This window comes from Oncorhynchus mykiss, chromosome 14, assembly GCF_013265735.2.
Source record: "Oncorhynchus mykiss isolate Arlee chromosome 14, USDA_OmykA_1.1, whole genome shotgun sequence".
Classification (NCBI taxonomy): domain Eukaryota; kingdom Metazoa; phylum Chordata; class Actinopteri; order Salmoniformes; family Salmonidae; genus Oncorhynchus; species Oncorhynchus mykiss.
The window spans coordinates 41,612,044-41,672,014 of NC_048578.1; the positions used below are offsets into that span (position 1 = coordinate 41,612,044).

Here is a 59,971-nt window from a genome sequence, read left to right on the forward strand (position 1 = left end):
AGTTGTGTCTATTTATTAAAACACTCCCTGAACTAGCTTCCCGACTCTCAGCGCACATCGGTACAGTTGGAGCATACCAGATTTCCTGCTTATTCCGTCTTGATTCCCGGAATTCAAAAAAATTGGATTTCTGGCAATTTTGGGGAAAGTAAATGGAATTTTGCAACCCTAATCCAGTCCATGGTGTATATCTGACAGATGAAACAGGTTGGAACAGTGTATCTATATATTATTGTACATTAAGGAATAAAATCCACAATGATTTGACCAACTCGTGTGTTGACTATATAACATTGACTGACATTGCAAAGTGTCAGTAGCTGTATGTTGTTATAGATCCCGACCTCTGGTTTCACATCTTGGTATACAGTAAATCCATGTGGATGTCATCTGTGTGTTTACCAGCGCTCCCTATAGCAACCTTCCTGGAGTTGTCTACGTTGGAGTCTTCTCATTTCCTCCGTTACACTCCCGTCATTGGTGGCTTTAACATTCTTCGCCTGCCTGTCATTGGTGGCTTCAGGACCTGAACGGCTGCTCTTCTCCAAACCTGAGTCCCAAATAGCACCCTGTTCCAAATGTAGTGCTCATAGGTCTCTGGTCTAAAGTTGTGCACTATATAGGGAATAGGGTTCCATAGGGTTCTGGTCTAAAGTAGTGCACTATATAGGGAATAGGGTTCCATAGGGCTCTGGTGTAAAGTAGTGCACTATATAGGGAATAGGGTGACATAGGGCTCTGGTCTAAAGTAGTACACTATATAGGGAATAGGGTGCCATTAGGGACACACACACATGAAGTCATGCCCCCTGCCCTCATACACCACAGTGACAGAGACACCCTTCCCCTATATTTAGCACTGAGCTGCACTTGATGCCAGACAGACCAGAAAGTCAAGCTTATTGGCCAGCTGCCCTGTCAATCACCTCAACAGGCTGGGGAGTTGGGCCAGGGGCTCCCATAGCTGACGTTAGAGAGTGCCCTCAGCCCTGGGCCAAATGTAACCCTGGGGGACAGAGGGAGGGGATAGAGGGAGGGAGAGTTGGTCTTGGCTAGCAGCAGTATCAGTAGCAGTGCCGTTCAGCTGGTTGGAAGGGAGAGAGTGTCGGAGAGGAACTCTAGGAGGGAAGACAGGGAGGAACTCTAGGAGGGAAGACAGGGAGAGAGGATCGGAGAGGAACTCTAGGAGGGAAGACAGGGAGAGAGGATCAGAGAGGTACTCTAGGAGGGAAGACAAGGAGAGAGGGTCGGAGAGGAACCCTATCGGGAAGTCAGGGAGAGAGGGTCGGAGAGGAACTCTAGGAGGGAAGACAGGGAGAGAAGGTCAGAGAGGAACTCTAGGAGGGAAGAGAGGGTCGGAGAGGAACCCTATCGGGAAGTCAGGGAGAGAGGGTCGGAGAGGAACACTAGGAGTGAAGAGAGGATCGGAGAGGAACTCTAGGAGGGAAGACAGGGAGAGAGGGTCAGAGAGGAACTCTAGGAGTGAAGACTGGGAGAAGCCTTGACTGACTGAAGAGGGAAGACAGGAGTGTGTTGGTGTGGAACGGTCTTGTTGTGGCCAGCGGTGGGCTGGTCTGGTGTTTCCTGTCCATTCAAGGGCATTCCATCTGCTGAGACCTGGACAGGAGAGAGACAGCGGAGAGGAGAAACCAGCCACATAGGCCTCACTGGGTTGGAGAGAGAGAGGGACAGGGGAGGAGGGAGAGACACAGAAGGAAGGAGGCTTCGAGGGGAGCCACATGGTCTCAGTCCCACAGGGAGCTACTCTTCTGGGGACAGTAGACTGACAAGGTAGGCACTTCCATATTCTACTTTTTGTTTCAGTCTTCCTCTCTGGATTTCTGTGTGTGGTACTGTTAGGATGGAGAGAAAAGATGGGAGTTTCAACGTCAAGGTGTTGACTTGACCCAGTAACACAGTAAGGTGGGGACTTGACCCAGTAACACAGTAAGGTGGGGACTTGACCCAGTAACACAGTAAGGTGGGGACTTGACCCAGTAACACAGTAAGGTGGGGACTTGGCCCAGTAACACAGTAAGGTGGGGACTTGACCCAGTAACACAGTAAGGTGTTGACTTGACCCAGTAACACAGTAAGGTGGGGACTTGACCCAGTAACACAGTAAGGTGGGGACTTGACCCAGTAACACAGTAAGGTGGGGACTTGACCCAGTAACACAGTAAGGTGGGGACTTGGCCCAATAACCAAGTAAGGTGGGGACTTGTCCCAGTAACCCAGTAAGGTGGGGACTTGACCCAGTAACACAGTAAGGTGGGGACTTGACCCAGTAACACAGTAAGGTGGGGACTTGGCCCAATAACCCAGTAACCTGGTAAGGTGGGGACTTGGCCCAGTAACCCAGTAAGGTGGGGACTTGACCCAGTAACACAGTAAGGTGGGGACTTGACCCAGTAACCAAGTAAGGTGGGGACTTGACCTAGTAGCCCAGTAAGGTGGGGACTTGACCCAGTAACACAGTAAGGTGGGGACTTGACCCAGTAACCAAGTAAGGTGGGGACTTGACCTAGTAGCCCAGTAAGGTGGGGACTTGACCCAGTAACCAAGTAAGGTGGGGACTTGACCCTGTAACACAGTAAGGTGGGAACTTGACCCAGTAACACAGTAAGGTAGGGACTTGACCCAGTAACACATAAGGTGGGGACTTGGCCCAGTAACCCAGTAACCCAGTAAGGTGGGGACTTGGCCCAGTAACCCAGTAAGGTGGGGACTTGTCCCAGTAACCCAGTAAGGTGGGGACTTGACCCAGTAACCCAGTAAGGTGGGGACTTGACCCAGTAACCCAGTAAGGTGGGGACTTGACCCAGTAACCCAGTAAGGTGGGGACTTGGCCCAGTAACCCAGTAAGGTAGGGACTTGGCCCAGTAACACAGAAACACAACAGACATCATGGTAAGAGTCCTTCCTCCCTTATACCAAGTATGAAAATCAGGTTGAAATATATTGTGAATCATTCTGAAACATATTATGTTCTGAATCATTTTATTCTCAGATAATTCTCATTATTTGAGAGGGGAATTGTTACTACAAATGAGTTTCTAATCAGATGTAAATGAATACAGTGTCGTAAGAGGTTGAGATCTCTGAATGAACCCCAGTACTGAAAAGGCAGATCTGGTTTGGTTGTTATTGTGTTCCAGAGGAGGATATGGTCATTAACCGTTGCTCTTTCCCAAACAGTAGCAGCCCAATCTCAACAACTGATTCCACTGTTAGACCTGTTGATTACAGACCAAACTCAGTCATGGATCATATCTACTAGCTGTCTGTAATGACAGTCAGACTGGCTTTAGTCTCTAGTTATAACTAAATACTGTCTAATTCCTACAGTCTGTAATGACAGTCAGACTGGCTTTAGTCTCTATTTATAACTAAATACTGTCTAATTCCTACAGTCTGTAATGACAGTCAGACTGGCGTTAGTCTCTAGTTATAACTAAATACTGTCTAAATCCTACAGTCTGTAATGACAGTCAGACTGGCGTTAGTCTCTAGTTATAACTAAATACTGTCTAATTCCTACAGTCTGTAATGACAGTCAGACTGGCGTTAGTCTCTAGTTATAACTAAATACTGTCTAATTCCTACAGTCTGTAATGACAGTTTAGCCTCTAATTGTAACTAAATACTGTCTAATTCCTACAGTCTGTAATGACAGTCAGACTGGCGTTAGTCTCTAGTTATAACTAAATACTGTCTAATTCCTACAGTCTGTAATGACAGTTTAGCCTCTAATTACAACTAAATACTGTCTAATTCCTACAGTCTGTAATGACAGTCAGACTGGCTTTAGTCTCTAGTTATAACTAAATACTGTCTAATTCCTACAGTCTGTAATGACATTCAGACTGACGTAAGTCTCTAGTTATAACTAAATACTGTCTAATTCCTACAGTCTGTAATGACAGTCTCTAGACACACACAGGCCTCTCTCTATACTATCCCTGGCTACAACCTGCTGTCCCCCGGTCCAAATATACCCTCATCCTAAATGTAATATAAACCTGTCTGTGTCACTACCTGCCCTGTAGACAGAGGTGTGAAGAAACACGCACGCACGCACGCGCACACACACACACACACACACACACACACACACACACACACACACACACACACACACACACACACACACACACACACACACACACACACACACACACACACACACACACACACACACACACACACACACACACACACACACACACACACACACACACACACACACACACACACACACACACTCCTCTGATCTTGGCCCTCCTGTTGTGAGTCAGTCTATTGAAAGATAGGGACAGGACACTCAGCACGTTGAGGACAGTTGTCTCCTGTTGTGAGTCAGTCTATTGGAAGACAGGGACAGGACACTCAGCACATTGATTACAGTTGTCTCCTGCGCTCTTTTCACACAAGGCAGCGATTATATTTATGTAACAGTTTATATGATATGGACCTGACAGATTCAGATACAGACCTGACAGATACATATACAGACCTGACAGATACAGACCTGACAGATACAGAACTGACAGATACAGACCTGACAGATACAGATACAGACCTGACAGAAACAGAACGGTCAGATACAGATACAGACCTGACAGATACAGATACAGACCTGAGAGATACAGACCTGACACATACAGATACAGACCTGACAGATACAGATACAGACCTGACAGATACAGACCTGACAGATACCGATACAGACCTGACAGATACAGACCTGACAGATACAGACTTGACAGATACAGACCTGACAGATACAGACCTGAGAGATACAGATATAGACCTGACAGATACAGACCTGAGAGATACAGATACAGACCTGACAGATACAGATACAAACCTGACAGATACAGACCTGAGAGATACAGACCTGACAGATACAGATACAGACCTGACAGATACAGACCTGAGAGATACAGATACAGACCTGACAGATACAGACCTGACAGATACAGACCTGAGATTCAGATACAGACCTGACAGATACAGACCTGAGAGATACAGACCTGAGAGATACAGACCTGACAGATACAGACCTGAGAGATACAGACCTGAGAGATACAGACCTGAGAGATACAGATACAGACCTGGCAGATACAGACCCAACAGATACAGATACAGACTTGACAGATACAGATACAGACCTGACAGATACAGATACAGACCTGACAGATACAGATACAGACCTGACAGATATAGATACAGACCTGACAGATACAGATACAGACCTGACAGATACAGATACAGACCTGACAGATACAGATACAGATACAGACCTGACAGATACATATACAGACCTGACAGATACAGACCTGACAGATACAGACCTGACAGATACAGACCTGAGAGATACAGATACAGACCTGACAGATACAGACCTGAGAGATACAGATACAGACCTGACAGATACAGCTACAGAGCAGACAGATACAGATACAGACCTGACAGATACATATACAGACCTGAGAGATACAGATACAGACCTGACAGATACAGATACAGACCTGACAGATACATACCTGACAGATACAGATACAGACCTGAGAGATACAGATACAGACCTGACAGATACAGATACAGACCTGACAGATACAGATACAGACCTGACAGATACAGATACAGACCTGAGAGATACAGATACAGACCTGACAGATACAGATACAGACCTGACAGATATAGACCTGACAGATACATATACAGACCTGAGAGATACAGATACAGACCTGACAGATACAGAACTGACAGATACAGACCTGACAGATACAGATACAGACCTGACAGATACAGATACAGACCTGACAGATACAGATACAGACCTGACAGACACAGACCTGACAGATACAGATACAGACCTGAGAGATACAGATATAGACCTGACAGATACAGATACAAACCTGACAGATACAGACCTGAGAGATACAGACCTGACAGATACAGATACAGACCTGACAGATACAGACCTGACAGATACAGACCTGAGAGATACAGATACAGACCTGACAGATACAGATACAGACCTGACAGATACAGACCTGACAGATACAGATACAGACCTGACAGATACAGATACAGACCTGACAGATACAGACCTGACAGATACAGATACAGACCTGACAGATACAGATACAGACCTGACAGATACAGACCTGACAGATACAGACCTGAGAGATACAGATACAGACCTGACATATACAGACCTGACAGGTACAGACCTGACAGAAACAGGTAACTGACAGAAATAAAGGAATCACTTGACTAAAGGAGGGTCATTTTAACACATTCATCTAGAGGCAAATGAAACGCTCACCTATTTAGGAGAGGTGCTGGCTAGCGGAGTGGAACACCTATTTAGGAGAGGTGCTGGCTAGCGGAGTGGAACACCTATTTAGGAGAGGTGCTGGCTAGCGGAGTAGAACACCTGTTTAGGAGAGGTGCTGGCTAGCGGAGTAGAACACCTATTTAGGAGAGGTGCTGGCTAGCGGAGTAGAACACCTATTTAGGAGAGGTGCTAGATAGCGGAGTAGAACACCTGTTTAGGAGAGGTGCTGGCTAACGGAGTAGAACACCTGTTTAGGAGAGATGCTGGCTAGCAGAGTAGAACACCTGTTTAGGAGAGGTGCTGGCTAGCAGAGTAGAACACCTGTTTAGGAGAGGTGCTGGCTAGCGGAGTAGAACACCTGTTTAGGAGAGGTGCTGGCTAGCGGAGTAGAACACCTGTTTAGGAAAGGTGCTGGCTAGCGGAGTAGAACACCTATTTAGGAGAGGTGCTGGCTAGCGGAGTTGAACACCTATTTAGGAGAGGTGCTGGATAGCGGAGTAGAACACCTATTTAGGAGAGGTGCTGGCTAGCGGAGTAGAACACCTATTTAGGAGAGGTGCTGGCTAGCAGAGTAGAATACCTATTTAGGAGAGGTGCTGGCTAGCGGAGTAGAATACCTATTTAGGAGAGGTGCTGGCTAGCAGAGTAGAATACCTATTTAGGAGAGGTGCTGGCTAGCGGAGTAGAACACCTATTTAGGAGAGGTGCTGGCTAGCGGAGTAGAACACCTGTTTAGGAGAGGTGCTGGCTAGCAGAGTAGAATACCTATTTAGGAGAGGTGCTGGCTAGCGGAGTAGAATACCTATTTAGGAGAGGTGCTGGCTAGCAGAGTAGAATACCTATTTAGGAGAGGTGCTGGCTAGCGGAGTAGAACACCTATTTAGGAGAGGTGCTGGCTAGCAGAGTAGAATACCTATTTAGGAGAGGTGCTGGCTAGCAGAGTAGAATACCTATTTAGGAGAGGTGCTGGCTAGCGGAGTAGAACACCTGTTTAGGAGAGGTGCTGGCTAGCAGAGTAGAACACCTATTTAGGAGAGGTGCTGGCTAGCAGAGTAGAACACCTATTTAGGAGAGGTGCTGGCTAGCGGAGTAGAACACCTATTTAGGAGAGGTGCTGGCTAGCGGAGTAGAACACCTATTTAGGAGAGGTGCTGGCTAGCAGAGTAGAATACCTATTTAGGAGAGGTGCTGGCTAGCGGAGTAGAACACCTATTTAGGAGAGGTGCTGGCTAGCAGAGTAGAATACCTATTTAGGAGAGGTGCTGGCTAGCGGAGTAGAATACCTATTTAGGAGAGGTGCTGGCTAGCGGAGTAGAACACCTGTTTAGGAGAGGTGCTGGCTAGCGGAGTAGAACACCTGTTTAGGAGAGGTGCTGGCTAGCAGAGTAGAACACCTGTTTAGGAGAGGTGCTGGCTAGCAGAGTAGAATACCTATTTAGGAGAGGTGCTGGCTAGCAGAGTAGAATACTTGGAAAATTAAAAGGAGAGACGAACACTCAGGTGATTTAAAACCCAACGTTTGGACAGACAAGCTGTCTTCATCTGGGTATAATAACAAACACTGCAGGGTCACTAGTTCATATCGTGTCAAAGGATACACACAGGTGTCTGTAATCATGTCCGTGTGTGGCCTGATATCATTGGTTAATTCTCAGATATAAAAATAACATACCATAAACATGAATGGATAGCGTACGATCTTAGATATAATTTAGCTACATAAGCCTACAAACATTTACTATAGCAAAATCACAAGAATCACAAGAATGGCTTCAGATCAAAGTCTACGTTGAGACGGAAGGGAGCAAGAGTCTTTAATTAAAGATCCAGACAGCCTCTCATTTTACCAAAGATTGTCGAGGTCCTCCCCTCTCCTAGGGAGGGTGATGTGTTCGATGCTGATGTAACGTAGGGACGAAATCGAGTGGTTCAATTCCAAAAAGTGGGCCGCAACTGGGTACGTCGAGTTTTAGTGGATCACGTAATAACACCTTTAATCGGGGTCTGTTTCCCTGTTTGGGGGTGTTTGAAGGATCTATTTATAAGTGCCATTGCATTGAGCACAGCCTTTACAGTGGTAGTTTCCATCCAGTAGAGGCGCAAATAGACGTTGTGCAGGGATATTTTGGGATGGTAAACCAGAGTTTACCAATTGATCTCTGGGATTTCTACCCCGCGAGAATACGACCAAGGGAAGGTCTGAAAACACATTCCCGAGATCAGACCATAGAATGTGCCAATGTTTGTGATTCCCTTCGTTTGTTCAGAGCTCTTTGAAAAGCAGTTAGAGCTCTTCTATTTGTGAGACTGACCTTGAAAAAAGGTCATATTTTGTTTTGAATTTTCAGAATAGCAGGATTAATCTGACCGTTTTTGTACCCCCCTCTCCTTGCGTCTCAGCCATAATTCTGTCAAAATCTGATGTTTTTTTGCACATTCTTTTGATTCAACAGAACTGGCTGTAGGGCAAACTGTTTTTCAAGGGAAGCGGGTGACGCTATCCATTCATGTTTTTGGTATGTTATTTTAATATCTGAGAATGAACCAATGATATCAGGCCACACCATGATTACAGACACCTGTGTGTGTCCTTTGACTCGATATAAACTAGTGACCCTGCAGTGTTTGTCATTATACCCTGATGAATCATTGCATCTGAGCTCCTAGAGTGTGAGGCTCTCCTTGAATGTTTTATTTTCACACATTAACTAGTCTCTCTCTCTCCTCCAGACACATTAACTAGTCTCTCTCTCTCCTCCAGACACATTAACTAGTCTCTCTCTCTCCTCCAGACACATTAACTAGTCTAGTCTCTCTCTCCTCCAGACACATTAACTAGTCTAGTCTCTCTCTCCTCCAGACACATTAACTAGTCTAGTCTCTCTCTCCTCCAGACACATTAACTAGTCTCTCTCTCTCCTCCAGACACATTAACTAGTCTAGTCTCTCTCTCCTCCAGACACATTAACTAGTCTAGTCTCTCTCTCCTCCAGACACATTAACTAGTCTCTCTCTCTCCTCCAGACACATTAACTAGTCTAGTCTCTCCCCTCCAGACACATTAACTAGTCTAGTCTCTCTCTCTCTCTCCTCCAGACACATTAACTAGTCTCTCTCTCTCCTCCAGACACATTAACTAGTCTAGTCTCTCCCCTCCAGACACATTAACTAGTCTAGTCTCTCTCTCTCTCCCCTCCAGACACATTAACTAGTCTAGTCTCTCTCTCCCCTCCAGACACATTAACTAGTCTAGTCTCTCTCTCTCTCTCCTCCAGACACATTAACTAGTCTAGTTTCTCCCCTCCAGACACATTAACTAGTCTAGTCTCTCTCTCCCCTCCAGACACATTAACTAGTCTAGTCTCTCCCCTCCAGACACATTAACTAGTCTAGTCTTTCTCTCTCTCCCCTCCAGACACATTAACTAGTCTAGTCTCTCCCCTTCAGACACATTAACTAGTCTAGTCTCTCTCTCCCCTCCAGACACATTAACTAGTCTAGTCTCTCCCCTCCAGACACATTAACTAGTCTAGTCTCTCTCCTCCAGAATCATTAACTAGTCTAGTCTCTCTCTCTCCTCCAGACACATTAACTAGTCTCTCTCTCTCCTCCAGACACATTAACTAGTCTAGTCTCTCTCTCTCTCCCATCCAGACACATTAACTAGTCTAGTCTCTCTCTCTCCTCCAGACACATTAACTAGTCTAGTTTCTCCCCTCCAGACACATTAACTAGTCTAGTCTCTCTCTCTCTCTCCTCCAGACACATTAACTAGTCTAGTCTCTCCCCTTCAGACACATTAACTAGTCTAGTCTCTCTCTCCCCTCCAGACACATTAACTAGTCTAGTCTCTCTCCTCCAGACACATTAACTAGTCTAGTCTCTCTCCTCCAGACACATTAACTAGTCTAGTCTCTCTCCTCCAGAATCATTAACTAGTCTAGTCTCTCTCCTCCAGACACATTAACTAGTCTAGTCTCTCTCCTCCAGAATCATTAACTAGTCTAGTCTCTCTCCTCCAGAATCATTAACTAGTCTAGTCTCTCTCTCTCATCCAGACACATTAACTAGTCTCGTTTCTCCCCTCCAGGCACATTAACTAGTCTAGTCTCTCTCCTCCAGACATTAACTAGTCTCTCCCCTTCAGACACATTAACTAGTCTCTCCTCCAGACACATTAACTCATCTCTCCTCCAGACACATTAACTAGTCTCTCCCCTCCAGACACATTAACTAGTCTAGTCTCTCTCCTCCAGACACATTAACTAGTCTAGTCTCTCTCCTCCAGAATCATTAACTAGTCTAGTCTCTCTCCTCCAGACACATTAACTAGTCTAGTCTCTCTCCTCCAGAATCATTAACTAGTCTAGTCTCTCTCTCTCATCCAGACACATTAACTAGTCTCGTTTCTCCCCTCCAGGCACATTAACTAGTCTAGTCTCTCTCCTCCAGACATTAACTAGTCTCTCCCCTTCAGACACATTAACTAGTCTCTCCTCCAGACACATTAACTCATCTCTCCTCCAGACACATTAACTAGTATAGTCTCTCCCCTCCAGACACATTAACTAGTCTCTCTCTCTCTACTCCAGACACATTAACTAGTCTCTCTCTCTCCTCCAGACACATTAACTAGTCTCTCTCTCTCCCCTCCAGACACATTAACTAGTCTCTCTCTCTCCCCTCCAGACACATTAACTAGTCTCTCTCTCTCTACTCCAGACACATTAACTAGTCTCTCTCTCTACTCCAGACACATTAACTAGTCTCTCTCTCTACTCCAGACACATTAACTAGTGTCTCTCTCTCTCCTCCAGACACATTAACTAGTCTCTCTCTCTACTCCAGACACATGAACTAGTATTTCTGTCCCCTGATCTTGCTACAATGTGAGACATGAACCCTCTCTCCCCTCGCTCTCCCTCCCCACAGCCACAGTAGTCTGCTACTACCATGGGGGACTGGAACCTGCTGTCTGTTTTAACTAGTCCCTCTCTCCCCTCGCTCTCCCTCCCTACAGCCACAGTAGTCTGCTACTACCATGGGGGACTGGAACCTGCTGTCTGTTTTAACTAGTCCCTCTCTCCCCTCGCTCTCCCTCCCCACAGCCACAGTAGTCTGCTACTACCATGGGGGACTGGAACCTGCTGTCTGTTTTAACTAGTCCCTCTCTCCCCTCGCTCTCCCTCCCCACAGCCACAGTAGTCTGCTACTACCATGGGGGACTGGAACCTGCTGTCTGTTTTAACTAGTCCCTCTCTCCCCTCGCTCTCCCTCCCCACAGCCACAGTAGTCTGCTACTACCATGGGGGACTGGAACCTGCTGTCTGTTTTAACTAGTCCCTCTCTCCCCTCGCTCTCCCTCCCCACAGCCACAGTAGTCTGCTACTACCATGGGGGACTGGAACCTGCTGTCTGTTTTAACTAGTCCCTCTCTCCCCTCGCTCTCCCTCCCCACAGCCACAGTAGTCTGCTACTACCATGGGGGACTGGAACCTGCTGTCTGTTTTAACTAGTCCCTCTCTCCCCTCGCTCTCCCTCCCTACAGCCACAGTAGTCTGCTACTACCATGGGGGACTGGAACCTGCTGTCTGTTTTAACTAGTCCCTCTCTCCCCTCGCTCTCCCTCCCCACAGCCACAGTAGTCTGCTACTACCATGGGGGACTGGAACCTGCTGTCTGTTTTAACTAGTCCCTCTCTCCCCTCGCTCTCCCTCCCCACAGCCACAGTAGTCTGCTACTACCATGGGGGACTGGAACCTGCTGTCTGTTTTAACTAGTCCCTCTCTCCCCTCGCTCTCCCTCCCCACAGCCACAGTAGTCTGCTACTACCATGGGGGACTGGAACCTGCTGTCTGTTTTAACTAGTCCCTCTCTCCCCTCGCTCTCCCTCCCCACAGCCACAGTAGTCTGCTACTACCATGGGGGACTGGAACCTGCTGTCTGTTTTAACTAGTCCCTCTCTCCCCTCGCTCTCCCTCCCCACAGCCACAGTAGTCTGCTACTACCATGGGGGACTGGAACCTGTTGGGGAAGTTGTTGGAGAAAGCCCAGGAACATAGCACCGTAGTGGGAAAGGTCTGGCTCACGGTCCTCTTCATCTTTAGGATCCTGGTCCTGAGCGCCGCAGCAGAGAAGGTCAATAAGAATTATTTGACACCTTTAAAAATATGGTTTAGAGCGTCAGCCATTGGAGCACAACAACACACAAACACTTAGTTTTTTACATTTTTTTAAATGCAACTTGTTATTTCCGTTGTGTTCCCGGTAGGTGTGGGGGGACGAGCAGTCAGGGTTCACCTGCGACACCAAGCAACCTGGATGTGAGAACGTCTGTTATGACATCACCTTCCCCATCTCTCACGTCCGCTTCTGGGTCCTACAGATCATATTCGTCTCCACGCCCACCCTCATTTACCTGGGTCATATATTACACCTGGTGAGGATGGAGGAGAAACAGAAGCAGAGAGAGAAGGACGCAGATCGGGCCGGGGACAAACCACCCTTGCTGGAGACCAAAGCCTGTAAAGCCCCGGTGAGGGACAACAGTGGTAGGGTTCGACTGAAGGGGGAACTACTGAGGACCTACGTGTTCAACGTCATCTTCAAGACGCTGTTCGAGGTGGGCTTCATCGTCATGCAGTACCTGCTCTATGGCTTCCAGCTGCAGCCCATGTACACCTGTGACCGCTCGCCCTGCCCCAACACAGTCAACTGCTACATCTCCCGACCCACAGAGAAAACCATCTTCATCATCTTCATGCTAGTAGTGGCAGGTTTGTCTCTGTTCCTCAACTTGATAGAGATGTACCACCTGGGATCCACTAAGTGTCGCCAGGGGATCAAGTACCACCGGGAGGATCTGAGCTCAGACTCTGTCTCCAAGGAGCCCAGCGAGGTAGACGAGGCTGTACCCTACGCTCCTAGCTACGACCACTACCACGGAGGCCAGCCAGCCTACCCTCAACTCCAACCAGACCAGCAGGTCCAGCCAGCATACCCTCCTGTCCCCAGCTATAACATGTCCCCGCTATCTGAGGAGACTGACTCCACCTACCAGCCCTACCACAACAAGGCAGCCTACAAGCAGAACAAGGACAACCTGGCGGTGGAGAGGAGTGGCAGCAGGCAGCCGGAAGAGGAGGGGGACTTGAAAGGGAAGAAGGGCGGAGGAGAAACGTGGGGGGGGTCGGAGCCAGGTTCCCCATCTCTAGCCCGGGCTGGACGCACCGCTGCTAAACACGGCAACAACAAGACCAGAATAGACGATCTGAAGATCTGAGAGGGGGGTTAGGTTGCTATGACGATGTCTTAGGTTCCTTCCGAGGGTCTTATGTTGCTTGAAAGGCATTCTTAGAGTTCTGCCCCAAATGGCACCCTATTCCCTATATAGTGCACTACTTTTGACCGAGGCCTGTGACAGTCCAGAGCTCCGGTCCAAAGTAGATCACTATATAGGGAATAGGGTGCCATTTGGGACACAGGTGTGTCCAACAGACCTGAGGCCATCCTGCCCCCCACCCCTCCCCCCTCCCTCCCCCTCGGTGGCCTGGTGGATGGCAGAGCTTTGACTCACTGGGAGGGAATGAGACTTGTAGGACACACAAATACACTTTGAGCGCTACGGTTGTGAAACACGATCTGTGAAGGGACCACTGGGTTTCATATTATATGACGAACCTCGACGTCTCAAATCTCTTTTAGAAAACCTTCTGGTTCTGGTCTCTACGTGGGAAAGAAGGATCACGTACATTAAATACAACAACTTTTATATTGGAAATGTTTGTGCATTTCAGACTAAGAGGATATATTCGACATGTAGTTAGTTATTGAGTGTGTGTGTTGTAGTAATGATGCTATATTGGGGGGAAAGGATGTTATTTAACATTTGACAAAGTAAAAAAATATTTTTGAATGAAGACGTCATGTTTAATTTGTTTCTACGTTGAAGAATAATAACCCTGGGTGTATTTTCACAGTCTGGCCCAAATGGTACCCTATTAGGGTACACTACTTTGGACTAGGAACCATAGGGTACACTACCTTGGACTAGGAACCATAGGGTACACTACTTTGAAATAGTGTAATATATATATATATATATATATACACTGAGATCATGTGACACTTAAATAAAGTCCACCTGTGTGCAACCTAACTAATGATGTGACTTCTGAAGGTAATTGGTTGCACCAGATCTTATTTAGGGGCTTCATAGCAAAGGGGATGAATACAGATGCAACACACCACTTTTCCATTTATTTTTTTCTTCAAATTTTTTGAAACAAGTAATTTTTTTCATTTCACTTCACCAATTTGGCGTATGTCAACTGCATGAAATCCAAATAAAAATCAGTTTAAATTACAGGTTGTAAAGCAACAAAATAGGAAAAACGCCAAGGGGGATGAATACTTCTGCAAGGTGCTGTAGGTGTTACCAATGTGGGAAGCTATGATTTTATTTCAATGACAAAATGATGTTTGATCAAAAGTTGTAAAGATCTTTAGTTGGTTGGCTTGCTATTGTTAGCAAACATGGCTAGTCTTTTCCTCGACTACAATAGAACATACATCATCCTCTGGTGAAGACGGCATCGTCCAAGCCATTCTCCTCGTCCAAGCCATTCTCCTAGTCCAAGCCATTCTCCTCGTCCAAGCCATTCTCCTCGTCCAAGCCATTCTCCTCGTCGTCCATTCTCCTCGTCCAAGCCATTCTCCTCGTCGTCCATTCTCCTCGTCCAAGCCATTCTCCTCGTCGTCCAAGCCATTCTCCTCGTCGTCCATTCTCCTCGTCCAAGCCATTCTCCTCGTCGTCCATTCTCCTCGTCCAAGCCATTCTCCTCGTCGTCCATTCTCCTCGTCCAAGCCATTCTCCTCGTCGTCCATTCTCCTCGTCCAAGCCATTCTCAGAGTTGTCGTCCATTCTCCTCGTCCAAGCCATTCTCAGAGTTGTCGTCCGTCATGTTGAATGCACACAGTTTTGGGCTGAATCGAGAAGAAACTTACATCACCCCTGCAGTTGACCAACCACAGACATAGGGGCATAGACTTCCACTATCGAACTTCGACTTGCTTCAAGAAAATTGTTGGTGTGCACGAACAACTGAAAACCCTTGCTGAAGACCAAAGTGAACCAAAAAGTCAACATTTCGTACTAAAAGCAAAACACTTTTACGAACTGTTTTGGATGGGAAGCATGCGCAAGACACCTTTAGAAGCCAAGCATAATGCTGTGTGAATAAAGCATAGCCTACCAGATACTATCACAAGAGCAGAAGATACTAAATATGTAGGTATCATCTATGACAGATCTCAATAACCGCCATCGTCTAATTAACGTCACTTTGTTAGCCAAAAAAACAAATTTAAAGGCATAAAAACACCACACGTATTATTTAATCATTACACAACTCTTATCCAAATTATAGCGGCAGGGTAGCTTAGTGGTTAGAGCGTTGGACTAGTAACCGGAAGGTTGCAAGTTCAAACCCCTGAGCTGACAAGGTACAAATCTGTCGTTCTGCCCCTGAACAGGCAGTTAACCCACTGTTCCTAGGCCGTCATTGAAAATAAGAATTTGTTCTTAACTGACTTGCCTAGTTAAATAAAGGTAAAAAATTACTAAATTATTATTCTTTTTTTTTTTAAATAGGAGCACATCTGTGTCACTCTATGAAATCGTCCAACCAACAGATTAACACAGGACCTCTAAAAATAATTCCACAGTATTTTTATTTAACCTTCAGAACAGATTGAAATAAAAAAAAGATAAAAATAAAAAATATATTTACAAGAGAGCATTACAATAAAAACAGAATACTAAAACATACATGTATAAAATATAATTCAACATACAATAAACAAAAAATAAAAGCATTCAACTACATAGAGGTCCTAAATCAATGATGTAAACTGCCTGAGTGGCACCAACACAGCTAACTGCAGTGAACTCTGCAAAACGTTACACAAATTAGGGGCAAATAAAACAAAGACGTTTTTTCCCCAAATCTGTGGAAACTGAAGGGATCTCCAGTGTTATCCATTCCTGTGGAAACTGAAGGGATCTCCAGTGTTATCCATTCCTGTGGAAACTGAAGGGATCTCCAGTGTTATCCATTCCTGTGGAAACTGAAGGGATCTCCAGTGTTATCCATTCCTGTGGAAACTGAAGGGATCTCCAGTGTTATCCATTCCTGTGGAAACTGAAGGGATCTCCAGTGTTATCCATTCCTGTGGAAACTGAAGGGATCTCCAGTGTTATCCATTCCTGTGGAAACTGAAGGGATCTCCAGTGTTATCCATTCCTGTGGAAACTGAAGGGATCTCCAGTGTTATCCATTCCTGTGGAAACTGAAGGGATCTCCAGTGTTATCCAAATCTGTGGAAACTGAAGGGATCTCCAGTGTTATCCATTCCTGTGGAAACTGAAGGGATCTCCAGTGTTATCCATTCCTGTGGAAACTGAAGGGATCTCCAGTGTTATCCATTCCTGTGGAAACTGAAGGGATCTCCAGTGTTATCCATTCCTGTGGAAACTGAAGGGATCTCCAGTGTTATCCATTCCTGTGGAAACTGAAGGGATCTCCAGTGTTATCCATTCCTGTGGAAACTGAAGGGATCTCCAGTGTTATCCATTCCTGTGGAAACTGAAGGGATCTCCAGTGTTATCCATTCCTGTGGAAACTGAAGGGATCTCCAGTGTTATCCATTCCTGTGGAAACTGAAGGGATCTCCAGTGTTATCCATTCCTGTGGAAACTGAAGGGATCTCCAGTGTTATCCAAATCTGTGGAAACTGAAGGGATCTCCAGTGTTATCCATTCCTGTGGAAACTGAAGGGATCTCCAGTGTTATCCATTCCTGTGGAAACTGAAGGGATCTCCAGTGTTATCCATTCCTGTGGAAACTGAAGGGATCTCCAGTGTTATCCATTCCTGTGGAAACTGAAGGGATCTCCAGTGTTATCCATTCCTGTGGAAACTGAAGGGATCTCCAGTGTTATCCATTCCTGTGGAAACTGAAGGGATCTCCAGTGTTATCCATTCCTGTGGAAACTGAAGGGATCTCCAGTGTTATCCATTCCTGTGGAAACTGAAGGGATCTCCAGTGTTATCCATTCCTGTGGAAACTGAAGGGATCTCCAGTGTTATCCATTCCTGTGGAAACTGAAGGGATCTCCAGTGTTATCCATTCCTGTGGAAACTGAAGGGATCTCCAGTGTTATCCATTCCTGTGGAAACTGAAGGGATCTCCAGTGTTATCCATTCCTGTGGAAACTGAAGGGATCTCCAGTGTTATCCATTCCTGTGGAAACTGAAGGGATCTCCAGTGTTATCCATTCCTGTGGAAACTGAAGGGATCTCCAGTGTTATCCATTCCTGTGGAAACTGAAGGGATCTCCAGTGTTATCCATTCCTGTGGAAACTGAAGGGATCTCCAGTGTTATCCATTCCTGTGGAAACTGAAGGGATCTCCAGTGTTATCCATTCCTGTGACAACTTGTGACGCTTAACTTAATGAAGTTACATATGGAGTTTGTCAGATTGCTTTGTAAATAAATGAGAATACTCTCTCTCTTCTTACAGACAGAGGTCCATCCCACATTTTATACAGACTACAATGATGAGTCCTAAAAATGGTCCCCTGTGATAAAACGTGTTGCTGAATGGTAGACAGCATCCTAGGATTTTAAAACAGACGTTGCCTGTAAAAAAAATATAACCAAAATCCAATACAGGGAGAAGCGTTGGTTTGAACAATCTTTTTCCTGTTTTTAATACTAAGGCGTGATTTATTGAGATATAAAAAAAAAAAACTATCTTGGATCTTAGATTCCAAGTCAAATTTTCTATATCCGTTAGGAAGGACAACTCGTCATCAATCCAGACACCCAGGTACTTATATTGAGAAACTAGCTTAATTTAGGCTCCATTTATAGCGCAAATATGCAGGTCCTTTGGGTCAACATTTCGTGACCTAGAGAACAGCATGAACTTGGTTTTTACTTGTATTTAACACTAATTTAAGATCTGTAAGTGATTTCAGAACTGGATCAAAGTCATGCTGAAGTTCACGAACGGCCTGCTGCACTGAGGTAGCACAGGAACACAACACGGTGTCATCTGCATAGAGATGAATGGCCTGCTGGACCGAGGTGGCACAGGAATACAACACTGTGTCATCTGCATAGAGATGAATGTTACAAGTATGAACAGTGTTTCCTATGTCTTTAATATACAAAGTGAAACAATAATGGACCCAAAGTAGAACCCTGAGGAACACCTTTTTGAATCTCAGGAAATTCTGATTAAACCCCGTCTATCAAGATGGCCTGAGTTCTGTCGCTGTGATAATTCAGATTTAACCCCATCTATCAAGATGGCCTGAAACAATAATGGTGGCAGATGTCTACATCATTTGTATCCCCACCCTAATGGAGTGACAGATGTCCAGATCATTTGTATCCCCACCCTCATCGAGTGATAGATGTCCAGATCATTTGTATCCCCACCCAAATGGAGTGATAGATGGCCAGATCATTTGTATCCCCACCCTAATGGAGTGATAGATGTACTACTAATACTACAGATTCCCATGCTTTTGGAAAACTTCCTGATAACAATGTTACATAAAGAATGTGGGCTACTGATCAAGCAATAAGGGGTGGCTGCACACTACAGCAGACCAGGCTCCAAATGATCAGCCCCTGGGGATGTTATCATGTCTAATGTTAACAAAGCATCCATCTGTATCGGTGAATGTCCGAAAAAGGAAAACTCCTGACCAGCATTTTCATTATCGTCCAATAGATTTTCACCATCTACATCCAAACTACTCTTTTCAAAAGCTGCCTTTAAAATACATCCAAAATATAAAGCTCGCAGAGATAAAAAAAATGATTGATAATCAACTGTTCTGAACCTCGCTGTAATAATCTCAGTCGTCCTCATCTTCAAAGATCTCTGAGAGCAGGAAGTGCTCTTGTGGATCTTCTCTGGACTCGGTCTCCCCTGACTCAGTCTGACTGTGTCGGAGGAGCTCTTCAAACTTGGGCAGAACACTACTGTACAGGAAATCAATGGTCTCTGAAAGTAAAACACAGATACATTAAATTAGTAAATGTGTCCAGCAAACAACAAGATTCTTCCTCGAAGCATCATTATATTTGAAGGGGGGGGGGTGGGGGGCCAATCAGTGGTTTTACATGTGATCACACATGACATTTTCTTAGGTTTTCATCTCTTTCCGAATGTAGAAACATAATTTACACATATGTATACTGCTGGAGATGAATAGGAGGTTAAAAACATGCAGTCAAGACGGAGCTAGCTTATACTTCCTGTCCCTTGGAAGTGATATCACCAGAATACTGATCATAGTGACTTGCACTCAACTATTCTAAACGCATACCTCCAACCTAAAAACAACAACATAGGGATTGCAAAAAAAACAAATGTGTGTATGACAGCAGCTTACACCTACCACAGAAAGACATGCTCTGACGCAACGGCACTTTGGCTACTTTTAGCTTGTGGTAGTGCATCTGTACGTAGCAAGGAGTAACTCCCCTTTAAAACAGGAAAGAAAGGTTAGCAGATAGCATAGCATTCCCACACACATAAACCACAACGACCCTGCCATGTGCTGTTGTACTCCTCACTCCTAGAAGATAGGAAACATTTGGCCAGGGCTGTGCCTCTACTGTACAGATACCCCTTTCTTTGACGATTAACGACCGAGTTTGTAGACAATTAAAACATCTGTGTTGTGTTTAAGAGATTTGAGAATCGAAACGTAAATACTAACATAAAACAGACCTCTGTCAGAGAAAATGTCATTAATAATAAAAATGCAACATTGTCTAAAACAAAGTATAATCTGTGTATAATTAACAACCTCTTACCCAATTGTGTGAGCAATTTCTTCCCAGTCAACATCGGAGGCATCTTCCACCTGCATTGCGTTCAACCTGAAAGGTCAAAATGACATTGAATCAACATTGGCAAAATAAAAATGGTTGACCATGCCAGTTTCATATGCCATTATACCAAGAACAAAAGACTTCCATTGGCCCAGTAAATCAGGACTACGCAGAACGGTAACGCAGAAGGTATATACTATGATTATAAGTCACTAGACTGGGTTAATAAATCATTTTACACCACATTAATAAGTCACCAGACTGGGTTAATAAATCATTTTACACCACATTAATAAGTCACTGGGTTAATAAATCATTTTACACCACATTAATAAGTCACTAGACTGGGTTAATAAATCATATTATACCACATTAATAAGTCACCAGACTGGGTTAATAAATCATTTTATACCACATTAATAAGTCACTGGGTTAATAAATCATATACCACATTAATAAGTCACCAGACTGGGTTAATACATCATATTACACCACATTAATAAGTCACTAGACTGGGTCAATAAATCATATTATACCACGTTAATAAGTCACTGGGTTAATAAATCATTTTACACCACATGAATAAGTCACTAGACTGGGTTAATAAATCATATTACACCACATTAATAAGTCACTAGACTGGGTTAATAAATCATATTACACCACATTAATAAGTCACTGGGTTAATAAATCATATACCACATTAATAAGTCACTAGACTGGGTTAATAAATCATATTACACCACATTAATAAGTCACTAGACTGGGTTAATAAATCATATTACACCACATTAATAAGTCACTGGGTTAATAAATCATATTACACCACATTAATAAGTCACTAGACTGGGTTAATAAATCATATTACACCACATTAATAAGTCACTGGGTTAATAAATCATATACCACATTAATAAGTCACCAGACTGGGTTAATAAAAAAATTTACACCACATGAATAAGTCACTGGGTTAATAAATCATTTTACACCACATTAATAAGTCACTAGACTGGGTTAATAAATCATATTACACCACATTAATAAGTCACTGGGTTAATAAATCATATTACACCACATTAATAAGTCACTAGACTGGGTTAATAAATCATATTACACCACATTAATAAGTCACTGGGTTAATAAATAATTTTACACCACATTAATAAGTCACTGGGTTAATAAATCATATTACACCACATTAATAAGTCACTAGACTGGGTTAATAAATCATATTACACCACATTAATAAGTCACTGGGTTAATAAATCATATACCACATTAATAAGTCACCAGACTGGGTTAATAAATCATATTACACCACATTAATAAGTCACTGGGTTAATAAATCATTTTACACCACATTAATAAGTCACTAGACTGGGTTAATAAATCACATTACACCACATTAATAAGTCACTGGGTTAATAAATCATATTATTACACCACATTAATAAGTCACTGGGTTAATAAATCATATTACACCACATTAATAAGTCACTGGGTTAATAAATCATATTACACCACATTAATAAGTCACTGGGTTAATAAATAATTTTACACCACATTAATAAGTCACTGGGTTAATAAATCATATTACACCACATTAATAAGTCACTAGACTGGGTTAATAAATCATATTACACCACATTAATAAGTCACTAGACTGGGTTAATAAATCACATTACACCACATTAATAAGTCACTGGGTTAATAAATCATATTATACCACATTAATAAGTCACTAGACTGGGTTAATAAATCATTTTACACCACATGAATAAGTCACTAGACTGGGTTAATAAATCATTTTACACCACATTAATAAGTCACTAGACTGGGTTAATAAATCATTTTATACCACATTAATAAGTCACTAGACTGGGTTAATAAATCATTTTATACCACATTAATAAGTCACTGAGTTAATAAATCATATTACACCACATTAATAAGTCACCAGACTGGGTTAATAAATCATATTATACCACATTAATAAGTCACTAGACTGGGTTAATAAATCATTTTACACCACATTAATAAGTCACTGGGTAAATAAATCATATTATACCACATTAATAAGTCACTAGACTGGGTTAATAAATCATATTACACCACATTAATAAGTCACTGGGTTAATAAATCATATTACACCACATTAATAAGTCACTGGGTTAATAAATCATATTACACCACATTAATAAGTCACTGGGTTAATAAATCATATTACACCACATTAATAAGTCACTGGGTTAATAAATCATATTACACCACATTAATAAGTCACTGGGTTAATAAATCATATTACACCACATTAATAAGTCACTGGGTTAATAAATCATATTACACCACATTAATAAGTCACTGGGTTAATAAATCATATTACACCACATTAATAAGTCACTAGACTGGGTTAATAAATCACATTACACCACATTAATAAGTCACTGGGTTAATAAATCATATTATACCACATTAATAAGTCACTAGACTGGGTTAATAAATCATTTTACACCACATTAATAAGTCACTAGACTGGGTTAATAAATCATTTTACACCACATTAATAAGTCACTAGACTGGGTTAATAAATCATTTTATACCACATTAATAAGTCACTAGACTGGGTTAATAAATCATTTTATACCACATTAATAAGTCACTGAGTTAATAAATCATATTACACCACATTAATAAGTCACCAGACTGGGTTAATAAATCATATTATACCACATTAATAAGTCACTGGGTTAATAAATCATATTACACCACATTAATAAGTCACTAGACTGGGTTAATAAATCATATTACACCACATTAATAAGTCACCAGACTGGGTTAATAAATCATATTACACCACATTAATAAGTCACTAGACTGGGTTAATAAATCATATTACACCACATTAATAAGTCACTAGACTGGGTTAATAAATCATATTACACCACATTAATAAGTCACTGGGTTAATAAATCATATTACACCACATTAATAAGTCACTAGACTGGGTTAATAAATCATATTACACCACATTAATAAGTCACTGGGTTAATAAATAATTTTACACCACATTAATAAGTCACTGGGTTAATAAATCATATTACACCACATTAATAAGTCACTAGACTGGGTTAATAAATCATATTACACCACATTAATAAGTCACTGGGTTAATAAATCATATACCACATTAATAAGTCACCAGACTGGGTGAATAAATCATATTACACCACATTAATAAGTCACTGGGTTAATAAATCATTTTACACCACATTAATAAGTCACTAGACTGGGTTAATAAATCACATTACACCACATTAATAAGTCACTGGGTTAATAAATCATATTATTACACCACATTAATAAGTCACTGGGTTAATAAATCATATTACACCACATTAATAAGTCACTGGGTTAATAAATCATATTACACCACATTAATAAGTCACTGGGTTAATAAATAATTTTACACCACATTAATAAGTCACTGGGTTAATAAATCATATTACACCACATTAATAAGTCACTAGACTGGGTTAATAAATCATATTACACCACATTAATAAGTCACTAGACTGGGTTAATAAATCACATTACACCACATTAATAAGTCACTGGGTTAATAAATCATATTATACCACATTAATAAGTCACTAGACTGGGTTAATAAATCATTTTACACCACATTAATAAGTCACTAGACTGGGTTAATAAATCATTTTACACCACATTAATAAGTCACTAGACTGGGTTAATAAATCATTTTATACCACATTAATAAGTCACTAGACTGGGTTAATAAATCATTTTATACCACATTAATAAGTCACTGAGTTAATAAATCATATTACACCACATTAATAAGTCACCAGACTGGGTTAATAAATCATATTATACCACATTAATAAGTCACTAGACTGGGTTAATAAATCATTTTACACCACATTAATAAGTCACTGGGTAAATAAATCATATTATACCACATTAATAAGTCACTAGACTGGGTTAATAAATCATATTACACCACATTAATAAGTCACTGGGTTAATAAATCATATTACACCACATTAATAAGTCACTGGGTTAATAAATCATATTACACCACATTAATAAGTCACTGGGTTAATAAATCATATTACACCACATTAATAAGTCACTGGGTTAATAAATCATATTACACCACATTAATAAGTCACTGGGTTAATAAATCATATTACACCACATTAATAAGTCACTGGGTTAATAAATCATATTACACCACATTAATAAGTCACTGGGTTAATAAATCATATTACACCACATTAATAAGTCACTAGACTGGGTTAATAAATCACATTACACCACATTAATAAGTCACTGGGTTAATAAATCATATTATACCACATTAATAAGTCACTAGACTGGGTTAATAAATCATTTTACACCACATTAATAAGTCACTAGACTGGGTTAATAAATCATTTTACACCACATTAATAAGTCACTAGACTGGGTTAATAAATCATTTTATACCACATTAATAAGTCACTAGACTGGGTTAATAAATCATTTTATACCACATTAATAAGTCACTGAGTTAATAAAGCATATTACACCACATTAATAAGTCACCAGACTGGGTTAATAAATCATATTATACCACATTAATAAGTCACTGGGTTAATAAATCATATTACACCACATTAATAAGTCACTAGACTGGGTTAATAAATCATATTACACCACATTAATAAGTCACCAGACTGGGTTAATAAATCATATTACACCACATTAATAAGTCACTAGACTGGGTTAATAAATCATATTACACCACATTAATAAGTCACTAGACTGGGTTAATAAATCATATTACACCACATTAATAAGTCACTAGACTGGGTTAATAAATCATATTACACCACATTAATAAGTCACTAGACTGGGTTAATAAATCATATTACACCACATTAATAAGTCACTAGACTGGGTTAATAAATCATATTACACCACATTAATAAGTCACTAGACTGGGTTAATAAATCATATTACACCACATTAATAAGTCACTAGACTGGGTTAATAAATCATATTACACCACATTAATAAGTCACTGGGTTAATAAATCATATTACACCACATTAATAAGTCACTGGGTTAATAAATCATATTACACCACATTAATAAGTCACTGGGTTAATAAATCATATTACACCACATTAATAAGTCACTGGGTTAATAAATCATATTACACCACATTAATAAGTCACTAGACTGGGTTAATAAATCACATTACACCACATTAATAAGTCACTGGGTTAATAAATCATATTATACCACATTAATAAGTCACTAGACTGGGTTAATAAATCATTTTACACCACATTAATAAGTCACTAGACTGGGTTAATAAATCATTTTACACCACATTAATAAGTCACTAGACTGGGTTAATAAATCATTTTATACCACATTAATAAGTCACTAGACTGGGTTAATAAATCATTTTATACCACATTAATAAGTCACTGAGTTAATAAATCATATTACACCACATTAATAAGTCACCAGACTGGGTTAATAAATCATATTATACCACATTAATAAGTCACTGGGTTAATAAATCATATTACACCACATTAATAAGTCACTAGACTGGGTTAATAAATCATATTACACCACATTAATAAGTCACCAGACTGGGTTAATAAATCATATTACACCACATTAATAAGTCACTAGACTGGGTTAATAAATCATATTACACCACATTAATAAGTCACTAGACTGGGTTAATAAATCATATTACACCACATTAATAAGTCACTAGACTGGGTTAATAAATCATATTACACCACATTAATAAGTCACTAGACTGGGTTAATAAATCATATTACACCACATTAATAAGTCACTAGACTGGGTTAATAAATCATATTACACCACATTAACAAGTCACTAGACTGGGTTAATAAATCATATTACACCACATTAATAAGTCACTAGACTGGGTTAATAAATCATATTACACCACATTAATAAGTCACCAGACTGGGTTAATAAATCATATTACACCACATTAATAAGTCACTAGACTGGGTTAATAAATCATATTACACCACATTAATAAGTCACTAGACTGGGTTAATAAATCATATTACACCACATTAATAAGTCACTAGACTGGGTTAATAAATCATATTACACCACATTAATAAGTCACTAGACTGGGTTAATAAATCATATTACACCACATTAATAAGTCACTAGACTGGGTTAATAAATCATATTACACCACATTAATAAGTCACCAGACTGGGTTAATAAATCATATTACACCACATTAATAAGTCACTAGACTGGGTTAATAAATCATATTACACCACATTAATAAGTCACTAGACTGGGTTAATAAATCATATTACACCACATTAAATTACACCACATTAATAAGTCACTAGACTGGGTTAATAAATCATATTACACCACATTAATAAGTCACTAGACTGGGTTAATAAATCATATTATACCACATTAATAAGTCACTGGGTTAATAAATCATATTATACCACATTAATAAGTCACTGGGTTAATAAATCATATTATACCACATTAATAAGTCACTGGGTTAATAAATCATATTATACCACATTAATAAGTCACTGGGTTAATAAATCATATTATACCACATTAATAAGTCACTGGGTTAATAAATCATATTATACCACATTAATAAGTCACTGGGTTAATAAATCATATTATACCACATTAATAAGTCACTGGGTTAATAAATCATATTATACCACATTAATAAGTCACTGGGTTAATAAATCATATTACACCACATTAATAAGTCACTGGGTTAATAAATCATATTATACCACATTAATAAGTCACTGGGTTAATAAATCATATTACACCACATTAATAAGTCACTGGGTTAATAAATCATATTACACCACATTAATAAGTCACTGGGTTAATAAATCATATTACACCACATTAATAAGTCACTGGGTTAATAAATCATATTACACCACATTAATAAGTCACTGGGTTAATAAATCATATTACACCACATTAATAAGTCACTGGGTTAATAAATCATATTACACCACATTAATAAGTCACTGGGTTAATAAATCATATTACACCACATTAATAAGTCACTAGACTGGGTTAATAAATCACATTACACCACATTAATAAGTCACTGGGTTAATAAATCATATTATACCACATTAATAAGTCACTAGACTGGGTTAATAAATCATTTTACACCACATTAATAAGTCACTAGACTGGGTTAATAAATCATTTTACACCACATTAATAAGTCACTAGACTGGGTTAATAAATCATTTTATACCACATTAATAAGTCACTAGACTGGGTTAATAAATCATTTTATACCACATTAATAAGTCACTGAGTTAATAAAGCATATTACACCACATTAATAAGTCACCAGACTGGGTTAATAAATCATATTATACCACATTAATAAGTCACTGGGTTAATAAATCATATTACACCACATTAATAAGTCACTAGACTGGGTTAATAAATCATATTACACCACATTAATAAGTCACCAGACTGGGTTAATAAATCATATTACACCACATTAATAAGTCACTAGACTGGGTTAATAAATCATATTACACCACATTAATAAGTCACTAGACTGGGTTAATAAATCATATTACACCACATTAATAAGTCACTAGACTGGGTTAATAAATCATATTACACCACATTAATAAGTCACTAGACTGGGTTAATAAATCATATTACACCACATTAATAAGTCACTAGACTGGGTTAATAATCATATTACACCACATTAATAAGTCACTAGACTGGGTTAATAAATCATATTACACCACATTAATAAGTCACTAGACTGGGTTAATAAATCATATTACACCACATTAATAAGTCACTGGGTTAATAAATCATATTACACCACATTAATAAGTCACTGGGTTAATAAATCATATTACACCACATTAATAAGTCACTGGGTTAATAAATCATATTACACCACATTAATAAGTCACTGGGTTAATAAATCATATTACACCACATTAATAAGTCACTAGACTGGGTTAATAAATCACATTACACCACATTAATAAGTCACTGGGTTAATAAATCATATTATACCACATTAATAAGTCACTAGACTGGGTTAATAAATCATTTTACACCACATTAATAAGTCACTAGACTGGGTTAATAAATCATTTTACACCACATTAATAAGTCACTAGACTGGGTTAATAAATCATTTTATACCACATTAATAAGTCACTAGACTGGGTTAATAAATCATTTTATACCACATTAATAAGTCACTGAGTTAATAAATCATATTACACCACATTAATAAGTCACCAGACTGGGTTAATAAATCATATTATACCACATTAATAAGTCACTGGGTTAATAAATCATATTACACCACATTAATAAGTCACTAGACTGGGTTAATAAATCATATTACACCACATTAATAAGTCACCAGACTGGGTTAATAAATCATATTACACCACATTAATAAGTCACTAGACTGGGTTAATAAATCATATTACACCACATTAATAAGTCACTAGACTGGGTTAATAAATCATATTACACCACATTAATAAGTCACTAGACTGGGTTAATAAATCATATTACACCACATTAATAAGTCACTAGACTGGGTTAATAAATCATATTACACCACATTAATAAGTCACTAGACTGGGTTAATAAATCATATTACACCACATTAATAAGTCACTAGACTGGGTTAATAAATCATATTACACCACATTAATAAGTCACTAGACTGGGTTAATAAATCACATTACACCACATTAATAAGTCACTGGGTTAATAAATCATATTATACCACATTAATAAGTCACTAGACTGGGTTAATAAATCATTTTACACCACATTAATAAGTCACTAGACTGGGTTAATAAATCATTTTACACCACATTAATAAGTCACTAGACTGGGTTAATAAATCATTTTATACCACATTAATAAGTCACTAGACTGGGTTAATAAATCATTTTATACCACATTAATAAGTCACTGAGTTAATAAATCATATTACACCACATTAATAAGTCACCAGACTGGGTTAATAAATCATATTATACCACATTAATAAGTCACTGGGTTAATAAATCATATTACACCACATTAATAAGTCACTAGACTGGGTTAATAAATCATATTACACCACATTAATAAGTCACCAGACTGGGTTAATAAATCATATTACACCACATTAATAAGTCACTAGACTGGGTTAATAAATCATATTACACCACATTAATAAGTCACTAGACTGGGTTAATAAATCATATTACACCACATTAATAAGTCACTAGACTGGGTTAATAAATCATATTACACCACATTAATAAGTCACTAGACTGGGTTAATAAATCATATTACACCACATTAATAAGTCACTAGACTGGGTTAATAAATCATATTACACCACATTAATAAGTCACTAGACTGGGTTAATAAATCATATTACACCACATTAATAAGTCACTAGACTGGGTTAATAAATCATATTACACCACATTAATAAGTCACTAGACTGGGTTAATAAATCATATTACACCACATTAATAAGTCACCAGACTGGGTTAATAAATCATATTACACCACATTAATAAGTCACTAGACTGGGTTAATAAATCATATTACACCACATTAATAAGTCACTAAACTGGGTTAATAAATCATATTACACCACATTAATAAGTCACTAGACTGGGTTAATAAATCATATTACACCACATTAATAAGTCACTAGACTGGGTTAATAAATCATATTACACCACATTAATAAGTCACTAGACTGGGTTAATAAATCATATTACACCACATTAATAAGTCACCAGACTGGGTTAATAAATCATATTACACCACATTAATAAGTCACTAGACTGGGTTAATAAATAATATTACACCACATTAATAAGTCACTAGACTGGGTTAATAAATCATATTACACCACATTAATAAGTCACTAGACTGGGTTAATAAATCATATTACACCACATTAATAAGTCACTAGACTGGGTTAATAAATCATATTACACCACATTAATAAGTCACTAGACTGGGTTAATAAATCATATTATACCACATTAATAAGTCACTGGGTTAATAAATCATATTATACCACATTAATAAGTCACTGGGTTAATAAATCATATTATACCACATTAATAAGTCACTGGGTTAATAAATCATATTATACCACATTAATAAGTCACTGGGTTAATAAATCATATTATACCACATTAATAAGTCACTGGGTTAATAAATCATATTATACCACATTAATAAGTCACTGGGTTAATAAATCATATTATACCACATTAATAAGTCACTGGGTTAATAAATCATATTATACCACATTAATAAGTCACTGGGTTAATAAATCATATTATACCACATTAATAAGTCACTGGGTTAATAAATCATATTACACCACATTAATAAGTCACTGGGTTAATAAATCATATTATACCACATTAATAAGTCACTGGGTTAATAAATCATATTACACCACATTAATAAGTCACTGGGTTAATAAATCTTCCAAAGAAAATAAAACGAAACAATTCTACAACAGCATATATTGAATTAAAAAATCTTCACAAAAACTCACGCTTTGATCAAATCCACTTTAGCCTTTAAGGTTTTCACACCTCCACTGAATGCTGGTTGTCCATGTGCCATTTTGTATGCCATAACACCCAACCTGGGAACAGAGAAGATACAGCCTCTGCCTCAAAAGACAATCTTCTGAATCTGAACGCTTGTGGAAACAAAACCAGGGCGACATTGTCAAAGTGGAAGAATTGTGCAACGTGCAAAAAATAACAATTTGAGTTATAAAGGAGACGACTATTTAACTAGAGTTTAGCGAGCAATTCATCTGGGCTAACTAACAACTAACACGGTGTACGATATAATCATTTCTGATAATTTCCCTGTTTAACATAAGTAACATAGAATCTTAACAGTGCCTATTCCATAAGGTTGACTGGCAAAATAGTAATATTGTCATGCTTGCCAACCGGCTAAAGAGTAATATTGTCATGCTGGCCAACCGGCTAAAGAGTAATATTGTCATGCTGGCCAACCGGCTAAAGAGTAATATTGTCATGCTGGCCAACTGGCTAAAGAGTAATATTGTCATGCTGGCCAACCGGCTAAAGAGTAATATTGTCATGCTGGCCAACTGGCTAAAGAGTAATATTGTCATGCTTGCCAACTGGCTAAAGAGTAATATTGTCATGCTTGCCAACTGGCTAAAGAGTAATATTGTCATGCTGGCCAACTGGCTAAAGAGTAATATTGTCATGCTGGCCAACCGGCTAAAGAGTAATATTGTCATGCTGGCCAACTGGCTAAAGAGTAATATTGTCATGCTGGCCAACTGGCTAAAGAGTAATATTGTCATGCTGGCCAACCGGCTAAAGAGTAATATTGTCATGCTTGCCAACCGGCTAAAGAGTAATATTGTCATGCTGGCCAACTGGCTAAAGAGTAATATTGTCATGCTGGCCAACCGGCTAAAGAGTAATATTGTCATGCTTGCCAACCGGCTATAGAGTAATATTGTCATGCTTGCCAACCGGCTAAAGAGTAATATTGTCATGCTTGCCAACCGACTAAAGAGTAATATTGTCATGCTGGCCAACTGGCTAAAGAGTAATATTGTCATGCTTGCCAACTGGCTAAAGAGTAATATTGTCATGCTTGCCAACCGGCTAAAGAGTAATATTGTCATGCTGGCCAACTGGCTAAAGAGTAATATTGTCATGCTTGCCAACCGGCTAAAGAGTAATATTGTCATGCTGGCCAACTGGCTAAAGAGTAATATTGTCATGCTGGCCAACCGGCTAAAGAGTAATATTGTCATGCTTGCCAACTGGCTAAAGAGTAATATTGTCATGCTTGCCAACCGGCTAAAGAGTAATATTGTCATGCTGGCCAACTGGCTAAAGAGTAATATTGTCATGCTGGCCAACCGGCTAAAGAGTAATATTGTCATGCTTGCCAACTGGCTAAAGAGTAATATTGTCATGCTTGCCAACTGGCTAAAGAGTAATATTGTCATGCTTGCCAACTGGCTATGGCAGAAGTTTGACGTACAGTGCATTCGAAAAGTATTCAGACTCCTTGACCTTTTCCACATTTTGTTACAGCCTTATTCTAAAATTACTTTAAATCTTTTCCCCCTGTCAGTCTACACATAATACCCCATAATGACATCATAATACCCCATAATGACATCATAATACCCCATAATGACAAAGCAAAAACAGCTTTTTTTAGAAAGGTATCCCATTCTTTTCTGAAGATCCTCTCAAGCTTTGTCAGGTTGGATGGGGAGCATCTCTGCACAGCTATTTTCAGGTTTCTCCAGAGATGTTAGACTGGGATCAAGTCCAGGCTCTGGCTGGGCCACTCAAGGACATTCAGACTTGTCCCGAATCCACTCCTGGGTTGTCTTGGCTGTGTGCTTAAGGTCGTTGTCCTGTTGGAAGGCAAACTTTTGCCCCACTCCGAGGACCTGAGTATGATGCTGCCACCACCATGCTTCACAGTATTGATGGTGCCAGGTTTCCTCCAGACGTGACACTTGGCATTTAGGCCAAAAAGAGTTCAATCTTGGTTTCATCAGACCAGAGAATCTTGTTTCTCATGGACTGAGTCCTTTAGGTGCCTTATGGCAAATTCCAAGCGGGCTGTCATGTGCCTTTTACTGAGGAGTGGCTTCCATCTGGCCACTCTACCATAAAGGCCTGATTGGTGGAGTGCTGCAGAGATGGTTGTCATTCTGGAAGGTTCTACCATTTCCACAGAGGAACTCTAGAGCTCTGACCATCAGGTTCTTGGTCACCTCCCTGACCAAGGCCCTTCTCCCCCGATTGCCCAGTTTGGCCGGGCAGCCAGCTCTAGGAAGAGTCTTGGTGGTTCCAAAATTTTTCCATTTAAGAATGATGGAGGCCACTGTGTTCTTGGGGACTTGCAATGCTGCACACATTTTTGGGTACCCTTCCCCAGATCTGTGCCTCGAAACAACCCTGTCTCGAAGCTCTACGGACAATTCCTTTGACCTCATGGCTTGATTTTTGCTCTGACATGCACTGTCAACTGTGGGACCTTTTATAGATTTCCAAATCATTTATAATCAAACTGTATTTGTCACATGCGCCGAATTCATCAAAAATAAATATGACAATCAAATATGATATTGACATATCAAAGATGATTTCTGGCAGGCTGCAAGAGAATGTGCTAGCTGTTGTGATTGGCTCTTCGAGTTTCACTGTAAAGGGTCTGACTACTTCTGCAAATAAGTGTCAGGACGTTGGACTGATGGGGAGGTTTATGACCCCCATAAATATCTTTCCCCTCTCTCTACTCTACCGATGTGACTCGAGTAAAGCCTTTGTTAACATTGAGCATCCAGTTTACCACCAGAGACATTCTTCAGTGGACCAGAGATCCATGCTGGACCACCCGGTCTCCCATATACGAACAATCTACTGAAGCGCAGAGTAAATATTTATTGCCTTCTCCTTTTTCAAATGGGCGGTAATTTAGAATGCATACAATTCTGTATTTAAGATAGCATGGCTTCTCCCTCTGTTCCTCAGTCTTCCTGCTCTTTCACTGAAACGCCACTCCCTTTCCTTTGTGGAACCAGCTGTCATATCTGTTCCGTCCGCTAGGGACGATTTCCTTTATGACATAAGTTGTAATCAATGTATGATTCATTCTGTGTATATGTAATTATGTGTGATTATTTAGGCATTTAGTAAATAAATAATTAAACCAAATTTTGTATTGCTGATTCAACTTGTTAGCCAGGGTTCGTGAAGATATCCAAGAATTTACAACTTTGAGATTAAACTAAATAAGGTGAGGATTAAATATTGACTTCTATTGATGTAAAAGATTACTAGGTCTTTAAGAGTTTATTCGGAAGATAACAGCTCTATAAACATTATTTCGTGGTGCCCTGACTTTCTAGTTAATTACATTTACATGATTAGTTCAATCAGGTAATATTAACGACAGAGAAATTATTTTATAGAATAGCATGTCATATCACTTAATCCGGCATAGCCAAAGACACGACATTGGGTATTTCATATTTTCTCCTTCCTGTATATAGCCGTGTTATTTTCTACTTCCTGTATATAGCCATGTTATTTTCTACTCCCTGTATATAGCCATGTTATTTTCTACTTCCTGTATATAGCCATGTTATTTTCTACTTCCTGTTTATAGCCATGTTATTTTCTACTCCCTGTATATAGCCATGCTATTTTCTACTTCCTGTATATAGCCATGTTATTTTCTACTCCGTTTATAGCCATGTTATTTTCTACTCCCTGTATAGAGCCATGTTATTTTCTACTCCCTGTATATAGCCATGTTATTTTCTACTCCCTGTATATAGCCATGTTATTTTCTACTTCCTGTATATAGCCATGTTATTTTCTACTCCCTGTATATAACCATGTTATTTTCTACTCCCTGTATATAGCTGTGTTATTTTCTACTTCCTGTTTATAGCCGCGTTATTTTCTACTCCCTGTATATAGCCATGTTATTTTCTACTTCCTGTATATAGCCATGTTATTTTCTACTTCCTGTATATAGCCGTGTTATTTTCTACTTCCTGTATATAGCCATGTTATTTTCTACTTCCTGTATATAGCCATGTTATTGTCTACTCCCTGTATATAGCCATGTTATTTTCTACTTCCTGTTTATAGCCATGTTATTTTCTACTCCCTGTATATAGCCATGTTATTTTCTACTTCCTGTATATAGCCATGTTATTTTCTACTTCCTGTATATAGCCATGTTATTTTCTACTTCCTGGTTATAGCCATGTTATTTTCTACTACCTGTTTATAGCCATGTTATTTTCTACTTCCTGTATATAGCCGTGTTATTTTCTACTTCCTGTATATAGCCATGTTATTTTCTACTCCCTGTATAGAGCCATGTTATTTTCTACTCCCTGTATATAGCCATGTTATTTTCTACTCCCTGTATATAGCCATGTTATTTTCTACTTCCTGTATATAGCCATGTTATTTTCTACTCCCTGTATATAGCCATGTTATTTTCTACTTCCTGTATATAGCCATGTTATTTTCTACTCCCTGTATATAGCCATGTTATTTTCTACTCCCTGTATATAGCCATGTTATTTTCTACTTCCTGTATATAGCCATGTTATTGTCTACTCCCTGTATATAGCCATGTTATTTTCTACTCCCTGTATATAGCCATGTTATTTTCTACTTCCTGTATATAGCCATGTTATTGTCTACTCCCTGTATATAGCCATGTTATTTTCTACTACCTGTAGTTATTCACTGAGTATTTACTCCTTGTGTCACTATGTCTATTTTATCTTTAACTCTGCATGGTTGGAAAAAGGACCCGTCAGTCAGCAATTCACTGTTAGTCTATCTGACACATCCAATAGTCTCTCGACAGATTCTACGGTACAATGTATGTTTACAGTCTGTCCATGAAAGATTAGTGAGCGATACATGAATACCAACTTCATCATAAAACACATTGTTGAAGAAAAGTTCCAAATTAAATCACCCTGGAAGATCTTAATGTATTTTACGGTAATCACTGCACTTTGCATAATTATTTTTCACTGTGAAAACGTCGGCCATTTTTTCTTTTGTTTTTTTGCAACAGTTACCCATGAAACTCTGTACTACACACCATTTCATTCGACACTGGTCCCGGTGGCGTGTCTTAACCCTCCGGCATACAACTGTCCAGGGGATGTTGTTGTACAGCTGGTCTTTGCTGACGGTGGCATGCCCTCTGCCAGGCTCCACCTGTCCCAGCAGGTGGTCTCGCACAGCTTCCATTAGTCTCTTCAGTTCTTCCTCGCCCCAAGAACCTAAGTTTGCGACTGAAAAACACACACCAAACAAAGCGGGACCGTTGTTCAGACAAACGCTGGTAACAACATGGCCCAGAAAGTAATGAAGCAGGGTGTCAGGCAAGGAGCAAGAGTCATTATATTTAATTCAAGTTCCCGATGACTTACAAATCTGAGAAAACCGTTTCCTAAGGGGCGTTTCACTCCGGCCAGTCAACTGTGAGATCTTCACCCAATTGTTGCCGTGCAACGTCTGCAGTTTTTTCAAAGAGTAAAGTTCATCTTCGCTGAACCTTCGTCTAAAAATTCATAGAAACATTCAAGTAATAAGTCTGTAACAGCCCAGTGTAACGAGCTTCGTGTCAGGAAAAACAGCACAGTTGTTAGTTCCAATTCAACGTCACTATACTTTTGTACACAGACAAAGCCCATTATTACCGTTGTCAGTTCCTTAAAGTAACTAGCCCAGTCTTACCGGCCCTTGTAACTGCTGCCATCAAACATTTTCCTCCCACCACGAGTATAGATCTTATGCCAAGGCCTCGGGATTCCTTCACCTGGAACAGGTTAGGGAGAGGGGAGATCAGTTTTCAGGGAAATCCCTTAGCATACTTATTTAGCACTGTAGACAATGGTAAAGACCGGGATATAAATGTGGGGATGAAGCTTCATCTGACTAGTTATCATTATGAAGCTGGCTAGAAGTCAACGCACCTATTCTCTCAGGGAATCTGTGATGACTCTTCAGCCTCTGGATGAAAGACAGTTCGTCTCTGAAGCGCTTTGTATGGAAGAGTTTAGCGGCATTCTCAATCCCTGTGAGAGCCAGGAAGTCGTTTATGTTACTCATGAGTTGTCTGTTCTCCTGTGCGCTGTATCGTCCGGTTCGCAGGGAAATGCCTGGAAAAGACAGAAGATTCCACAGAGTCTTAACCTAGGGCTCCAGACTAGCACGTTAACCTAGGGCTCCAGACTAGCACGGTAACCTAGGGCTCCAGACTAGCACGGTAACCTAGGGCTCCAGACTAGCACGGTAACCTAGGGCTCCAGACTAGCACGGTAACCTAGGGCTCCAGACTAGCACGGTAACCTAGGGCTCCAGACTAGCGCGGTAACCTAGGGCTCCAGACTAGCGCGGTAACCTAGGGCTCCAGACTAGCGCGGTAACCTAGGGCTCCAGACTAGCGCGGTAACCTAGGGCTCCAGACTAGCGCGGTAACCTAGGGCTCCAGACTAGCGCGGTAACCTAGGGCTCCAGACTAGCACGGTAACCTAGGGCTCCAGACTAGCACGGTAACCTAGGGCTCCAGACTAGCACGGTAACCTAGGGCTCCAGACTAGCACGGTAACCTAGGGCTCCAGACTAGCACGGTAACCTAGGGCTCCAGACTAGCACGGTAACCTAGGGCTCCAGACTAGCACGGTAACCTAGGGCTCCAGACTAGCACGGTAACCTAGGGCTCCAGACTAGCACGGTAACCTAGGGCTCCAGACTAGCACGGTAACCTAGGGCTCCAGACTAGCACGGTAACCTAGGGCTCCAGACTAGCGCGGTAACCTAGGGCTCCAGACTAGCGCGGTAACCTAGTGCTCCAGACTAGCGCGGTAACCTAGGGCTCCAGACTAGCGCGGTAACCTAGGGCTCCAGACTAGCACGGTAACCTAGGGCTCCAGACTAGCGCGGTAACCTAGGGCTCCAGACTAGCACGGTAACCTAGGGCTCCAGACTAGCACGGTAACCTAGGGCTCCAGACTAGCACGGTAACCTAGGGCTCCAGACTAGCACGGTAACCTAGGGCTCCAGACTAGCACGGTAACCTAGGGCTCCAGACTAGCACGGTAACCTAGGGCTCCAGACTAGCACGGTAACCTAGGGCTCCAGACTAGCACGGTAACCTAGGGCTCCAGACTAGCACGGTAACCTAGGGCTCCAGACTAACGCGGTAACCTAGGGCTCCAGACTAGCACGGTAACCTAGGGCGCCAGACTAACATGGTAACCTAGGGCGCCAGACTAACATGGTAACCTAGGGTGCCAGACTCCAAACTGGTACATTTTCAGTTGGTGGCACCAGCCCATGTTTTGGTCGCACCCCAAAAAAATGCATGAGTGACCTAATATCATAGGCTAATTTATGTGCGTCTAGTCCACCACCTGAGCAAGACACAATGTCTTTAAAATAATACTCACTGCTTTTTGTTCAGCAGCAGGCCCCAGCGGAACAGGCACAGAGACTCTCATTACATTACTGTTAACAAACACTGGTTTCAGCCTCCTACAAAAATAGGACATTTTGAGTCAGATTGTGCAGCTCACACCAACGAGACAAATTAAATAAATGTAACTGTCACATCCAAGTCTAAATCTTACGGTATGCAGACGGCTTTAGGGTGTCAAAACGTGACTAAATGATGTCAGTCTGGAGCCCTGGTTTAACCTACGGGGTCTAAATGATGTCAGTCCGGAGCCCTGGTTTAACCTACAGGGTCTAAATGATGTCAGTCTGGAGCCCTGGTTTAACCTACTGGGTCTAAATGACAATACCTTTAGTCAGTGGGTCAAACACTGAATATGGATCCATGTGTTAAGGGAGCAGAAGTCAATACATCTCTCATACATCTCTCAACACAGTAGCATGTTACATAACATTGCTTACATGTGGACATGTTAGCTACATCATCCTACGATAAACACCACGAGGGTTTAGAGAATAAACCTACCTTGTCTTCGGAATTCCTTGAATCGATCAAGATCATACTTGATCATCGCTCTGATCTTATTAACAGGCCGCGACGCAATATTGGGAACAAACTCTTTGAGCTCAATCATAGCCCTCCATTCGTTTTCACTGTAACATAGAGAGGGGAGAAATACCTAAATAACATCTAAAACATCTGTTTTTGAAACCTCCGAGTTGACAGGGCAGGACAGAAATGCCTCCTCTCTGCACAGAAAGATGTTTCAGATGAAACTCTGGTACACAGCACAATGATTCACAAAGGTCTGGTTTTCACCAGCAAAACCACCTGTCAATGGTTATGTTCACTACCGCCAATAGGGGAAATCACTCTTCAGTAAATGCTAGATTCACTCTTAAAACAAGTGTATGAGGTTCCTTTCTACTGACCTTAGAGCTTTATCGTTTTGCATGCGTCTGCGGTGTTGGGTGCTTGTCTCCACCATGGTTGTATGGAGGCCATCTTGCCCTGTCTCAGATTCTGGTCCAGCATCAGGAGTCCTGTTATCTGACTTAGAGGGGACACTGTCCATTCCCGTGTCGGACTCTCTGCAGCATTGTCTCTTGTTTCTCCTGCTGCCCTCTTCAGCCCCTCCATCCGGTTGTGTTTTCAGCCTCGTTGTCGTTTTCCATTTTCTCCCAGTTTGTTCTAGAATACCTGGGAGCTCGGTTTCATCTGGACAAACGCTCAGTTGAATCTCTCCAACTTTTTCCTTCTTTCGTTTCCTGTTCTCTTTTTCGTTCTTCTGTACCTCCGTTACCACATTTTCCCCTCCCTCAACCGCTTCAGTGTACAGTTCTATGATTTCAGGATCATCTGCTAATCTTAAAACTGTCTCACGGCTTTCCGCTCCCTCTTCAAGCTTCGTTTGCCTGTTCTTGAGCTTCTTCTTACTCTTTATGGCCTCTACGGGCACCCTTACATCTGAGACATCTACTGCAGACGCTGAGAGGCCACTGTCCATCCCCTCTTCTGTCTCTCTGTCATTACGGGTTTGCTTTTTCTTCCAGCTACTCATCCCCCCCGCGGCAACAGTCCCTCCATCGTCTCCCACACGTTGTGTGTGAAGAGTGTTTGACTTTCTCTTAGTTCTCTCTTCAGTTCGTTCCTCAGGATCTGGTACCTCCATTTGCTTCTTACCTTTCTTCCTCTCTTTCTCCACCATGTCCAACTCTGTCACCGTTTGCCCTTCACGTTCGGGTTCACGTTTCACATCCCTCGACCGTGTCAGGTACCACAAACGAGAATGTTTCAGGAACGGCTTTCAAGTAAAAAGATGGGATGTTGGAAACAGGGAATCTCAGTCGCCCAGTTCTGGAAACAGGGAATCTCAGTCGCCCAGTTCTGGAAACAGGGAATCTCAGTCGCCCAGTTCTGGAAACAGGGATTCTCAGTCGCCCAGTTCTGGAAACAGGGAATCTCAGTCGCCCAGTTCTGGAAACAGGGAATCTCAGTCGCCCAGTTCTGTAAACAGGGAATCTCAGTCGCCCAGTTCTGTGGGTGTTGTCGTCCCCGGCATGGTGGCAGCTGTTTAACCGATTTGCTCCAACTATAAAACACAAAGACAATATTAAACTAAGCCGGTTAAACTGAACTCTACGACTTCCCATGGAGTTGATCGGCGACTAGCGCAGGCAGACTGGGGCTTCGATGTCAAATAAAATGAAGTAACCCAAAACGATTGATTTCAGCACCCAAATAGCCCGTGATTACACACAGCATTGTATTTCAAAACACACACACACACACACACACACACACACGAGCCTGAGCAATGGAGCAGTTGCATAGGTATGTTTTTGTACTCTCACTTTGAGGAGAAAATTATCATAATCCATTGGGTAATTTGTCATTTTCAAATAATTAGTAATGTTTTGAGCTAGTCTGTATTAAAATAGATACTGTCCGTTTTATATACGATATAATAATTAACAGATTGCATTTTGCACCCCCCCCCCCCTCAAGATGAATGGTTCTGCCCACCGGACAGGTGTTCTACCCTCCCACCCACCACCGTTTTGAACATCTTGGAATATACTATTTAGAACAAGCAGCCGATCATACTAGTTATCACAGCTACAAAGTCATAAAGACCGTCTATTTTTTACAATTTATCTTCTTGAAATGTGATTTTAAACCTAACCATAACCCTTAACCACACTGCTAAGCCTATACCTTAGCATAACCTTAAAGAAAGAAATATATATATTTTAACTTTGCGGCTGTGGTAACTAGTGTAAACCCGGGAGAACACAACAAGCATGGATGTAATAAGTGTAAAACACATTATCTAACTGGGGATAGCTAGCTAACATAATGTCACAAAGCATTATCTAACTGGGGATAGCTAGCTAACATAATGTCACAAAGCATTATCTAACTGGGGATAGCTAGCTAACATAATGTCACAAAGCATTATCTAACTGGGGATAGCTAGCTAACATAATGTCACAAAGCATTATCTAACTGGGGATAGCTAGCTAACATAATGTCACAAAGCATTATCTAACTGGGGATAGCTAGCTAACATAATGCCACATAGCATGATATGCTAACCAGGTAACATTCATTCTGAAATAACTTCATATTTCTTAGTTCTTCAGGTATTAGTTTATAAAGACTTGAAATTGGCGTGGGAGCTAAGTAGCTAGCAAACTACCAGCAAGCTCCCTATTCCCACAAAATCATGCTGTGGGGATGGTTTTCAGCGGCAAGGACTAGGAGACTAGTCAGGATCGAGGGAAAGATGAACGGAGTAAAATACAGAGAGATCCTTGATGAAAACCTGCTCCAGAGCACTCAGGACCTCAGACTGGGGTGAAGGTTCACCTTCCAACAGGACAATGACCCTAAGCACACAGCCAAGACAACGCAGGAGGGGCTTTGGGACAGGTCTCTGAATGTCCTTGAGTGACCCAGCCAGAGCTCAGACTTGAACCGAGTTGAACCCAATCTCTGGAGAGACCTGAAAATAGATGTGCAGCGACGCTCCCCATCCAACCTGACAGAGCTTGAGAGGATCTGCAGAGAAGAATGGGAGAAACTCCCCAAATACAGATGTGCCAAGCTTGTAGCGTCATACCCAAGAAGACTCGTGGCTGTAATCGCTGCCAAAGGTGCTTCAACAAAATACTGAGTAAAGAGTCTGAAAAATTATGTAAATGTGATATTTTTAAAATGTTTAATATAGTTGCAAAACATTTTTTTTTGCTTTGTCATTATGGGGTATTGTGTGGAGATTGAGGGATTTTTTTCATCCATTTTAGAATAAGGCTGTAATGTAACAAAATGTGGGAAAAGTCAAGGGGTCTGAATAGTTTCCGAAGGCACTGTATCTAACTGATGGGATACACAAGCTACATTATTGCCAAATGACAAGGGTTTTCAACAGAAATAAAAATGGACTGGTGTGTTCCAACAACGAGCTGCAGTTTGGGAATGATTGCATCTTGGCTACTTTACGAACTGCTAGAGCCATTTAGAATTGGTTTGCCCAGGGCTTGGCTATAACCTGCCTAAACATAGACAGGTTCTGAAATTATGCAGTTTCGATAAAGACAACGAGCATATTTGAATCTGAATCATTAAGCCAAGTCCTACTCACCAAACAGATGTCGTGTCCGTAATTCATCACCATGTGTGTTCAATGAGGAATGGTCCTTTTACAAAAGTCTAAATAACAGGTAGAATAAACTAAATCAAACATCTGTATATTGTAAAGACAGATTTTTGATTGCAACACTGAAAAAAAAATTGTCTTTCAACTCATTGAGCCCCGTTTCAAATGATCACTGAGAATAACTGTCACACACAAGATGCGGATCACTTCGCAATGGCATCTTCTCTATATTTTATTCTGTTATATTACATCATGGGTTTTACTATAGAATAGGAGTCTGTTATATTACATCATGGGTTTTACTATAGAATAGGTGTCTGTTATATTACATCATGGGTTTTACTACAGAATAGGTGTCTGTTATATTACATCATGGGTTTTACTATAGAATAGGTGTCTGTTATATTACATCATGGGTTTTACTATAGAATAGGTGTCTTGACTGAGAGATGGGCTCTGGAAATAAGAGCGTGTCTGCTAAATGAACAAACCAGGGCTTTATCATTGCACATAAACTTCTACAAACAAGCTCCACATGGCTGAGGTTACTGCCTTTATCAGGTCGATAATAAGGTTCCAATAGATCAATATTAAATGGTAGCTTTTGACGGAATAATATATATTAGCAATTAGGACTGTAATGGTTATGATAAACATATATTTTTTAGAATTTTAAATGTAGTTTCTTGCATTTTCAGAACCAATTCTGCAGCCCATGCGCACACGTTTAAAAACATTTGTTCACACGTGCACAAACACCGTTCCACGTATGATCAGCACAACTAGCTAGTTAGCTGGCCTGGTTAACTACACGTGATAGACTCTAGCTTACTAGCTAAATAAGCAAATCCGAGATAAATCTCGCAAAGAAAAACAAACAAGCACTGACCTGAACGAACACACGGGAAACTAAACTCAGTTTCACTCCGTAGCTTCCTTCTTCTGTTTGACGCGTTAAGGGCTGGCGAGCCCATCAGCAGACCACAGCGCCCCCGGGTGGATGGGGTGTTACTATAACGGACAGTCAGACCCACCAGTTCATAACATAAATAAATGACTACGATGTGAGGAAAGAAACAGTGTGATCTAGGATGATCATGTATTGAATTAACTGAATTGATAGACAACAAATTATAACACAGGCGACTCCTGACATCTGCAGCGGCTTGGGACTGACGTGACAGCATGCACTAAAACCAGAGAATGCAGCCACTGCAGTCCCTCATAAGGCCGTGATTGGGAGTCCTATTGGGAGGTGCACAATTGGCCCAGCGTCGTCCGGGTTTGGTCGGGGTAGGCCGTTATTGTAAATAAGAATTTGCCTGGTTAAATAAAAAAATATTGACATGTAAAGTGTGTTCACAAATGTGTTTACATTTCTGTTAGTGAGCGTTTCTCCTTTGCCAAGATAATCCATCCACTGACACGTGTGGCAAATCAAGAAGCTGATTAAACAGCATGATCATTACACAGGTGCACCAATCTATAGATTAGGACCTAATGAATTTATTTCAATTGACTGATTTCCTCCATATGAACTATAACTCAGTAAAATCAATAAATGTGTTATATGTAGGCGTTTCTATTTTGGTTCAGTATATATTCTTGTACAAATTGATGGAGACATTTGATGATGTTCTAGTCTATCAAAGACATCAGTCCGTCTCTTATTACCCTGAGAGACATTCCAAAACAGCACTATTCATCATTCCTGTTTCTAATGATGTGAACAGCAGACCTGCTGATTTCCGATAATGCTTTGTAATGTTTTGATCATGACATTATCTTTCAAATTAAATAAAAGACCTGAATGGTTATTTGTAACCCACAGCATGAATGACCTACAGTTGCTTGAAGCTCATACCTGTAAAATATGGCAGCTGAATATGTTATGGAGTTGCTTTGCTTTCATTGGTCCTGGGGCCCTTGTTAGGGTCAATGAAATCATCAACTCTACCAGGGCATTTTAGCCAAACACCTGGTTGCCTCTGCTAGACTGGCCGTATGTGGATCTTTCAGTAAGACAATTCGCTAGGTTTCTATCCAATTGGCGAACAGATTTTAATGCTAATATTCTAAAATCTGCAACAACAATAAACAATATGCGTGTTTCCATCAAATTGACTTGTTGCGGTTAAAAGGTTGTGCGTGATTACGTAATGCAGAAAAATAACTTTTGCGATTAAATTCCCATGACAAGTGTTCACTCAGCAATAAACTCCACATTTATACAAGACAAGTGCTCAATCAGCAATAAACTCCACATTTATACAAGACAAGTGCTCACTCAGCAATAAACTCCACATTTATACAAGACAAGTGCTCACTCAGCAATAAACTCCACATTTATACAAGACAAGTGCTCACTCAGCAATAAACTCCACACATATACAAGACAAGTGCTCACTCAGCAATAAACTCCACATTTATACAAGACAAGTGCTCACTCAGCAATAAACTCCACATTTATACAAGACAAGTGCTCACTCAGCAATAAACTCCACATTTATACAAGACAAGTGCTCACTCAGCAATAAACTCCACATTTATACAAGACAAGTGCTCACTCAGCAATAAACTCCACATTTATACAAGACAAGTGCTCACTCAGCAATAAACTCCACATTTATACAAGACAAGTGCTCACTCAGCAATAAACTCCACACATATACAAGACAAGTGCTCACTCAGCAATAAACTCCACATTTATACAAGACAAGTGCTCACTCAGCAATAAACACCACATTTATACAAGACAAGTGCTCACTCAGCAATAAACTCCACATTTATACAAGACAAGTGCTCACTCAGCAATAAACACCACACATATACAAGACAAGTGCGAAATTAAACGCTGAAAGGAAAACTCCTGTTGCCAGATGCCGACCTATCCCAGGAAACAGGAAGCTCTCTACTCTAGTCTTTCCGGCAGCAGGTTCAGCCGACGGGGAAATATTAGATTGTATCAACATAATAATATAATCAATAACTATATTAATATAATCAATAACTATATTAATATAATCAATAACTCACACAAAAACAAAAACATTTTCATGAAGCGCTCATTTTATTCACGTGGAGAGAGATAAACAACTAACCGAGTTCATGGATGTATCCACATTTTGTGAAGAATGGAACATCATGGAGCCCCATGGGCTGAAGACTGTTAGTGACCTGGTCTACCAGATGTCTCTCTGACATGGAGGCCCATGGGCTGAAGACTGTTAGTGACCTGGTCTACCAGATGTCTCTCTGACATGGAGGCCCATGGGCTGAAGACTGTTAGTGACCTGGTCTACCAGATGTCTCTCTCACCTCGAGGCCCATGGTCTGAAGACTGTTAGTGACCTGGTCTACCAGATGTCTCTCTGACATGGAGGCCCATGGGCTGAAGACCGTTAGTGACCTGGTCTACCAGATGTCTCTCTGACATGGAGGCCCATGGGCTGAAGACTGTTAGTGACCTGGTCTACCAGATGTCTCTCTGACATGGAGGCCCATGGGCTGAAGACCGTTAGTGACCTGGTCTACCAGATGTCTCTCTGACATGGAGGCCCATGGGCTGAAGACTGTTAGTGACCTGGTCTACCAGATGTCTCTCTGACATGGAGGCCCATGGGCTGAAGACTGTTAGTGACCTGGTCTACCAGATGTCTCTCTCACCTCGAGGCCCATGGTCTGAAGACTGTTAGTGACCTGGTCTACCAGATGTCTCTCTGACATGGAGCCCCATGGGCTGAAGACTGTTAGTGACCTGGTCTACCAGATGTCTCTCTCACCTCGAGGCCCATGGGCTGAAGACGCTCTTATCCAGAGACTTCCAGGAGGAACCAGGGCCTTGCTCAGGGCACAGACAGATTGTTCACCTTAGTCGAACCAGAGACTTTCCCCTGACATTCAGGAAGTATGGTGACTATGGATCAGAATGTAGGCCTTTGCTATCAGTGGACACATGTTCGTGTAGCATATTTAGACACAACAACCTCTGGAATGTGGGCATTAGTTTAATATATTGATGTAATAACATGGCGTAAGCCTGATAGTAAGTCCTACAGTAAGCCTGACAGTAAGTCTAATAGTAAGCCTGATAGTAAGCCTGACAGTAAGCCTGACAGTAAGTCTAATAGTAAGCCTGATAGTAAGCCTGACAGTAAGTCCTACAGTAAGCCTGACAGTAAGTTTAATAGTAAGCCTGATAGTAAGCCTGACAGTAAGTCTGACAGTAAGTCTAATAGTAAGCCTGATAGTAAGTCCTACAGTAAGCCTGATAGTAAGCCTGACAGTAAGTCTAATAATAAGTCTAATAGTAAGCCTGATAGTAAGCCTGACAGTAAGTCTAATAGTAAGTCTAATAGTAAGTCTAACAGTAAGCCTGACAGTAAGCCTGACAGTAAGTCTAATAGTAAGTCTAACAGTAAGCCTGATAGTAAGCCTGACAGTAAGTCTAATAATAAGTCTAATAGTAAGCCTGATAGTAAGCCTGACAGTAAGTCTAATAGTAAGTCTAATAGTAAGTCTAACAGTAAGCCTGATAGTAAGCCTGACAGTAAGTCTAATAGTAAGTCTAATAGTAAGTCTAACAGTAAGCCTGATAGTAAGCCTGACAGTAAGTCTAATAGTAAGTCTAATAGTAAGTCTAATAGTAAGTCTAATAGTAAGCCTGACAGTAAGCCTGACAGTAAGTCTAATAGTAAGTCTAATAGTAAGTCTAACAGTAAGTCTAACAGTAAGCCTGACAGTAAGCCTGACAGTAAGTCTAATAGCTGCAGGTAGCCTCCAACAACAAAACAGCTGCTGACCCACACCTGGGTTTTACATGCAAAGTCATTACACAATGAATGACCCTGTGTTGTGTTGCAACAAACCTTCTTCACAAATACAACTAATGTCATCAATACTGTCGACACAAATTCATTATTATTTTCCCAAGGTCCAGTGTTCGTCTCTTTAGGCTACGTTCTAATGAACAGCACAGTGAATGGTTACGCAGAAAGCCAGCCAACAGAGTACCATTGACACTGAGCCACACAGCATGGTGAATGTCCTGGAATCTTCACTTTCTCTCTGTTTAGGGCTTTGAGCCACACAGCATGGTGAAGGTCCTGGAATCTTTACTTTCTCTCTGTTTAGGGCTTTGAGCCACACAGCATGGTGAAGGTCCTGGAATCTTCACTTTCTCTCTGTTTAGGGCTTTGAGCCACACAGCATGGTGAAGGTCCTGGAATCTTCACTTTCTCTCTGTTTAGGGCTTTGAGCCACACAGCATGGTGAAGGTCCTGGAATCTTCACTTTCTCTCTGTTTAGGGCTTTGAGCCACACAGCATGGTGAAGGTCCTGGAATCTTCACTTTCTCTCTGTTTAGGGCTTTGAGCCACACAGCATGGTGAAGGTCCTGGAATCTTCACTTTCTCTCTGTTTAGGGCTTTGAGCCACACAGCATGGTGAAGGTCCTGGAATCTTCACTTTCTCTTTGTTTAGGGCTTTGAGCCACACAGCATGGTGAAGGTCCTGGAATCTTCACTTTCTCTCTGTTTAGGGCTTTGAGCCACACAGCATGGTGAAGGTCCTGGAATCTTCACTTTCTCTCTGTTTAGGGCTTTGAGCCACACAGCATGGTGAAGGTCCTGGAATCTTCACTTTCTCTCTGTTTAGGGTTTTGAGCCACACAGCATGGTGAAGGTCCTGGAATCTTCACTTTCTCTCTGTTTAGGGCTTTGAGCCACACAGCATGGTGAAGGTCCTGGAATCTTCACTTTCTCTCTGTTTAGGGCTTTGAGCCACACAGCATGGTGAAGGTCCTGGAATCTTCACTTTCTCTCTGTTTAGGGCTTTGAGCCACACAGCATGGTGAAGGTCCTGGAATCTTCACTTTCTCTCTGTTTAGGGCTTTGAGCCACACAGCATGGTGAAGGTCCTGGAATCTTCACTTTCTCTCTGTTTAGGGCTTTGAGCCACACAGCATGGTAAAGGTCCTGGAATCTTCACTTTCTCTCTGTTTAGGGCTTTGAGCCACACAGCATGGTGAAGGTCCTGGAATCTTCACTTTCTCTTTGTTTAGGGCTTTGAGCCACACAGCATGGTGAAGGTCCTGGAATCTTCACTTTCTCTCTGTTTAGGGCTTTGAGATATTTGGTGTCACAGCAGATATAGAGACAAACGTTCAACCAAAGATTAATTCAAAGACGTTAGACCTTTATCTCGCACGTCAAACTCGGTCAAAGGAGAACAGCTGATGATTCTCAGGAGGACGTCTCCGTTGTTGTTCGATATGTCGAGTCGTCTCGATGCTTTCAGACAAGGCAAGAGGACGTCTCCGTTGAGGTTCGATATGTCGAGTCGTCTCGATGCTTTCAGACAAGGCAGGAGGACGTCTCCGTTGAGGTTCGATATGTCGAGTCGTCTCGATGCTTTCAGACAAGGCAGGAGGACGTCTCCGTTGAGGTTCGATATGTCGAGTCGTCTCGATGCTTTCAGACAAGGCAGGAGGACGTCTCCGTTGAGGTTCGATATGTCGAGTCGTCTTGATGCTTTCAGACAAGGCAGGAGGACGTCTCCGTTGTTGTTCGATATGTCGAGTCGTCTCGATGCTTTCAGACAAGGCAGGAGGACGTCTCCGTTGTTGTTCGATATGTCGAGTCGTCTCGATGCTTTCAGACAAGGCAGGAGGACGTCTCCGTTGTTGTTCGATATGTCGAGTCGTCTCGATGCTTTCAGACAAGGCAGGAGGACGTCTCCGTTGTTGTTCGATATGTCGAGTCGTCTCGATGCTTTCAGACAAGGCAGGAGGACGTCTCCGTTGTTGTTCGATATGTCGAGTCGTCTCGATGCTTTCAGACAAGGCAGGAGGACGTCTCCGTTGAGGTTCGATATGTCGAGTCGTCTCGATGCTTTCAGACAAGGCAGGAGGACGTCTCCGTTGAGGTTCGATATGTCGAGTCGTCTCGATGCTTTCAGACAAGGCAGGAGGACGTCTCCGTTGAGGTTCGATATGTCGAGTCGTCTCGATGCTTTCAGACAAGGCAGGAGGACGTCTCCGTTGAGGTTCGATATGTCGAGTCGTCTCGATGCTTTCAGACAAGGCAGGAGGACGTCTCCGTTGAGGTTCGATATGTCGAGTCGTCTCGATGCTTTCAGACAAGGCAGGAGGACGTCTCCGTTGTTGTTCGATATGTCGAGTCGTCTCGATGCTTTCAGACAAGGCAGGAGGACGTCTCCGTTGTTGTTCGATATGTCGAGTCGTCTCGATGCTTTCAGACAAGGCAGGAGGACGTCTCCGTTGAGGTTCGATATGTCGAGTCGTCTCGATGCTTTCAGACAAGGCAAGAGGACGTCTCCGTTGTTGTTCGATATGTCGAGTCGTCTCGATGCTTTCAGACAAGGCAGGAGGACGTCTCCGTTGTTGTTCGATATGTCGAGTCGTCTCGATGCTTTCAGACAAGGCAGGAGGACGTCTCCGTTGTTGTTCGATATGTCGAGTCGTCTCTATGCTTTCAGACAAGGCAGGAGGACGTCTCCGTTGTTGTTCGATATGTCGAGTCGTCTCGATGCTTTCAGACAAGGCAGGAGGACGTCTCCGTTGTTGTTCGATATGTCGAGTCGTCTCGATGCTTTCAGACAAGGCAGGAGGACGTCTCCGTTGTTGTTCGATATGTCGAGTCGTCTCGATGCTTTCAGACAAGGCAGGAGGACGTCTCCGTTGAGGTTCGATATGTCGAGTCGTCTCGATGCTTTCAGACAAGGCAGGAGGACGTCTCCGTTGAGGTTCGATATGTCGAGTCGTCTCGATGCTTTCAGACAAGGCAGGAGGACGTCTCCGTTGAGGTTCGATATGTCGAGTCGTCTCGATGCTTTCAGACAAGGCAGGAGGACGTCTCCGTTGAGGTTCGATATGTCGAGTCGTCTCGATGCTTTCAGACAAGGCAGGAGGACGTCGTGTTATTACCCTTGATATTCAGAGACTGGAGACTACGCTGCAACCCTTCCAGAGAATGATATGCAGTTTGGGTATTTGGGGGTCAAAGACAACACGTCAAATACCAGTTTGTGTTTGACCGCAACTTCTGGGGTAGCCAGCTTTAGCTTGGTACCTAGTTAGCACCGATACAACCAGCCTGAAAACAACGACCTGTAGAAACTGCGGTCATTTTCATTATCCTTAAAACAATGATTTAGGAATCCTTGTAAGTATTAGCTAGGTAGACACTTGTTTTGTTCGCCTATTGACATTGACATTTGGGGCGGCAGGGTAGCCTAGTGGTTAGAGTGTAGCGGCGGCAGGGTAGCCTAGTGGTTAGAGTGTAGCGGCGGCAGGGTAGCCTAGTGGTTAGAGCGTTGGACTAGTGTAACAGTATAACTTTAGACCGCCCCCTCGCCCATACCCGGGCGCGAACCAGGGACCCTCTGCACACATCAACAACAGTCACCCACAAAGCATCGTTACCCATCGCTCCACAAAAGCCGCGGCCCTTGCAGAGCAAGGGGAACTACTACTTCAAGGTCTCAGAGCAAGTGACGTCACTGATTGAAACGCTACTTAGCACGCACCGCTAACTAAGCTAGCCGTTTCACATCCGTTACACTAGTAACCGGAAGGTTGCAACTTCAAACCCCCGAGCTGACAAGGTACAAATCTGTCGTTCTGCCCCTGAACAGGCAGTTAACCCACTGTTCCTAGGCCCACTGTTCCTAGGCCGTCATTGAAAATAAGAATTTGTTCTTAAATGACTTGCCAAGTTGAATAAAGGTAAAATAAAAATAAATAAATAAATTGAACTTCAGTTTATGAAAATAAATAGCTATCCAGCTACATAACCCTGTTGTCTAAAGCGAACGTTATAAGCAGCCAGCTTCATGAGACCGGACCGGGACCGGGTTATGTGTGGTGAAGCTTCTTGCCACAATAGTGGAATTTGCGTTTTGCCTTTCAAATAAAAGTACCGCTTTGAAAGTGATGCAGAAGGTTACACATTGTTGGAATCATGTCATATTTACACTAGATAATGTTAAACAAGGTTGGAATGTGAAGCAATGAAATGGGTTATCAGTCTACTCAGTGGCACCCACAGAACACAACTGGGGAGAGTTCACCCAAATATTAGCGTTGTATTGTGGGACTGTGACATCACCTCCCCAGTCAGCCTATTGTGTGTATTGACATTCATATTGCACTGTACAGGATTGGGGATCAATGAAATGGGGTATCAGTCTACCCAATACCCAATGTATTTTTTCCCAACGTCCTCAGAGTTATCAGACTCCAAAACATCCACACAGTATTGTTTTTCCTCTGGAATAGTGTTCAATACACACAGACAATAAATGTGGCTCGATTCACAGTTGTTTCAGTGTCCCACAATAAGAGCTAAGATGCTAATGTTCTCTGGGGGTCACTGAGTAGACTGATGCCCCGTGTCATTGATCCACTATCCATAGGTAAGGCTGTACATTGAAATAAGGATGCCCCCAATGCAATTCTAAAAAGTCTAATACATCCAGTGTAATTTGAACTGATTTTTTGGTAAATTTGTCATGTACTGTCATGTTGTGTCTTGTTTCTGTCCTTTCCCTTCACCCTGTCTCCCTCTGCTGGTCGTTGTTAGGTTACCTTTTCTCCCCCTCTTTCCCCCAGCTGTGCCTTGTCTCCTCCTAACTACCTCGTCACCCCTTTTCCCACCTGTTCCCTTTTTCCCTCTGATTAGGTCTCTATATCTCTCTCTGTTCCTGTTCCTGTCTTTGTCGGATTCTTGTTTGTGTTGTTCATGCCTGAACCAGACTATCGTCATGTTTGCTGCAACCTTGTCCTGTCCTGTCGGAACCTGCCGGTCCATCTGAGCCTACGTTTTGTTTTGTTATTAAAGAAGCTCTGTTTACGTTAATTCGCTTTTGGGTCCTCATTCACGCACCGTAACAGAAGAATCCGACCAAGAATGGACCCAGCGACTTCGGATCCTCTCCACTCAGCCGTCGAGATCCAGGGAGCGATGCTAGGCAGACACAAGCAGGAATTGTCTGCTGCTCGACATGCCGTTGAGACCCTGGCCACCCAAGTCTCCAACCTCACAGAACAGGTTCACCATCTCCGCCTCGATCCACCGGCCACTTCCAGGGCTTTCGAATCTCCGGAGCCCAGAATCAATAACCCGCCGTGTTACTCTGGGGAGCCCACTGAATGCCGCTCGTTCCTCACCCAGTGTGATATTGTGTTTTCTCTCCAGCCCAACACTTACTCCAGGAGCACTGCTCGTGTCGCCTACGTCATATCTCTCCTTACTGGACGGGCTCGAGAGTGGGGCACGGCAATCTGGGAGGCAAGGGCTGAGTGTACTAACCAGTATCAGGACTTTAAGGAGGAGATGATACGGGTTTTTGATCGATCTGTTTTTGGGGAGGAGGCTTCCAGGGCCCTGTCTTCCCTATGTCAGGGTAATCGATCCATAACAGACTACTCTATTGAGTTTCGCACTCTTGCTGCCTCCAGTGGCTGGAACGAGCCGGCTTTGCTCGCTCGTTTTCTGGAGGGTCTCCGCGCAGAGGTAAAGGATGAGATTCTCTCCCGGGAGGTTCCTTCCAGCGTGGATTCCTTGATTGAACTCGCTATTCGCATTGAGCGACGGGTTGATCTTCGTCACCGAGCTCGTGGAAAGGAGCTCGCGTTCTCCGTTGCCCCCCTCTCCGCATCACTACCATCTTCCTCTGCCGGCTCGGGTGCTGAGCCTATGCAGCTGGGAGGTATCCGCATCTCGACTAAGGAGAGGGAACGGAGAATCACCAACCGCCTCTGTCTCTATTGCGGTTCTGCTGGTCATTTTGTCACTTCATGTCCAGTAAAAGCCAGAGCTCATCAGTAAGCGGAGGGCTACTGGTGAGCGCTACTACTCCTGTCTCTCCTTCAAGATCCTGCACTACCTTGTCGGTCCATCTACGCTGGACCGGTTCGTCAGCTTCCTGCAGTGCCTTAATAGACTCTGGGGCGGAGGGCTGTTTTATGGACGAGACCTGGGCTCGGGAACATGACATTCCTCTCAGACAGTTAAGGGAGTCCACGGCCTTGTTCGCCCTGGATGGTAGTCCTCTCCCCAGGATTCAGCGTGAGACGCTACCTTTAACCCTCACTGTTTCTGGTAATCATAGCGAAACCATTTCTTTTTTAATTTTTCGTTCACCTTTTACACCTGTTGTTTTGGGCCATCCCTGGCTAGTTTGTCGTCATCCTTCCATTAATTGGTCTAGTAATTCTATCCTCTCCTGGAACGTCTCTTGTCATGTGAAATGTTTAATGTCTGCTATCCCTCCTGTTTCCTCTGTCTCTTCTTCACAGGAGGAGCCTGGTGATTTGACAGGGGTGCCGGAGGAATATCACGATCTGCGCACGGTGTTCAGTCGGTCCAGGGCCACCTCTCTTCCTCCACACCGGTCGTATGATTGTAGTATTGATCTCCTTCCGGGAACCACTCCCCCCCGGGGTAGACTATACTCTCTGTCGGCTCCCGAACGTAAGGCTCTCGAAGATTATTTGTCTGTAGCTCTTGCCGCCGGTACCATAGTCCCCTCCTCCTCTCCCGCCGGAGCGGGGTTTTTTTTTGTTAAGAAGAAGGACGGGTCCCTGCGCCCCTGCATAGATTATCGAGGGCTGAATGACATAACAGTGAAGAATCGTTATCCGCTTCCTCTTATGTCTTCAGCCTTCGAGATCCTGCAGGGAGCCAGGTTTTTCACTAAGTTGGACCTTCGTAACGCTTACCATCTCGTGCGCATCAGGGAGGGGGACGAGTGGAAGACGGCGTTTAACACTCCGTTAGGGCACTTTGAATACCGGGTTCTTCCTTTCGGCCTCGCTAACGCTCCAGCTGTCTTTCAGGCATTAGTCAATGATGTCCTGAGAGACATGCTGAACATCTTTGTTTTCGTTTACCTTGACGATATCCTGATTTTTTCACCGTCACTCCAGATTCATGTTCAGCACGTTCGACGTGTCCTCCAGCGCCTTTTAGAGAATTGTCTTTTTGTGAAGGCTGAGAAGTGCTCTTTTCATGCCTCCTCCGTCACATTTCTCGGTTCTGTTATTTCCGCTGAAGGCATTAAGATGGATCCCGCTAAGGTCCAAGCTGTCATTGATTGGCCCGTCCCTAAGTCACGCGTCGAGTTGCAGCGCTTTCTCGGCTTCGCGAACTTCTATCGTCGTTTCATCCGTAATTTCGGTCAGGTGGCAGCCCCTCTCACAGCCCTTACTTCTGTCAAGACGTGCTTTAAGTGGTCCGTTTCCGCCCAGGGAGCTTTTGATCTCCTCAAGAATCGTTTTACATCCGCACCTATCCTTGTTACACCTGACGTCTCTAGACAGTTCATTGTCGAGGTTGACGCGTCAGAGGTGGGCGTGGGAGCCATTCTTTCTCAGCGCTCCTTCTCTGACGACAAGGTCCACCCTTGCGCGTATTTTTCTCATCGCCTGTCGCCGTCGGAACGTAACTATGATGTGGGAAACCGCGAACTGCTCGCCATCCGCTTAGCCCTAGGCGAATGGCGACAGTGGTTGGAGGGGGCGACCGTTCCTTTTGTCGTTTGGACTGACCATAGGAACCTTGAGTACATCCGTTCTGCCAAACGACTTAATGCGCGTCAGGCGCGCTGGGCGCTGTTTTTCGCTCGTTTCGAGTTCGTGATTTCTTATCGTCCGGGCTCTAAGAACACCAAGCCTGATGCTTTATCTCGTCTCTTCAGTTCTTCAGTAGCCTCCACTGACCCCGAGGGGATTCTCCCTGAGGGGCGTGTTGTCGGGTTGACTGTCTGGGGAATTGAGAGGCAGGTAAAGCAAGCACTCACTCAAACTCCGTCGCCGCGCGCTTGTCCCAGGAACCTTCTTTTCGTTCCCGTTCCTACTCGTCTGGCCGTTCTTCAGTGGGCTCACTCTGCCAAGTTAGCCGGCCACCCTGGCGTTCGGGGTACGCTTGCTTCCATTCGCCAGCGCTTTTGGTGGCCCACCCGGGAGCATGACACGCGTCGCTTCGTGGCTGCTTGTTCGGTCTGCGCGCAGACTAAGTCCGGTAACTCTCCTCCTGCCGGCCGTCTCAGGCCGCTTCCCATTCCCTCTCGACCGTGGTCTCACATCGCCTTAGATTTTGTCACCGGACTGCCTTCGTCAGCGGGGAAGACTGTTATTCTTACGGTTGTCGACAGGTTCTCTAAGGCGGCTCATTTTATTCCCCTTGCTAAGCTTCCTTCTGCTAAAGAGACGGCACAAATCATCATCGAGAATGTTTTCAGAATTCATGGCCTTCCGTCAGACGTCGTTTCGGACAGAGGTCCGCAATTCACGTCTCAATTTTGGAGGGAGTTTTGCCGTTTGATTGGGGCTTCCGTCAGTCTCTCTTCCGGCTTTCACCCCCAGTCTAACGGTCAAGCAGAACGGGCCAATCAGACTATTGGTCGCATCTTACGCAGTCTTTCTTTTCGCAACCCTGCGTCTTGGTCAGAACAGCTCCCCTGGGCAGAATACGCCCACAACTCGCTTCCTTCGTCTGCGACCGGGCTATCTCCTTTTCAGAGTAGCCTCGGGTACCAGCCTCCGCTGTTCTCATCTCAGTTCGCCGAGTCCAGCGTCCCCTCCGCTCAGGCTTTTGTCCAACGTTGCGAGCGCACCTGGAAGAGGGTCAGGTCTGCACTTTGCCGTTATAGGGCGCAGACTGTGAGGGCTGCTAATAAGCGTAGAACTAAGAGTCCTAGATATTGTCGCGGTCAGAGAGTTTGGCTCTCCACTCAGAACCTTCCCCTTAAGACCACTTCTCGCAAGTTGACCCCGCGGTTCATTGGTCCGTTCCGTATTTCTCGGATCATTAATCCTGTCGCAGTTCGACTTCTTCTTCCGCGATATCTTCGTCGCGTCCACCCGGTCTTCCATGTCTCCTGTGTCAAGCCCGTTCTTCGCGCCCCCGCTCGTCTCCCCCCCCCCCCCCCATCCTTGTCGAGGGCGCACCCATCTACAGGGTCCGTAGGATTTTGGACATGCGTCCTCGGGGCCGTGGTCATCAGTACCTAGTAGATTGGGAGGGGTACGGTCCTGAGGAGAGGAGTTGGGTTCCCTCTCGGGACGTGCTGGACCGTGCGCTGATCGATGATTTCCTCCGTTGCCGCCAGGTTTCCTCCTCGAGTGCGCCAGGAGGCGCTCGGTGAGTGGGGGGGTACTGTCATGTACTGTCATGTTGTGTCTTGTTTCTGTCCTTTCCCTTCACCCTGTCTCCCTCTGCTGGTCGTTGTTAGGTTACCTTTTCTCCCCCTCTTTCCCCCAGCTGTGCCTTGTCTCCTCCTAACTACCTCGTCACCCCTTTTCCCACCTGTTCCCTTTTTCCCTCTGATTAGGTCTCTATATCTCTCTCTGTTCCTGTTCCTGTCTTTGTCGGATTCTTGTTTGTGTTGTTCATGCCTGAACCAGACTATCGTCATGTTTGCTGCAACCTTGTCCTGTCCTGTCGGAACCTGCCGGTCCATCTGAGCCTACGTTTTGTTTTGTTATTAAAGAAGCTCTGTTTACGTTAATTCGCTTTTGGGTCCTCATTCACGCACCGTAACAAAATTAACAAATTATTGTGTTTTGTTGATTTTATATAACATTCCAACCTCGTTTAGCATGATCTATTCCATTATGGCATAATTATACTATTGGTATTCATTTGCATCGTTGTCAATGACAAACTTTTATTTTGAAGGCTAGCCGCAAAGTCCACGATCGTGGCTAATCCTTATTGTGGCTAGCTTCACATAGATGGGTCCGACCACCATTATTCAAATAAGATCTGTCTTATACATTGTCTTATACATGATGACACCTAGCTATATAGTTAGTTAGCTAACTATAGCTACTGAAACAGATTATGTCATTTTGCTATGTTTTTGGGGAAGAACATTGATTGCATCCATGAGCTAGCTAGCTGTTTTTATGACCAGCAGTGTGGGTGCGTGAGACAACATTACCAGCATCATAACATACATATCGATGAATCGTTGTGACATATGAAATACGAGTGATTGATTACACTATGTTAAATAACTTTGTAAAAAAAAAATGTATGAACGCGTTAAATTATTATGAGACTTGCAGCCATATGCAGGTCCCGATTGGTCACATAGTGTTATTTGACGTGTATCTTTGTTGACACGCAAAGACCCAAACGGCGCTCCATACTAGAGCGCAACTGTCCACGATTGTATCTACTGTGCATTACTGGCCAGGTTGAAAGACACCAAAGGGGTTCTGATGGAGTGTTTTGATCCCGTTGTCTTGGAGATCTAGACATCTCCTAGTCTTGATGTTTCAGGAGGAAACACAGGAGGACTTATCATTAGGACTATTCTCTCTCATATTATTTTGAGAGAAATGGTTCCATTAGGCAGACAGCCTGTACATCCTGTTTAGAGGGAAAGGGTTCCATTAGGCAGACAGCCTGTACATCCTGTTTAGAGGGAAAGGGTTCCATTAGGCAGACAGCCAGTACATCATGTTTGGAGGGAAATGGTTCCATTAGGCAGACAGCCTGTACGTCATGTTTAGAGGGAAATGGTTCCATTAGACAGACAGCCTGTACAACCTGTTTAGGGGGAAATGGTTCCATTAGGCAGACAGCCTGTACATCCTGTTTAGAGGGAAATGGTTCCATTAGGCAGACAGCCTGTACATCCTGTTTAGAGGGAAATGGTTTCATTAGGCAGACAGCCTGTACATCCTGTTTAGAGGGAAATGGTTCCATTAGGCAGACACCCTGTACATCCTGTTTAGAGGGAAATGGTTCCATTTGGCAGACAGCCTGTACAACCTGTTTAGAGGGAAATGGTTCCATTAGGCAGACAGCCTGTACAACCTGTTTAGAGGGAAATGGTTCCATTAGGCAGACAGCCTGTACATCCTGTTTAGAGGGAAATGGTTCCATTAGGCAGACAGCCTGTACATCCTGTTTGGAGGGAAATGGTTCCATTAGGCAGACAGCCTGTACATCCTGTTTAGAGGGAAATGGTTCCATTAGGCAGACAGCCTGTACATCCTGTTTGGAGGGAAATGGTTCCATTAGACAGACAGCCTGTACATCCCGTTTAGAGGGAAATGGTTCCATTAGGCAGACAGCCTGTACATCCTGTTTAGAGGGAAATGGTTCCATTAGGCAGACAGCCTGTACATCCCGTTTAGAGGGAAATGGTTCCATTAGGCAGACAGCCTGTACATCCTGTTTAGAGGGAAATGGTTCCATTAGGCAGACAGCCTGTACATCCTGTTTAGAGGGAAATGGTTCCATTAGGCAGACAGCCTGTACAACCTGTTTAGAGGGAAATGGTTCCATTAGGCAGACAGCCTGTACAACCTGTCGAGAGGAAGTTCAGATAGCAGAGTGAGTTTGTCGTCACACAACTGTTGACATTCAGCAAAGGACACATCTGAATAGAGACTTCCTTCGAACAACATTTGTTCTCGTCAGAGTTCCCTCAGACGGAGTGGCATATGAAATCAGTTCCTAACCGCTATCAATCAATACCACAGACCGGGATAATTCAGACACAATACAAATGTTTTAACGTCATCCATCACATCCCACGGTATATACATACTTGTATGAACAGAGACATAGGAGCTGAATTACTTCAAATGTGTACCCATTCATACGTTAACTGGGAACTACATCAGCATGACAACAGAACGACATGCCTGTTACTCTGCTGCATGTGAGACACAGTCTGTATAACTACATTGTTAATACACACAGTCTGTATAACTACATTGTTAATACACACAGTCTGTATAACTACATTGTTAATACACACAGTCTGTATAACTACATTGTTAATACACACAGTCTGTATAACTACATTGTTAATACACACAGTCTGTATAACTACATTGTTAATACACACAGTCTGTATAACTACATTGTTAATACACACAGTATGTATAACTACATTGTTAATACACACAGTCTGTATAACTACATTGTTAATACACACAGTCTGTATAACTACATTGTTAATACACACAGTCTGTATAACTACATTGTTAATACACACAGTCTGTATAACTACATTGTTAATACACACAGTCTGTATAACTACATTGTTAATACACACAGTCTGTATAACTACATTGTTAATACACACAGTCTGTATAACTACATTGTTAATACACACAGTCTGTATAACTACATTGTTAATACACACAGTCTGTATAACTACATTGTTAATACACACAGTCTGTATAACTACATTGTTAATACACACAGTCTGTATAACTACATTGTTAATACACACAGTCTGTATAACTACATTGTTAATACACACAGTCTGTATAACTACATTGTTAATACACACAGTCTGTATAACTACATTGTTAATACACACAGTCTGTATAACTACATTGTTAA

General features: G+C 42.3%; 2 protein-coding genes across 5 annotated transcripts; one reads left to right on the forward strand and one right to left on the reverse strand.

Annotated features, from left to right (window-relative positions):
* The first annotated feature begins 1,012 nt into the window (after nucleotides 1-1,012).
* Nucleotides 1,013-14,264, forward strand: LOC110487964 (gap junction alpha-3 protein). 2 transcript variants are annotated; one of them, XM_036943567.1, is made up of 3 exons: nucleotides 1,013-1,791; nucleotides 11,282-12,487; nucleotides 12,621-14,264. In XM_036943567.1, exons 2-3 carry the CDS (start codon nucleotides 12,359-12,361, stop codon nucleotides 13,629-13,631), a joined length of 1,140 nt encoding a protein of 379 aa, XP_036799462.1. In that variant the 5' UTR covers nucleotides 1,013-1,791; nucleotides 11,282-12,358; the 3' UTR covers nucleotides 13,632-14,264. The 2 variants fall into 2 exon arrangements, with proteins under 2 accessions (XP_036799462.1, XP_021415564.2); XM_021559889.2 differs by having other exon boundaries at nucleotides 12,338-12,487.
* Nucleotides 14,265-16,354: 2,090 nt separating this feature from the next.
* LOC110487963 (transcription termination factor 1) lies at nucleotides 16,355-43,828 on the reverse strand. Of its 3 annotated transcripts, XM_036943570.1 has the most exons (12): nucleotides 43,465-43,828; nucleotides 42,561-42,628; nucleotides 39,346-40,505; nucleotides 38,939-39,066; nucleotides 36,933-37,118; nucleotides 36,694-36,775; nucleotides 36,387-36,517; nucleotides 36,053-36,248; nucleotides 30,942-31,034; nucleotides 20,252-20,317; nucleotides 19,831-19,916; nucleotides 16,355-19,433 (listed from the first exon to the last, which is right to left on the reverse strand). In XM_036943570.1, the coding sequence occupies exons 3-12, from the start codon at nucleotides 40,119-40,121 to the stop codon at nucleotides 19,285-19,287; spliced, it is 1,893 nt and encodes a 630-aa protein (XP_036799465.1). In that variant the 5' UTR covers nucleotides 40,122-40,505; nucleotides 42,561-42,628; nucleotides 43,465-43,828; the 3' UTR covers nucleotides 16,355-19,284. The 3 variants fall into 3 exon arrangements, with proteins under 3 accessions (XP_036799465.1, XP_036799463.1, XP_036799464.1); XM_036943568.1 differs by lacking the exon at nucleotides 42,561-42,628; XM_036943569.1 differs by lacking the exon at nucleotides 43,465-43,828 and having other exon boundaries at nucleotides 42,561-43,405.
* Between the last annotated feature and the right edge of the window lie 16,143 nt (nucleotides 43,829-59,971).

Excerpts from the sequence above, each read along its gene's own strand:
- LOC110487964 (XM_036943567.1), top strand. The coding sequence starts at position 12,359 with ATGGGGGACTGGAACCTGTTGGGGAAGTTGTTGGAGAAAGCCCAGGAA. Across the intron at positions 12,488-12,620 it reads TGAGCGCCGCAGCAGAGAAG|GTGTGGGGGGACGAGCAGTC; the intron begins GTCAATAAGAAT and ends TGTTCCCGGTAG.
- LOC110487963 (XM_036943568.1), bottom strand. The coding sequence starts at position 40,121 with ATGGTGGAGAAAGAGAGGAAGAAAGGTAAGAAGCAAATGGAGGTACCA. Across the intron at positions 36,776-36,932 it reads CAGATTCCCTGAGAGAATAG|GTGAAGGAATCCCGAGGCCT; the intron begins GTGCGTTGACTT and ends AACCTGTTCCAG. Across the intron at positions 19,917-20,251 it reads GAAATTGCTCACACAATTGG|GGGAGTTACTCCTTGCTACG; the intron begins GTAAGAGGTTGT and ends CCTGTTTTAAAG.